At 42.1% G+C, this 59,553-nt stretch overlaps 1 protein-coding gene across 1 annotated transcript; it reads right to left on the bottom strand.

Annotated features, from left to right (window-relative positions):
• Positions 1 to 38,644: 38,644 nt before the first annotated feature.
• GIMAP7 (GTPase, IMAP family member 7) lies at positions 38,645 to 48,890 on the bottom strand. The gene is made up of 2 exons (XM_077762147.1): positions 48,829 to 48,890; positions 38,645 to 40,085 (listed from the first exon to the last, which is right to left on the bottom strand). The coding sequence occupies exon 2, from the start codon at positions 40,066 to 40,068 to the stop codon at positions 39,193 to 39,195; it is 876 nt and encodes a 291-aa protein (XP_077618273.1). The 5' UTR covers positions 40,069 to 40,085; positions 48,829 to 48,890; the 3' UTR covers positions 38,645 to 39,192.
• Between the last annotated feature and the right edge of the window lie 10,663 nt (positions 48,891 to 59,553).

The following is a 59,553-nucleotide window of genomic DNA, read 5'->3' on the forward strand; positions in this document are numbered from 1 at the left end:
CCAGTTTGTTCTCAGCATTCAAGAGTCTCTCATGGTTTGCCTCCCTCCCTCTCCCCCACTATTTTCCCCCCTTCTTCTCCCCCCACGGCCCTCCATTAAGTTCCTCCTAATCCTCCTATACGTGCAAACATATGGTAGCTGTCCTTCTCACCAAACTCCACACCCAAAAAATAAAATTTTTAACATTTATTGATTTTTGAGAGACAGAGAGTGAACAGAGGAAGGCAGAGAGAGAGGGAGACACAGAATCCGAAGCAGGCTCCAGGCTCCAAGCTGTCAGCCCAGAGCCTGACGCAAAGCTCAAACTCATGAACCATGAGATCATGACCTGAGCTGAAGTCTGCTGCTCAACCAACTGAGCCACTCAGACACCCCAAGATTTCATTTTTTTGATGAGTGAGTAATATTCCATTGTATAATATATCACACCTTCTTTATCCATTCATCAGTCGATAGACATTTGGGGAGCCATAGGGACCTGACTCTTTTTTAAAATTTTTATTTATTTTGAGAGAGAGAGAGAGAGGGAGAGAGAGCACACAGAGGGGAGGGGAAGATAGAGAGGGAAAGAGAGAACCATAAGCAGTCTCCACTCTGCCAGTGCGGAGCCAGACCTAGGGCTCAAACTCATGAACTGTGAGATCATGACCTGAGCTGAAATCAAGAGATGCACACTTACCTTAGTGAGCCATCCAGGTGTCCCTAGGCACCTTACTCTTAAGGAAGCACTCACTTTCAGGGTTGTTCACTTGCAGGATAGGCCCTTGAGTGACTGTAGGAGTGGGCGTCACCTTTACTTTGGTGCCCTGGACACCACAGATACCTCACACTAGTCCTGGCCCTGCTGATCTTGTGAGAGAACAAGAGGCTTTTCTACATCAGCAACGCTGAATGGAAACTGAGGGAGTGTCAGTTATCTAAGAGACTCTGTCCCTCAAAAATGATGGGCAATAGTGGAAACTGAGTCTCTTCCCTACATGAAAAAATGGGCTGGAAAGAAGGAGATGAAAAAGCACCTCCCAGCCAATAGACCAGTGCTCAGGCTGGCCTCCCAATGGGGACAGTCACTTGAGAAAGTTTATGTGAGTTAAGTCAGGTCACATAGCTGAGTAGTAACCTTACTGAGTCTACAGCCAGTCTTCTGTAGCCTGTTCAGTACCATGACTGGTTCTCTTGCTGGTCTTACTCTCCCGCCCCTCTTGAGAGAAGAGAGGATATCTAGAATTGGTAATACTAACACAGATAACTAGACCAAGCCTTGGATTAAGGCTAATTTAAGAGTTGTGTAAAGGTATTCATCCTCAGCATACCAGCTAGCCCTTAGGCATTCAATAGCTGGGAAGTCTTCCTTTTTCATAGAGGATTATGAGAGTCAGCATCCAGACTCTTCTGACAGACTGGACGCCAGAGTAGCATCAGCCACATGAATGTGCCATCAATGGAGAGCTGTTGAGAACAGCTATTATCACATTCTTTGTACTGGGGCAGAAGACTCTCTGGAGCTGTTTTATAGGGGGAAAGTCCCTAGAGAGTAAAAAGTAATTGAAGATTAGACCAGTAACCAATTCTAGAAGTAGAGTCAGACCTCAGCCTGACTATAACACTCTTCCCTTAACTGGCTACGGCAAAATATTTGGTATTGGGGGCCCTACTGGATTCACACACCGCCTTAGTCACAGCAGGAAGGTTTTGTAGGAAAAACACTGCAAACCCACAACTCATGGAAAACATTTCTGTCACTTTAAATTCTCACTACTGGGCCCTCCCTCCCTCCCGTGGCTCTGAGCTCTCAAAGGCTCTAGACTTCCTCCCTGCTCTCCGAGGAGCAGGCTTCTGCACTCACAACCGAAGGGAAAGCACAAGATCAGGGGCTTCTTGAGCCAAAGTCAGAGCCTGTCACCACTTCTGCAGGAAAGGTGAGCGCACAGGGGAGAGGGGTTGCCTGGGAGAGGGAGCTGTAACCAACCAGAAGGAAAATGGATCGGAGAGTCTTTACCGCCAGAACATCTGCTCTCCACCAGACACCATGTGGGTGAGTAAGAGGCAGATGTTCTGAGTTTCAAATAGAGCAAGGAGGTTCAGAGAAAGTTTGATGAGCACATTCTCCAGGCCAGAGGACACACATCCTTGTTTAGGGCCAAAACCTGTCTCCTCTACACTCTCATCATAAGGGAGACCTACCCTCTCACTAGAGGAGTGAGTGCTGGAAGCATTTCCAGGAACAAAATACATTTTAAAAGGGATTAAAAAGACTGTCCAAACTGCATATTCAGCAAAGGCAAAAGATATTTCTGTGGACCTATAAACAGTCTAACCTCAGAGCAAGTTACAATGTGACAATGTAGATATTTGAGAGCATATTCCCCCCACCCATTCTCCTTCTCACTGCCCCCACGACAGGGCCCTCGGGAGACATCTGAGATTAGGAACTTGGTCTTCAGCCCCTCTCTTTGCATGACCCCACCTCAAAGGTCATCTGTTTCCTAATTCAAGCTTCCCACCCCCCATCCTGGCTGCAGGGACACCTCCATTTCCTCATCAGTACAATGCAAGAGTTTGAATAAGTCACCGGATTCCAAACTGATTGGTGAACTGATTGTATCAGACATATCAGACCAAGAAGAAGAATCTCTGAGGATGGTCCCCAAAACGTATATTTTTAAAGAATACTCAAGTATTCTGAAACACACCAAGTTTGGGAGACGCTGAACTAGAAGAACTTTGAAGACTCAGAGTATTAAGAATATAGATTCTCATGTTTTATAAACTTCAATTGTTATAGCCATTTGTTGCACCAGATTTCAACTGGGGCTTACCTCCCTCTAAAAAATTATATAAAAATCATTTTAACCCCTTTCCAAAAACTTTGGAAATCCCAATGACCTATTCAAAAGTTCAGTGGATTTCCAAGAGCACACTTTCTCATTTCCATCATCGACGGGGACATCTTGTTTTAGCTAAATTCTTGTGCTTTGTACTGAATCTTCTGGCTGTTTCTTCAGTTCTGTTGTGTGGTCAGTTATGGGAGTTTGCTGATTTTTACACACAAGATCACTACTCACCTGAGGCCTCTGGGATGAACTTTACCAAGGGCGTTAGGGAGCCAGCAGGGAGTTACCGTAGAAGGCAAACTTGTCATCTAACTGGTCAGAGACAAGTTATCAATCAACCACTCCCTTTGCTTGTCCTTATGTGGTACCCCTGGGACACAGCACGGTCACCTGCAGTAACCAGGTGTCGCCATGAAGAGGTAGCATTTGAAATGGCCGGTGGAGCACAGACAGGACTCAGACAGAAATGTGGGAGAGAATCAGTGGTCGTGGGGGTGAGCGCACAGGCGGGCAGGGAAAGGCCCTGAACCTGTCCTCTGCAGAGCAGCTGACTGCGATGGGGAGTGAGTGGGACACCGGGCTGGAGGAGAAGACGGAGCAGAGCTGTGCCCTTGTGTCCAGGTCGTCGTGAGATCGGACCCACTTCGTGGCTGAGTGGCCAACTGTAGGAAATCCTGCTGGACCTGAGTATCATCGCTTATTTGAGAAGCCTCAGATTTGGGGCAGNTCGAAGGCGCTGCCGGTCAAAATGCGGGGAGCCTGGCGGAATAGGGGCTGAGTCAAGGCACTGAGCAGGACTTAAAACCACTTTCAACGGAAACCTGGAGTTTCGAACGCAGAGTCTTAATGACACAGGAAGTCTTGAACACTGTATCTACTTTGCAAAGGGTCAAGTTCACTTTTAAGTATTTAGGTGTCACTTTTGACTGTGCAGTTTTCAAATAAATGTGTCTAACTTTATTTTTTAGTTTTTTAATGTTTTATTTATTTCAGAGAGAAAGAGAGAGAGAGAGTGAGCAGAGGAGGGTCAGAGAGGGAGGGAGACACAGAATCTGAAACAGGCTCCAGGCTCTGAGCTGGCTGTCAACACAGAGCCCGACGGGGAGGCTCGAACCCACGAACCATGAGATGACTTGAGCCGCAGTCGGGCGCCCAACCGACTGAGCCACCCAAACGCCCCTAAATGGGTGTAACTTTTAAACGTCCTTAATTCGTGCAAAGGCTCAAGTTCGCTTTTAAATGTTTGGTGTCACTTTTCACTATTTGTACAGTTTTCACATAAATGTATCTAACTTTCAAACGTCCTTAATTCGTGTTAGTAGTTGGGATGCAGTTTTCCTTTCTCGAAAAAATAGTGAAATGGCTCGTAGTGTTTAGTAGAAAGTGGATTCATAGCAAAGGGAAACATTTTTATTTTGAACATTTATCAAAATGTAGACAGTGTCATAGTCCGCTTGAGTTGCTATTAAAAAAAGAACAACACCACAGACCAGCCGCTTATAAACAGCAGAATTTTCCCCATGATTCTAGAGGTTGGAGTCCAAGATGGAGATGCCATTTCAGTCAGGGTCTGGTCAGAGACCTCTCTGGGTTGCAGACTGCTGGCTTCTGGCTGTGTCCTCACAGGGTGGAAGGGATGAGCCCGCTTTCTGGGGCCTCTTTTATAAGGACACAATCCTCAGTTATAAGGGATCTACCCTCTTGACTGATCCAGCTCCCCATGGCCCCACTTCCTAAAACCATCCTCTTAGGCATGAAGTTTAAGACATGTTGGGGAGACACAAACACTCAGAGCAAAGCAGACGCTGATCCTCCCTGATACTGTTCTAGTTCTTATACCTGGCGAGATCTGTCCCTTCGTGACCCTTGGATGCTTTATTATCAGCAGTGAAAGTGATATCAGGGTCATACACATTAATGTTTACTTCTGATACATCGGTTTATTTACTTTACAATAACTTACTGCCAAAAGATAAATGTAACTCTGCTGAAAATAACACAGTTTCCAAGTTTCTAGCACTTATTATGGCTCATGTCTTTTCAAAGTGAGGTAGAAATTTGGGCAATGTCTTCATTGTGCTTCTCAATGGATTTTTATGGAAAACAAACAAACAAGAACAACAACAAAGCCAGAGATCGTCTCACACAGTGGAGAAGACAGGGAGCCACGGGTGCGCTGGTGGACAGCCTCAGACCCCCTGAAATTCGCCTGCTATGGTGGCACCATGGACTTTAATGGGGGTAGGACAGCCCATGAAAGTGCTTGAACGCCACATCAGAAAATCAGATGCCATCCTTAGGCTGTGTAACCAACCGATAGGGTTTCCTTATTGCTATGTCAGAATGTGACTGAACACTTTCAGGGACTAGGTTCTTCTCTTCAAATGAGCCGTGCTCAAGTCCGGTGGTGTGGATGCAACAGGAGGCATCCACTCACCTGGCCCGGGTTCAGGGGCTGGAAGGAGGGTGGTATTGGGGCAGCCAGTTACATGTGGAGAAGGTGACTGTTGGGGGACCGCTAGGGCCGTCCCAGCTCTATGTGGATTAGAAGGGCCCGCGCACCTGTGCTTAGATGTCAGGAGTTCTTGGGGTGGCCGAGTGGGGGTGGCAGGTTGGACTTCGGGGTTACGGTGAGCTGTGGTCAGGAGGCCTGAAGGCCCCAGTGGCCCCTGCAGTGAGCTACACTCTGTGAAGCACAGCTGGGCAAAATTCCGTTATTAATCTCCATCTTTAGTGTCCTCAGCAGCCCAGGAGGGCTGACATGGGGGCTCTGAGAGATGGGGGATCCCTTCGGTGACCTGGCAACTCAGGAACCCGCAGGGCAGTAGGGAGGGGGCCGGTGCCCCTAGCTCGGCCTCCAGGGCCACGTGTGTAAATTCACGCACTGCAGGGCTGACTTTAACCCGTTATTCTTTCATTTCACGTTTTCTCGTGCACGCGTGTCTACATACGCCCTCCGATGTTGTCATTACCTATTGTTTGTTTCTGTCTTGTTTGCATATAAAAATGGGACTTTAAAATCAATATGAGTACTATGGTTTTTAAATTCTCATACAGAAATGTATGCTTGAATCAAAGGAAGGTTTCGAGATCCACGGGTAAAAAGCCCTACTTCATCACAAGGGCGTGTTAGAAGGAGTGTTGGAGAGAGCAGGGTGTGGCACGTGGTCCGGGACTTCTGTCTCTAAGCCGTCCCCTATGCACTTGCTCCAAGAGGTGGGGCCCAAGGGTGTTCCGTTTTTTACTGAGATGTTTACATTAACATTCATCTTTATAGTTTTGGTGTATGATAAAATAATATGATGAAATCACTTTGTAGGTTAAATTCTATAAACATAAAAAACATAAAAAGTTTTCAAGAGGAAACTTTTCATAATAATAAATACTCATAAATTTAAAAAATTGGATATTCATAAACAGATACATTTATCACTCTGAAATACTCCACATGTGCTATTCACAATAATAAATACTGCACAGTAATGTGTGTATATACCTGGCACCTAGCAGAAATATAAGGTAAGATATGATTAGACGCCAGTTACAGACTGCAATGTGGAAAGATATCAATATCTATAGATATAAATGGATATAGATATAGACAGACAGAAAGGTATAGATATCAATATCTTTCCACTTGGTTCTGTTTCTCTTGAGAACTCTAATACATTCAGAACTATCGAGAAAGTCCATATCCCCAGACCCAGGTGCACAGGCCATGCCTAAGACTCAGGCTGGACCAGAACAAGAGACACTTCTGCCTGCTCCTACACACCACAGAAGCACTGAGTGATTAGTACCAGCAGTCCATCATGGGCCTGGACATACTCTGGGAGGCAGAGTTGTGTAGGGATGACTGGCAGCTGAAGGTCAATGGAATGAGAACACTGAGTAAAACCACATGGCATCTGAATGTGCACCCTAAACCAAGCATCTTAGAGAAAAACAGATCCTAAGCTGTTCCATTGATAATTATAGAAACAATCCCAACCCAGTCGAACCCCTGGTGGGCTAACTCAAATCCCACACTAGCAGCCTGATGGAGGAAAAGGGATTCTGTATCTAGGCAGCATCAATATTATTAATTTCATTTTCTACTTTCCTTCTATGTTTACAATTTAATAAAATTATGAAACTTGTTTTAAAAGCAGGAAAACAATAATAAAACACAATCAAAAGAGCAGACTCAGAAACAGTCCAGAAGCTGAACAGGGATTTTAAAATAACAACAAGGACTGAAAAAAAAAAACCCAAAAACTGAACAACATGAAATAAAAGATGGGGAAATTTCAACAGACAGATTAAAACCATGAGAATCAAACATAAGTGGTAGAAATCAAAAGCACTATCAGAGATGAAGTGTTCCTTAGCAGGTATATCAATCAACACAATTGACTCAACACAAGTCAGTGAATTTGAAGTGAAGAGAAGAGAAATCCTCCAAGTGAAAACAAAAGTTAAAAATGAGTGAGAAAAAGAAAAAGAGAACAGACTATCTGGGAGCTGCAAAGCAAATCAAACAGGTTAACGCACATGGATCTGAAGTACCAGAAGAAGAAAAAAAGAGAGAATGAACAGAAGAAATGTTTGAAGAGGTAATGGTTCAGATGTTTCTAAAAACAATGGAAGACACCAAGACACAGATCCAAGAGTCCCAGAGAAGCTTCAGCAGGATAAATACAGAAAGAAACAAACATCTAGGCACTTCATATTCAAACTGCTAAAAACCAAAGATAAAGAAGAAAATTAAAAATAATTATATTAGAGAAATAAAGATTGTAATTCTAGATGATTCCTTGTCAGAGTTGCAATCCAGAAGGCAATTGAATGACATCTTTATATTACTGAAAGAACAAGTGTCAACCCAGAGTTCAATAAGCAATAAAAACAGCTTTCAAATATAAAGGTGAGGTAAAGGCTGTCTCACAAAAGCTAAGAAGATTCACTGTCACCCTTCCTGGCCTACAACAAATATTGAAGAAATTCATTGGCCACAAGGAATGAAGGTAATACCAAACAGAAATTTGTATAGCACATGTTGCCTGTCATCTGTGTATTAGACACCTGGCCCTTCTTCCTGATTATGGAAACTATAGTTCTGCTGATAAAAGTGATGTATCGTGTGAAATACTAAACCACACAGTGTTTCTTGCTGCTGTGGCAGCCACATGACCAAGAGATAGAAGCCAAAGTCTTGGGGGATTTCCGAGTTTGCTTTCTTTTGTAATACAAGTAACATCCTGACTTCCTTATTCTTTCTTTCCTTTAAGTTTAATTATTTATTTTGAGAGAGAGAGAGAGAGGAGGGAAGGGGGGGAGGGAGGGAGGGAGGGAGGGAGAAGACCTCAAGATGGCTTTACGCTGTCAGTGCAGAGCCTAACACTGGGCTCGATCTAGGAACCACGAGATCATGACCTGAGCCAAAACCAAGAATTGGGCGCTTAACTGACTGAACCACTCAGGAGCCACTATCTTCCTTATTGTTTCTATCTTCTTTCCATCTGTAAGGCAGAGGTGAAGCAGTCATCTTGCTACTTTGAGATAAAAGTCAGTTGCAAAGAATGGTGGAGCAGGTAAGGAGACAAAAATCAAGCTATCAAGTTCTTTGGAGAATTATATCACCATTTTTTTTGGCATCAAATTTGAACCTTTTGCTTGTTAAGCCACTTTAGTGGCTTACATGCAACCCAACACACTGCAGCTGGTATTCCAGGACTGAATGAGAGTCACTGCCAGACCAGCCAGAGCAGGAGCCAAGTTGCATGAGGCCAGCCAATGAGCACTCCAAAGTGCACTGCCTAAACTGAGAAATTAACTCTGGGTAACGCTAGCTTGTGGACTCCTTGCTGGGGATCAGAAGGACTTGAATGACTGAGAAACAGGGGACTCCATCCAACAGTAGAGGATGGGATCTCATCCTTCTCAACAAACTCCATTGTCACATAGGCGTCTATCTCCCACTGAAGGAGAGGAATATGATGGCCAGGGGATGGCTCTCAAAGTCACCTAAATAGACACACTGAACTCTGTCTGAAGGGTCTCTCTTGGACAGATCAGATTGGACTGCTTTAAATGACACGAAACATTTCCCTATGGTTTTTCCCTGGAAGTAATGGATAGGAGCTAGGAAAGACTAGAAAAATTAAAGTTTTTGCATTTTCTCTCTATATTCAAAGTAGTCTGTGTTGAATTTTGCTATGTAGGCTGTTCCTAGTGTACTCCACACTGCTCCACAAGAAGCAATTGACTTAAAGTCTTAGGGGACTCATTTCCATAAGCCTGCTGGAAGTATTTTTCCTACAAAAGCAACTATTAACTCAAGGGGAATTAAAACTAGAATTAAAATCTCCCCATCTCTTTGTTCTTTCTCACAAATCTGTATCAGAGATACAATGCTGAAGAAAATGTGCACACCACAGAGCACAACTATTTTTATTGATCAAAAACTACAGAAAATATGAGCCATTTTAATATGGCTTAAAATGGCCTAACGTAGACTTTAATACACCATTCTCAGTACAAAACAAATCAAGTAGGGACACCTGGGAGGCTTAGTCGGTTGAGTGTCCCACTCTTGACTTTGGCTTCGGTGATGATCTCACAGTTCTTGGGATCCAGCAGCACGTCACACTTCACTTTGGGACAGTGCAGAGCCTGCTTGGGATTCTCTCTCTCCCTCTCTCTGCCACTCCCCTGCTCACACATACTCTCTCTCTCTCTCACTCAAAATAAATAAACTTTAAAAAAGTGGAGGATATTTGCTTAAAATATTTATACACACACAAATACAAATTGTATACTGCTATAATCCAGTATCTCACTTGCATAACTTGGAATCACTGAAGACACATGCAGAAACAAAACAAGCCATTCTATCCATTACTATTTGCCATCACGATGGAGCTTTCAGCCAATGCGATGAGAAAAGAGCAATTAATTAGGGGCATAAAACTAAGTAAAAAAGAAGTGATAAACTGTGGTGCATCCAGAAGAGAGAATATAGTCGGCAATTAAAGAGGACAAGCTATGGACACACACCACATGAATGATTCTCAAAGTCTTTATGCTGAGTGAGTGAAACCAGTCTCCAAAGGGACTTTGTTTTACTATCTCTAGATTCTCAGTGTACTCTTTGATGTTGTTGTTGTCATTGTTGTTGTTTATTTGTTTGTTTTGAGACAGAGGGAAAGCAAGAGAGAGCATAATCAGGGGAGGGGCAGAAGGAGAGGGAGAGAGAATCCCAAGCAGGCTCCAAGCTGTCCGTGCAGAGCCCGATGCAGGGCTCCAACACACCAGTGGTGAGATCATGGCCTGAGCCGAAATCAAAAGTCAGTCACCCAACCGACTGAGCCACTCAGGCGCCCCTAGATGTTCAGTGTAGTATTATGGTATAAAATCTACCCTGAAGAAAACAATCAATGGATGTTAATGAATGGATAAAACTTGAGATAAAGGAATGTGTTGAACGTGTCATGCTCCTATTGTACGAACCACCAAGTGTAGTATTTATCAAGGAATTTCTAGGAGACAAATGGGCAACACTGCTCTTAGGGTATTTCCATTTTTTAATGTTTATTTTATTTTAGTGAGATAGAGAGAAAGAGAGAGAGAGAGAAGCAGAGCATGAGTGGGGAAGGGGCAGAGAAAGAGACACAGAATCTGAAGCAGACTCCAGGCTCCAAGCAGTCAGCACAGAGCCCAACATGGGCCTCAAGCTCACGAACTGTGAGATCATGACCTGAGCTGAAGCCGGACACTTAATCCACTGAACCACCCAGGCGCCCCTCCCAGGGTATTTTATGTGGGTCTCTCATCTCCCTAGTGCTTCTCAGGAGCAGAACTTTTGTCTTTGCCTCATCTACAGCATTAACCTGAATGCAAGGGTTATAATAACTGAATATATTTACACAGGAAAGAATCACTGCAGTTAAAGACTTTTTTTTTCCAGACTAAATCTGTATTTACTTTTTCTTGGGAGGTGTATGTGGCTCCTTGATTAAATATTTGCTTACAGCAGGTTCTAATGCAATCGGATGTTAAAATCATAATGGAACTTTGGATAAAACTCCAATAATGAAAACAGAAGATGATAAGTGTACCCACATTCTATGCAGTGAAGCCAAATGTATCTCAATCTGAGTGACTATTTCTTTTTTTTTCCTATTATTTTTTAAAATTTCCATCTCAGTTGGTTAGCATATAGTGCAAAAATGATTTCAGGAGTAGAATCCAGTGATTTATCCCTTAACTTGTAACACCCAGTGCTCATCCCACCACGTGTCTTCCTTAGTGTCCTTACCCATTTAGCCCATCCTCCCACCCACAACCCCTCCAGCAACCCTCAGTTTGCTTTCTATTTTTAAAAGTCGTGTATGTTTTATCCCTCCCTGTATTTATATTCTTTTTGCTTCCCTTCCCTTATGTTCATCTGTTTTGTATCTTACATTCCACACATGAGGGAAGTTATATGATATTTGTCTTTCTCTGACTGACTAATTTCACTTAGCATAATACCCTCTAATTCCAACCACGTTGTTGCAATGGCAGGATTTCATACTTTTGGATTGCGAGTAATACTCCATTGTATTGATTTATATACCACCTCCTCTTTATCTGTTAATTGGTTGATGGATGGACATTTGGGCTCTTTCCATAATTTGGCTGTTGTTGATACAGCTGCTATAAACATTGGGGTGTATGTGCCCCTTTGAAACTTATCCCTTGGATAAATACTTAGTAGTGAAATTGCTGGGTTTCAGGGTAGTTCTATTTTTAATTTTTTGAGGAAGTACCATTGTGTTTTCCAGAGTGGCTGCACCAGTTTGCCTTCCCACCAGCAGTGCAAAAGAGATCGTCTTTCTCCACATCCTTGCCAGCATCTACTGTTGCCTGAGTTGTTAATTTTAACCATTGTGATGGGTGTGAGGTGGTATCTCATGTGGTTTGGATTTGCATTGCCCTAATGATGAGTAATGTTGAGCATTTTTTCATGTGTCTATTATCCATCTGGATGTCTTCTTTCCTTTTAATTTCTTTAATGTTATTTCAAAAAGAGACAGAGAGGAGGGGAGGGGGAGAGAAGAGGGAGACACAGAATCTGAAGCAAGGTGCAGGCTCTGAGCTGTCAGGACAGAGCCTGACTCGGGGCTCCAACTCACGAACCATAAGATCATGCCCAGAGCTGAAGTCAGACACTTAATCAACTGAACCACCCAGGTGCTCCTTTCTGGATGCCTTATTTAGAAAAGTGTTTTTTTCCCATTTCTTCACTGGATTATTTGTTTTTGGGTGTTGAGTTTGATAAATTCTTTATAGATCTTGGATCCTAACCCTTTATCTCATAAGTCATATGCAAATATCTTCTCCTATTCTGTCAGTTGACTTTTAGTTTTACTGATTATTTCCTTCACTGTGCAGAAGTTTTTATCTTGATGAGGTTCCAATAGTTCATTTTTGCATGTGTTTCTCTTGCCTCCGGAGACGTATTGAGTAAGACGTTGCTTTGTTCGAGGTCAAAGAGATTTTTCCCTCCTTCTTCCTCTGGAATTCTGGTGGTTTCCTTTCTTTTCTTTAGGGCTTTCATCCATTTTGAGTTTATTTTGGGGTGTGGTGTAAGAAAGTGGTACAGATTCATTCTCCTGCTTGTCGCTGTCCAGTTTCCCTAACACCATTTGCTGAAGAGACTATCTTTATTCCGTTGGATATTCTTTCCTACCTTGTAAAAGATTAGTTGGGCATATGATTGTGGGTCCATTTCTGGGTTCTCTATTCTGTTCCATTGATCCTAGTATCTGTTTTTGTGCCAGGATAATTACAGCTTTGTAATACATCTTGAAGTCTGGACTAGTGATGCCTCCAGCTTTGCTTTTCTTTCTCAAGGTTCATTTGTCTATTCAGGGTCTTTCCTGGCTCCATACAAACATTATAATTGCTTGTTCTAGCTCTGTGAAGAATGCGCATGTTAATTGAGTAGGGATTGCTTTGAATATGTAGACAGTTTGGGTAATACCAACATTTTAACAATATTTCTTCTTCTAATGAATGAGCATGGGATATTCTTCCATTTTTGGTGTCTTTTCCAATTTCTTTCATAAAGTTTCTATACTTTTCAGTGTATAGATTTTTCACCTCTTTGATTAGGATATTCCTAGATAATTTATGGTTCTTGGTGCCATTGTAAATGGGATCGATTCCTTGATTTGTCTTCATGATGCTTCATTATTGGTGTATAAAAATGCAATCGATTGCTGTGCATTGATTTTATCTCCTGTGACTGTTGAATTCATGGATCTGTTCTTGCAGTTTTTTGTGGAATCTTTTTAGATTTTTCATATAGAGTATCATGTCATCTGTGAAGAGGAAAAGTTAGACTTCCTCCTTGCCGATTTGGATGCCTTTATTCTTTTGTGTTGTCTGATTGCTGAGGCTAGGACTTCCAATATTATGTTGAATAACAGTGATGAAAGAGGACATCCCTGTCTTATTCTTGATCTGAGGGGAATAGCTCTCAGTTTTTCGCCATTGAGGATGATATTAGCAGTGGGTCTTTCATATATGGCTTTTATGATCTTGAGGTAAGATCCTTCTCTTCCTACTTTCTTGAGGGTTTTTATCAAGAGAGCATGCTGTATATTGTCAAATGCTTTCTCTGCATCTATTGAGAGGATCATGTGGCACTTGGCTTTTCTTTTCTTTGTGTGATGTGTCACATTGATTGATTTATAGATATTAAACTAGTCCTGCATCCCAAGTATAAATCCCCATGGATCGTGGTGAATAATTCTTTTACTGTATTGTTGGGTCCAGGTGGCTAGTATCTTGCTGAGAATTTTCACATCCATAATCATCAGGGAAATTGGTCTTTAGTTCTCCTTTTTAGTGGGATCTTTGCGGTTTTTGGAATCAAGGTAATGCTGGCCATGTACAATGAGTTTGGAAGCTTTCTTTACATTTCTGTTTTCTGGAATAGCTTCAAAAGAAGAAGTGTTAACTCTTCTTTAAAGGTTTGGTAGAATTCTCCTAGAAAGCTTCCAGACCTGGACTGTTGTTTGTTGGGAGATTTTGATTACTAATTCAGTTTTTTTACTGGTTATGTGTCTGTTCAAATTTTCTATTTCTTCTTATTTCAGTTTTGGTAGCTTATATGTTTCTAGGAATTAGTCCATTTCTTCCAGATTGCCCAACTTATTGGCATATGATTGCTTCTAATATTCTCTTATTATTGTTTGTATTTCTGCTGTATTGAATGTGATGTCTCCTTTTTCATTCTTGATTTTATTTATTTGGACCTTTTCTTTTTCCTTTTTGATAAAACAGCTAGCGGCTTATCAATTTTGTTAATTCCTTCAAGGACCCAACTTCTGGTTTCATTGATCTGTTCTACTGTTGTCGTTTTTTATTTCGATAGCACTGATTTCTGCTCTAATCTTCATTATTTCCCATTTCCTGCTGGTTTGGGGTTTTATTTGGTGCTCTTTTCCCAGCTCTTTAAGGTGTAATGTTAGGTTGTGTACTTGAGACCTTTCTTCCTTTGTTAGGAAGGCCTGGAATGCTATATACATCTCTCTTATGATCTCCTTTGCTTAGTTCCTGAGGCTTTGGGCTGTGGTATTTTCATGTTCATTGGCTTCTAGGTACTTTATAATTTCTTCTTTAACTTCTTGGTTAACCCTTTCATTCTTTAGTAGGATGTTCTTTAGTTTCTAAATATGTGTTGTCATTCTATATTTTTTCATGTGGTTGATTTTGAGTTTCATAGTGCTGTGGTCTGAAAATATGCACGGTATGCTCTTGATATTTTTGTACTTGCTGAGGACTGATTGTGTCCCACTGTGTGATCTATTCTGGAGAATGTTCCATGTGCACTTGAGAAGAATGTGTATTCTGCTGCTTTAGGATGAAAAGTTCTGAATGTATCTGTTAAGTCCATTGGTTCAGTGTGTCATTCAAAGCCACTGTTTTATTGGTTTTCTGCTTTGATGATCTGTTTATTACTGTAAGTGGGGTATTGAAGGCCCCTACTATTATGGTATTATTGTCAATGAGTTTCTTTATGGTTGTGACTAATTAGTCTATATATTTGGAGGTTTTACGTTGGGGACATAAAAGTTTACAATTGTTAGGTCTTCTTGGTGGATAGACCCCTTAATTATGATAGAATGTCCTTCTTCATCTCTTGTTGCAGTCTGTATTTTAAAATCTAGATTGTCTGACAAAATTATGAATGAAAATGGACTTATTACAACCAACCCCTCAGAAATACAAGCAATTATCAGGGAATACTATGAAAAATTATATGCCAACAAATTGGAANGCTAATGGATGAGGGGGGGAGGGGGGTGGGCAGAGGAGGACACTTGTGGGGATGAGCACTGGGTGTTATGTGGAAACTAATTTGACAATAAACTATTTGTAGAAAAAATAAATAAATAAATGTTTCTTACAGGTTAAAAAAAATCTAGGTTGTCTGATATTAATATGGTTGCTCTGTCTTTCTTTTTGTGATCAGTAGCATGATAGACGATTCTGCATCCCCTTACTTTCAGTCTGAAGGTGTCCTTAGGTCTAAAATGGGTCTCTTGCAAACAGCATAAAGATGGATCATGTTTTCTTATCCATTCTGCTACTCTAAGTCTTTTGTTTGGATCATTTAGTCCATTGACATTTAGAGTGAATACTGAAAGATATGAAATCACTGCCATTGTGTTGCTTGTGGAGTTTGAATTCCTGGTGGTGTTCTCTGGTCTTTGTCGCTTTTGGTCTTTTCTGTTTTGGTTCATCTTTTATCCCCTCAGAGGCCCCCTTCAAAATCTCTTTATGGGCTGGTTATTGGTCACAAACTTCTTTAGTTTTTGTTTGTCTGGCAAACACCTTATCTCTCCTATTTTGAATGACAGTCCTGCTGAATAAAGAATTTTTGGTTGCATATTTTTTCAATTCAGCACACTGAATATATCCTGCCACTCCTTTCTGACCTGCCAAGTTTCTGTGGATAGATCTTCTGTGAACTGACTGGGATTCTCTTGTAGGTTGACTTTTTTCCCTTGCTGCTTTCATAATTCTTTCCTAGTCTGTTTATTTTATTTTATTTTAAATGTTTTATTTATTTCTAGGAGAGAGAGAGACAGCGTGAGCAGGGGAGGATCAGAGAGAGAGGGAGTGACAGACTCTGAAACAGGCTCCAGGCTCTGAGCTGGCAGTCAGCACAGAGCCCGACGCGGGGCTCAAACCCACGAACCGTGAGATCATGACCCAAGCGAAAGTCGGACGCTTAACCGACTAAGCTACCCAGGCGCCCCTAGTCTGTTTATTTTATGAATCTGACTATGAAATGACTTGTTCATAGTCGGTTTTTGCTGAAACCAATGGGAGTTCTCTGTGCTTTCTGGATTTTGATGTGTCTGTGTCTTTCCCCAGGTTAGGAAAGTTTTCTGCTATGATTTGCTCACATAAACACTCTACCCCTTTTTCCGTCTCTTCATCTTCTAGGACCCCTATGATTTGGATGCTTTTCCACTTTAATGAGTCTCTGAGTTCTCTAAATCTTCTATCGTGCCCTTTTGTCTTGGTTTCCCTTTTTTTTTTCTGTTTCACTATTCTCTGTAAATTTGTTTTCTGCATCGCTGACTTGTAGCTCTCCTTTTTCCATACTTGCCATCATGGTATCCATTTGAGGTTGCATCTCAGTTCTAGCATTTTTAATTTATTACCAACAGATTTTAATTCTTTATCTCCACAGAAAAGGGGAGTTTGCTTTTTCAACCTCAGCTAGTACTCATATTATTGGGATTCAAAATTCTGGTTCCAACATTTTGCTTATATCCATGTTAAATCCCTATGTTAAGTTCTTTTGGGCTGAATTCCTTTGTGTGGTCATTTTGGAGGAAGAAGTGTACTGCTAAAAGAACAAAAAATTAACTACAACACAAAAATATCAAATAAAAGGTGCTGGGACTTAGATGTGTTTTTATCTGGTTGTTGAAAGAAGAGAAGAAGGAACAGAAAAGAAAAGAAAAGAAAAAATTAAGAAAATTGAAATTTTAAAAAATTAATATAATAAAATAGAATAAAATGAAATGTTGAAAGTAAAATAGAGTAACAAAATTAACAAAAATGTAAAAAATATAGTAGGAAAAAATTTTAAATTTTTATAATAACGAAAAATAAAAATAGACTTTTTCTCTTTCAGTATTCAAGAATAAGAAGGAAAAGAAAAAAAAATAGGATAGATCTGCAAACAGAATGAAATATGAATTATCTTACATCCAGTTTCCCAAAGAAGTCAAACTATGGAACACTTTATGGTCCATACACTAAGCAGGCAGAGAGACTGGTGGTGGTCCTCTAGAGCTAGGTTGGCACAGTCGGATTGGAGTTGGCGTATCTGCTCCATTCTCCACGAGATGACTCTGCTTGGCTTACTGAGGTGAATCATTGTGGCGTGTTGTCTGTGTGAATGCATGTACAGGAGAGCTATAAATGACATCACCCAGCTAGCCAGTTTCTAGCCTCAGAACTCTGTGCTCTCACCCATGGACACTCATGCACCCCAACTTTGTCTACAGCTTCCAACCACAGCCTGCTTTTACACTATCAGCAACCAACCCATCAGCCTGCCAGGCGGTACCTCCCTTCTGAATTTTATCTCAGATGGGGCTGTGTTTCCAAACCCTTCATTTCTGAGGCCCCTGGAGCTTGGACCCATACTGGCCTTCAATGGGAGGGTCTTGATGAGCAATGGTCAGTTGCTGGCCACCCCTGAGGACATTTGTGGGACCACGTTGCTACAGATGCCTAGAGTCTATAGTCGGGTGCCAACATGCCCCACAAAATTTTCGTGTGATCATGCAGTAGCGTCTCAGCAATTATGGTAAATGATTACACCCATCTGGCACCAGACCTCACCTTCCCTTTCTGGTTCCAACATTAGAAAATGGCTCTTCTCTGGGGTCTCCTGGGAACTTTGCCTGGGGGGAGGGCTCATGTCTTCTACCAAATGTATTCTTAGCAGAGGAACCTCCTCTCCCTATGTGGCCCAAGGAGCTCTTAGACCTTGCTCTCTCCCTCTGGGGATGGGCCTTTCCTACCAGAGCACTACCAGGTAGTGTGGTGCAGTTTCCAACTCTGGGCTCCCTTGTTTCTAGATTCCTTCCTAATGGTATTGAAACCTCCTTTCTGCTTTCTCCCTTTCTTGTTAATTCCCTTATGGGTGTTTCCACTCTTTCTCTTTCTCTCCAGCTGATTTCAGGGGGAGTGCTTTCCTGTATTATACCCCCTTTATCTCTCCTCTTCGCAAGCAAAAACAACTCCCTCCCCTCTGTGGCTTCTCTCTCCCACAGATCACCTCTATGTGCAATCTACCTGCCAAGTTCTGGGAATAAAGTTATGCAGATTGTTGTGTTAATCCTCCGATAAGTTTTCTAGGTGTGCAAAATGACTTGGTGCTGATCTAGCTGAATTTCGGGAATGAGAGAAGCAGAAAACTGCCATTCTACCCTGCTATCTTGGCCCCTTCTCCTGAGTGACTATTTCTAAAGGGATTGTGAGCTTCTTTGTGTTGTGCTTCTCTTATTCTCAATTTAATAAAAGTAGAGTCTAGGGGCACCTGGGTGGCTCAGTCGGTTGGGGGTCTGACTTTGGCTCAGGTCATGATCTCACAGCTTGTGGGTTTGAGCCCCATGTCTGGCTCTGCACTGACAGCCAGCTTAGAGCCTGGAGCCTGTTTCAGATTTTGTCTCCCTCTCTCTCTGACTCTCCCCTGCTCACGCTGTCTCTCTCTCTGTCTCTCAGAAATAAATAAAACGTTAAAAATTTTATTTAAAAAAGTAGTGTCTAAACTCATGTGTGTTTCAGGAAAATACGGAGAGGTATATGTCCCTTTGGGAAAAATGACTTTGGGCATGGAGAAGTCAATTCCAAGATGGCAGAGCGAGGAGAGTTGCCATAAGTCACATATGACCACCAAGACATATTGGCAGAACATGGAAATGTGCTTTGGGAAACCCTAGAAGAATGGATTATGTGAGAAATACCAAGTAGAAAAGTATAAAAGGGATAGAAACATCTTCTACTGTTATACATATACCAAGGGTAATTTTTGCACCACAAAAACCAGAAAGGTCTTTGAAGCCTTTGTTACACATAATTTCTATCAGTGTATAATGAATGAATCCAAGCCTAAAGTTCTCTTTTGGCCAGCAAAGGTGCAGACTCAGGATTAAAAGTGAGACATGGCTATTGTCCGGGAAAAGACAAGAGCCCTAAATAAGGTTCCTTGCTCCATATTTATTAAGATCAAAAGGCTTACAAAGGTAACTGGCATGTACAAAGAGACAATGAATTGGTGAACATTAGCTCATGGGTATGAAGGAAAGGGGGTTTTGAAGATATACGGTGTTTGGGGTTTGAGTCAATATAAAACAAAATCCTGTCACTAAGCAGATGGGCAGAGGTTTTTAATGGTAGACAGTAGGCACTGTGTCTCTTTATCTTCACTAGCCTGGGGGATAAGACATGTAGGGCAGGGGCGCCTGGGTGGCTCAGTGGTTTAAAAGTCCGACTTTGGCTCAGGTCATGATCTCATGGTTCGTGGGTTCAAGCCCCACATCAGGCTCTGTGCTGACAGCTAGCTCAGAGCCTGGAGACTGTTTCAGATTCTGTATCTCTCTCTCTCTCTGACCCTCTCCAGCTCACACTCTCTCTCTCTCAGAAATAAATAAAACATTTAAAAAAGTTTTAAAAAAAGACAGGTAGGGCAATAACTTCAGAAAAGAAACTTTATAAAAGAAAAGTCACCTTTTCTTTTATAAATCAGCTCTCTTCTGGACAACATCACCCACAGTGCAGCAATCTATAGCCCTATTTACTTGTTTATCTAATTTGGTCCTTCCTTCCTGTGAATGAAGCTTTCTGCCAAACTACAAAATTGGGGGATGTTTTTGCCCTGGATGTTTAATCTTGCTTACCTCATATACATTTGTATTGAGGGCCTTTGCTTCCCTCTCTATTCTGAGTGCCTTTGCACCCCCCATCCTGTGGGACCTGGGACCCCCCTACTCTATCCTGGGAGCCTTCGCTCCTCCCTGCTCTATCCTGGGGTCCTAATCTTGTTTACCAAAACTTGGGTGTGAGCATCCTATGGCTATGCACTTCTTTATGCCTTGTTAACCCATTTGTGCAAGCCCCAGGAATTCCTAAGCTTATTCTGCACAGTTGAGAATCTGGCTGGAATCTTCCAAGGAAAAGGAGGAGAGATGTCTTGAGGGTAGACCAAGACTAGTTCCAAAATCATCTTGAACTTTTACCAAAAAGTGAAACTCACCCCTGTGTTTTTAGAAGAGTAAGCAAGGTGGGGCACCTGGGTGGCACAGTTGATTGAATGTCTGACTCCTAGTTTCAGCTCAGATCATGATACCACAGTTTGTGGGTTCGAGCCCTGCATCAGGCTCTGTGCTAATGTGTGGAGCCTGCTTGGAATTCTCTCTATCTCTACCTCTCCCCTTTCATGTTCTCTCTATGTAAATAAAAAAAAATAAATAAAATTTTAATACAGTAATAAAAAAAGAAGTAACAAAGGTGTTTTCTAAGAAGAAGTGGACTCCAATTTTATAGAACTATGAGAGAACAGAAAAATTTTATTACAACAATAAGCAAACAATTCACTGGGTGGGGGCAGTATGTGCAGCAAGTAATGAAGGTTTGAAATGTTGGAGGTGAAGTGACAACAGTTTTATAAGAAAAGAGAGAACTGGTTATTCAGCAAATATGTTGTTTTGAGGTCGGTCAAAAAGTTGCTATAGATACATCTGAACACAGCAACTGTTGTTCTCTTATGTGTTGAATCTCTCTTTTACTCACTCTTTCTGGCATTTCATTTAGTTGAGTCCTGAGAGATGGATTTTCCAGACAACTCTTTGTTCTTCAATGGGCAGGTGATAAGGAACAATTTGAGTCCTTCTGTAAAAAATATAACTAAATACATTTTCACTCCTCTGGAAAAAATTCTATAAGCATCGATAGATTACTCAACTCGAAGAACCAATCTTTCTAACAAACCATATGGGTAAGGTGATCACTGTGTCCTAAAGGCAAAAATAAGTGAGTAGAAGCCACAGAGAGAGGATATACACCAATCTAGAAAGAATCTAGATGTTCCTTGGGGTAAACAGAGAATGTTTGGGGTCATCTGCTTAGAAGAGCATCATCACCTTCTACTCTGGAGTTCCACAAATTGAGAATTTGTCCCTCCCATGTTAAATCAATTAAACATCTACCAATCAACAGTGAACTTGATTATATCCCTAAGAGTCTGAGAGACAGACTCAACATGAGAGTGCTCCAACATTGGTGAATGAGTTTGGGGGTGGGGAGGTTGGCAGGCCAGCAGAAAATGGGCAGGAAATACGCAGGTTTTTTCATTCTGGTTAATCTTCCATAAACAGGCGAGAGAAAAAAGGAAGAACCATCTTCAATGCTGACNCAGGCAGAAAATATCAACAGTTCTCGAAAGTTATTATAAGATCTCTTGACATATAAAAAATGAAAGAAAGGAGCACCTGGGTGGCTCAATCAGTTGACTGTTGGACTCTTGATATTGACTCAGGTCATGATCCCAGGGTGGTAGGATCAAGTACCACATGGGGCTAGACACTGAACATGGAATATGCTTAAGATTCTCTCTCTCTCCTTTTTCCTGACTCCCTCTCACTCTCATCGCCAAGTGGCACCTGTTTGGTTCAGTTAGTTGAGTGCCTGACTTTGACTCAGGTCATGATCTCTCTATTTATGGGATCCAGACCCACTTGGGGCTCTGTGCTGACAGCTCAGAGCCTAGAGCCTGCTTCAGTTTCTATGTCTCCCTCTCTCTCTCTGCCCCTCACCTGCTCAATGTCTGTCTGTCTCTCTTTCTCAAAACTAAATAAACAGTAAAAAAAATTCTTGGGGGGGGGGTGCACCTGAGTGTCTCATTTGGTTAAGTGTCCAACTTTCTGAGGTCTGTGATTTCAAGCCAAACATTGGCTGTGTGCTGACTGCTCAGAGCCTGGTGCCTGCTTCAGATTCTGTGTCTCCCTCTCTCTCTGCCCCTTCCTTGTTCACTCTCTCTCTCTCAAAACTGAATAAATATTTTTTTAAATTTTTCAATAATAGAAATAATGGATTCAGTTGAGAGCATCAGTAGAGTTATATTTTCTAGCTTCACTAGATTATGCGTATTCTACTTCCAAAGAAAGTTTCCGGGTAATACCAGCTCATCATAGCAATTCTCACATTTCTCAGAATAACTGTGCCTTAAGTTAAACACCAAATCATCTATACAGCTCTTCTGCATTTGTATTCAGTAGTTCATTGCATATCTCCTTACTGTGTCTATATAATCCCCATCTTCAGGATTTGTTAAAAACAGAACAATTCACCCCCTCCCCACCCCCCTGGAGGAAGTTAAGTCACAATCACATTTGATTGTGATGCACATTTGCCCCTGTTTAGGGGGCGCCTGGATGGTTCAGTCGGCTAAGCGTCTAACTTCGGCTCAGGTCAGATCTCATGGTTCGCAGGCTCTGTGCTGATGTTTTGGATTCCGTGTCTCCCTCCTTCTCTGCCCCTCCCCCACTCATGCTCTGTCTCTCTCTGTCTCAAAAATAAATAAACTACTAAAAAAATTTTTGAAAGCCTGTTTTTCTGAGGAGGCAGACCCTGCCAGCACAGCCGTTGAGTGAGGCTGCTTCCTGCATGAGGATACCTATATTATACCATCTTTACTGCTTGAACATAATGCATATATTATCACACTCACAATATTAGAGATACAATTATAAACTCCAATTTATTTCTCAGAGACAGCAACCGCATTTATCCAGTCTCGTAGACCCAAAATCAATGTAGTGCCTTTGATTCTTCCCTTCCCTTCCCTTCCCTTCCCTTCCCTTCCTTTCCTTTTACCTTTATCCAGCCCGTCAGCACATTCTATTGGCTTCACCTGCAAATATGTCTGCTTCTCTCTCTCCACTTTGAAGACCACCCCACTAAGTCCCCCTAACATCAGCATCCAGGACTACAGAATCTCCCAGCTGGTTCTCTGCTTCCATTTGTCCCACTTTGGGACAGCCTGAGGGCATCTCTCTAGTGAGGGGGAGTAGAAAAATCACGGTAGGAGAAACAGAAAGGCATTTTACCCAGAGAGGGTGGACTGGTAGACAGGAAAGAAAGAGCAGAGGAAATGAAGAAGAAATCAGATATGGTGATGGAAAACATTTGTCTCCAGCCAGATGGGGGCTGGCTGCCAGCACAGGAGAACCCCTCTGCTCACTGTCCTCTGCCAGCCCGGCCTGGGGGGACAGGATCAGGAACTCACCGATCTCACCACAGCTGCTCCTGGGGTCACCGGCGCTGTAGATTGGACCACAGTTGGAGGCTGCCATTGCAGTGTGAATTCCTGCCATAGAGAAGGATAACGTGTGGTTTTAGGGGGATGGAGGGTAACTGGGAGCCTCAACCTCGTGTACCCAACAGCTTCTTCTTTTCTGCAGACTTGCCATTGGTTTCTCTTCTGGAACTCTGTTGGCACTGCTTCAGGATGCCCTTCCCCTGGGTCACTGAGGATTTACTGACAGAGCCCTTCCACTGCCCTTAAGAAGCTAGCCTTGCCTAAACGACATATTCCTTGTTAATAAATTCCTTTCTTTGTCTTCTCTTTTAGTGCACTCTCCCCGCCTTTAAATACCCCTTTTCTGTAGCTCAGTGGAACACCCCTCTATTTGCAGGATATGATGTTGGCTGATTCCTGAAACTTCCAGAAAACCAGTGATCGTGGCTGAATTTTCTTTCCTAACAGAATTACTGGTGCAGACTTTGATTAGGACAGGCTGAAAATGCTCATTGTTCAAGACAGGCTTCTCTGATGGGAAGCCATCACAACAAATGTACAACACTGTGATCAAGACAGACATTTCTCTTGTAAGAATTCTTTCTTCACCCCTTAAGGATAAAGGGTAGGAAAGAGTTTCTTGTAAACAGAGAAGGAAAATCACAGAATTTTTAAAATCAGCTTTGGGCACAAAGTTGGTGTTGGTGATGGGTGTTAGGGAGGGGAGGATAACAGAAATAGGGAAACAAAAGGTATTTGGGTGTTTCTTAAGGTCCTTCTTCCAGCTGTGGGCTCTCTCTTCAATCTGGAATGCTGTGCTGTGTACCCCAACCCAGATGTCAGATCAGAAGGCTGCACTTCTGGGGTGCTGACCTTGGGTGACTGAGTTCTCCTACTGCCTAAAGAACAGGCATTCATTGGTCTTCAGCTCCTCCTCAACTGCCAAGGGTCACCTGGGGTAGAGGGTTACCTCCCTCATCTTACCCCCTAAGGTTTCCTCCTCCACAACTCTGAGTGGGGCTCAGAAATGGGCTGTCCCTGGGGAGGCAGGTTCCCAAGGGGCAGCTCTGAGAAGGCAGTCAGCCTGGTAACAGAATTTCTGAATCTGACTGTGTGCTGGCTCTGAGGCAAGGGACAGTGAGCTGTGATTCTTCCATCTCCCTTCTGCTTCCCACAGAGCTCATTCTGTCTGCTCGCCCAACTCTATTCCTGAGAGCTTCAAGTCTATTTATGCATTCTATAAATAATGAGAGGAATAACTTATTTGTACAAGTATCCTGTAGGCAGTAATCCCTGAAAGACGATTGATTTGTAGGGCTCAGCCCTCAAAACAGGTTACAACCTAAAGTCAGAAAAAACAGGAAACAGAAACCAACAAGAAACAGAGTCTGAAAGCACTTTTGCCCGGAGGTTTAAGATGTACGTCCAGGGGAGAGGTCCCCTCTCCACCAAAATCACACATTACCCTCTGTCCACTCCCCCAAGTACCCCTTTTCTCTTACCTGGAAAATTTGGTTCCTGCTCCCTTCTCTAACTTAGAAGACAATACTAAGCCAGAATGTTGAGGAAAAGGAGAGAGGAAGTGAGAGGAGGAGCTGTCCAAACTTGCTCATGCAAGAGACCTGCCCACTTCATCATCTAGCCTCTCAGATAGAACTTCCTGCAATTATGGATTTCATTTTTGCAGTCCAATAGGGTAGCTATTAACCACGTGGGCTGTTGACTACATGAAGTGTGATGAGTGTGATTGCAGAATTGAATGTTTACTTTTATTTCACCTAAATTCATTTTTAAAGGTTTTATTTTTAAATAATCTCTCTAAGGCAAACCATGAAAGACTCTTGAATGCTGACAAAAACTGAGGACTGATGGATGTGGGTAGGAGGGGGGATGGGCATGGAGGAGGACACTTGTGGGGATGAGCACTGAGTGTTATGTGGAAACTAATTTGACAATAAACTATTTGTAAAAAAAAAAAGAATAATATTAAATAAATAAATAAATAAATAAATAAATAATCTCTCTACCTAGTGTGGGGTTCGAACGTACAACCTGGAGATCAAGAGTTGCACACTACACTGGCTGAGCCAGCCAAGCACCTCTATTTGAATTAATGTAAAGTTAGACAACCACATCTGCCTTATAAATACCATATTCAGCCATGCAGACTCTACAAGGAAGGACACAATACCGGCTATGCTGGGACATTCTGGAAAAACTGCTGAGTCAAAACCAGAGAGCTGCCAGCTATTCTGAAAAGCCTGTGGTTCCTGACCCCACGTCTCAGCACAACACGTCTTCCAGCCCAACATCTGCTCCTGCTGCTTAGGTCTCTGTCAGTGTAGGCAGACACTACCTCCTCTCCTTCCTCCCTGGGATAGGGGAGACAGAGTTGCTATTTCCAAGGTATTCTGGTTGAAGTAAGAGAAGGAACTTATCTTCATTTAACTAATTGGGATAGGTCCAAAGTCACCCTGTGAGATGGTGCACAGAACATTTGCAATTGGCTAATGATTGACATCTGACTCTGTCTTCCATGAAAATGTAAACTGTGAGAGTATTGTCAAGGGGGGAAGGGTCCCAGTTCCCTAGACACATGGATCCCATTATTTTTTTTACCTATATGTTAGTTTTTCAGATATCTTTACTTTCTTTGTTTTTTAAAAGAAAGTTAATCTTAAAGTGGGAAACATGAGTGGCTCAGTCAGTTAAGCATCTAACTTCGACTCATGTCATGATCTCACTGCTCATGGTTTTGAGCCCCATGTTGAGATCTGTGCTGATAGCTCATTGCTTAGAGCCTCTTTGGATTTTGTGTCTCCCTCCCTCTGCCCCTTCCCGACTCGCATTCTGTCTCTCTCTCTGAAAAATGAAAATCTTGTTTTTTAAAGTTTATTTATGTAGGTCTGGGAGAGAGAGACAGAGAGAGAGAGAGAGCTGCAGTGGAGGTGTAGGGAGAGGGAGGCTCCCAAGCAGACTCCATGCTTTCAGTGCAGAACCAGATGTAGGACTTGATCTCATGAACAGTGAGGTATGTCTTGAGTTAAATCAAGATTCCGGTACTTAACCAAATGAGCCACTCAGAAGCCCCATTATGGATCCCATTATCGAAGAGGTGCCAATCTACAATTATATCCCATAACTGAGACTTTATTAGAGTGCATAGGAGTTGAGTGATTATACAAACTAATAACTCCAAAATGATAAAATAGAATCATAAATATCTCTGAGGACAGTATGTGGTCACCCTGTGTATACAAGCACAAGGTAACTACTCTAAAATAGGAGACAAGGCATAGCAGAGCACTAGCAGTGAGAATAAGAAACTTTTCAGAACAGCATAAGGTAAATAACAAGGACAAGACAGGCAAACAAAGGGAGTCAAGAGAACAGTCAGGATGTGAACACACTATTTTGATTCTGAAGTAATTTAAAGAGAGAAAGAGTAGGATTATATTTTGTTTCTAAGCTTAAGGCCAGCTAGAAGGTTGTTTCTCTATTTGCGTGTGACGGTGAGAGAGAGATTGACATAAAATATAATAAAAATTTTATGTACTATTAAATCCCTAGACCATTTCTTAGATATTCTTTATTTGGGTTACAAGGATCACTACACATAGGGAAATTCTCTGTTATGGGTTACACTTATAATGACACACAGGTTTGAGCTAGATCTCTCACAATAAAGCCAAGTATAGAGAGAAATTTCTAGCTTTAAAGCCTTCTATTAGAAAAGAGGGTGCCTGGGTAACACAGTTGGTTAAGCGTGTGACTCATGGTCGTTCATGACCAAGGTCATGATCTCACAGACTGTGGGTTCATGACGCTCTCTCAAAAATAAATAAACAATAAAAAATTCTTTAAAGATATAAAAAAAATCTAAAAGTAATCATTTGATCTACCACATTTAAACATTGCAAAAGAAACAGCAAATTGGACTTAAATTAAGAAGAATAAAGGGTCAGGGAGCCTTGGTGGCTTAGTCGGTTAAGCGTCCGACTTTCACTTAGGTCATGATCTCGCGGTTAGTGGGTTCGAGCCCCACGTCGGACTCTGTGCTGACTGCCAGCTCAGAGCCTGGAGCCTGTTTCAGAGTCTGTGACTCCCTCTCTCTCTGACCCTCCCCTGCTCACGCTGTCTCTCTCTCTCTCTCTCCTAAAAATAAAGAAAACATTTAAAAATAAATAAATAAATAAATAAATAAATAAATAAATAAATAATGTTGGGTAAATTGGACCGCCACATGCAAAAGATTAAAAGTGGACCCCTGTCTTACACCATGCACAAAATTAACTCAAAATGGGTGAACTACTTGAATGTAAGACTTGAAAACCTAAAAGTCCTCGAAAAAAACAGGCACCGAATTCATTCACATTGGTCTTGGTGATGATTTTTTTGAAACTGACACCAAAGGCAAGAGCAACAAAAGTAAAAATAGGCAGGAGGGACTGCATCCAAGTACAAAGCTCCAACAGAGCAAAGGAATCTTTCCACAAAGTCAAACGCAGTACGAGAAAATCCTGGTAAATCATATATCTGATAAGAGGCTAACATCCAAAGTATAGGAAGAACTCCTGTATCTCAACAGAGAAAAGCAAACTGTTTGATTTAAAAATGTGCAGAAGATCTGAATAGACATTTCTTAAAAAAAAAGAAAAAGCATACAGAGAGCTAACAGATACACAAGAAGATACTCAAAATCATTAATCCTCAAGGAATGCAAATCAAAACAACAACGAGATATCACCTTACATCTGATAAAATGGCGAGTATCTAAAACCCATGAACTAACGAAAGTTGGCAAAGATTGTGGGGAAAAAGGAGGGCTTGTGCACTTCTGGTTGGAATGCGAACTGGAGCAAACACTGTGGAAATCAGTATGGAGATTCCTCAAAAAATTACAAATAGAGGTACCATATGATTCAGTGAAACCACTTCTGGGTATTTATCTCAAGAAAGCAAAACACTAACTGGAAAAGATGTCTGCATCCCCATGTTCACTGTAGCATTATTTATAATAAGTGTCCACTGGATAAGTGGATAGAAAAATCACAGCGTGTGTGTGGGGTCAAAAGATAAAAAATAAAGTATAATGAATATATCATGAATACCCATATATAGACTGGTAGAAAATAGCAAGACTGCTAGAATATTTTTTTTTAACATTTTAGATCTTTTATTTTCCCTTTATTATTCAACTTTCATTTGGCCATAATGTGTGATCCCCTTCTAACTTGTTCTACAGACTAGTCATATATTGTTGGGCTTCTATAAATTTATTTTAAAGAGTCTTTATCTCCAAGACTGTGTCCTTTTTTAACATAGCTTTGAGGTTATAATTGTTTCACAGTCCACATAAATAGGAATGAAGCACAAAAGAAAAATTTATGGCTGCAGTTCCCCCTCACCTCTGATTGAATTCCTGTATCTCTTTGACTACTTGAGCTACAAGGAAAACTTGAGAGGAGTGTTTTAACAGATATTTTCTCAGACTTACCTGGGTACATTGAAAATTCTGCCCAATGTCTGTTCCTGAGTATGAAGTTGAATAGCCAAGAATGCTAGAATATTTTTAATTGATTAATAAATTTATTTAAAGGGGATGAATTTTATTTAATGTAAATCATAATTCAATAAAGCTGAAAATTGCAGTATTTTGGCACAATTGGATGCAATTAAGATAATCAATTGTGGTAGATTTCCATGATGTTTTTTCATTTATTCATGTGTTTTGAGATAGAGAGAGCGTGCATAGGAGAGGGGCAGAGAGAGAGGGAGAGAGAGAATCCAAGCAGGCTCCACGCTGTCAGTGCAGAGCCCTACATGGGGCTTGAACTCACAAACCATGAGATCATGACCTGGGTCAAAGTTATCATTTGGACATTTAAACTACTGAACCACCCAGAAGCTCCAACATGATATACAATCATGCAAAACTGGCCACAGGCTGTCACACTACGTGTGTCCATGACTTGTAACAATATGAATTTATGTCTTTTCTCACCCACAGATTGAATCTATTCCCTTGGAGCTCAAAACCTCAACGGTTTTGCAGTTTGCTTTTGACAATGTCTGCTCCTTTACGCATTTCTTGTTTCTGTTTTGTAATTTGACACCTTTTCCCAACCCATGTCCTCCTTCTCACCCATTTAAAAATATCTCTAACGCTTTACTAGAAATGAAATAATAAAGAGATGAGAGGATGATTCCTATGCACCTCACAGTTCAGTCCCCAGGAAGTCTGTGGTCTACATTAGCCAGTTAGCCCAGTTCCCAGAACCTTCTCAACAGAACAAGCACAGTTGTTGTAAATTTACCTGTGCATAACCACACTTCTTTCTTGTCTTGGCCACAAACATTTCCTACCACATCGTCTTCTGTTTTTGTTTCACCCATTACACAGAGCTGTGAATACCTCACAGGATACATGGTTAAGGTAAAAGGTAATGACCCTTACCCAGCCCTACGCTGGAAACCTAATTAAGCACGGGCTTGAGTTGAGTAAATAGACCAGTGCTGGCTGTCCGCTTGACTCTGACTTTCAGGGTCCTAACAATGGAGCTTTTAAAAGCCCAAAGTGCTTATAGAAACCTAGTAGGTCGATTTCTTATTGCTTATTTGAAGTAATAACAACTTGTAATTTGAATTCGAATGTCTCTTTTTCCAAGTTGTGAATGGGCACAAATGATGCCATGTAAATAACATCAAAGGAGTTTGCACATTCTCTCTTACTACATTTTATTTCTATACAACAGGAAATCAGGGATCTCAAAGTCAAGATGGCAAACTGGCCATACGCTGACCATTGTGGAAAACGGATTAGTATAAACTGTAGACCACAGACAGGAACCCATGTCAGGAGAGCTTGGGCGTACGTGCATCGCTGACAAGCAGTCTCGACAGGTCTCTGGAAGGCAGAGAGGATGTCAGACCTGAAACCACAAAACTCCAAGGACAGACAGGCAGCTCTTCACATTGGTCTTGGTGATGAGGTTTTGAATCTGATGCCAAGAGCAAAAGAAGGCAGGAGGGACTGCATCCAACTACAAAGCTCCTCAGAACAAAGGAATCCTTCAATAGAATGAAAAGGCAACCCGCGGAATGGGAGAACATCTTGGTAAATTATAGATCTGATAAGAGTCCCCGGGGCAGGGGGTCCACAGGGCACACAACCCCGAATAGGCTACAAAGGGCGTGGCCACTGTCATCACTGGGGACACCCTGGGGAATGGGTCTTCAGGAATTTCAGCTGCCATGGACGGGGCTGTGGGCTGCGAGATAGGAATGGGTTGAAGGTGTGAATATGAGAAAGCTGATTCCATGGTCTCTTCACTCTCCCTAATTCAGAACCCCACATTTCAGGGGCACCTGGGAGGCTCAGTTGGTTCAGCGTCCAACTTTGGCCCAGGTCATGATCCACAGTTCATGAACTTGAGCCCTATGTCTGGCTCTGTGCTGACAGCTCAGAGCCTGGAGCCTGCTTCAGATTCTGTGTTTCCTCTTCCTCTGCCCCTCCCCTGCTTGCGCTCTGTCTCTCTGTTTCTCAAAAAAAAAAAAAAAGAAAAAAAAGAAACCATTAAAAAATCAATTTTTAAGAAACTTAAAAAAACCCCACACTTCGAAGTATCCCTTTCCAAGTGTGCAATAAAGGGCTCTTCTCGAAGGTTTAGAACATCCTCAGAAGACCCTCTGCCTGCCGCCCTGTAGGTTTCCCTCCGCCTAACAGCCTGCCCTGCTGTGTCACCTCATGGAGCATACATTACAACTTCTGGTTACATGGAACTCCTTCTCTGGTGATTTATGCTTAAGTATGGAGAGAGACAAGCAGGAAGAATTGGTACTTGAGGAAAGATTACAAGATAAAAAGGAGCAGGAAGAGACAGAGACAAACATAAAAATGAGTCAGGAACCAAAAAGGCAAAAACTCCCTAAACACATAAAAATAAACTTCTGTTTCAGGTATCTAGATTGTCCATCCTCCCAGTGAAATCAAATAAAAGTACTGAAAAGTATTACATGTATTTTCTTAAAGCCATGGGTGAACTGGAAAGAAGGTATGCTTTCTCACGTCTGGAGCTAAGTGGAGGTGGAAACCTACACCTGACATGGGAGGAGAGCAGCCAGCCAGCCCTGGAAGGATATTTTACCAACCTCAAATCTTAACCTTCGCTTCTCAAAGCCACCCTTTGAGAGGTAAGGCAAGGCAAGGCAAGGCCTTATTATAACGGGAAGTCTGGTGGGGGCCCTTCACCATAAACCCCACTGGATCCCTCCCCCAGTGAAGGGAGACTCAGAAATCCATGTCTTCTGTTTAGTAGGCTGGATGATACTTTGAAAAAGAAAGGAGCAGAAAGCAGTATAAGGAGGCAAAGATGCTTTAAGAGAGAAATCAGAAGAGGATGGGGGTAGAGGATCTTCAAAATGATACCAGTTGAATTTTTTTTTCTACGCTGATGAAATTAACCAATCCAAACATTTGGAAAATTGAACAAATCCCAAAGAAGAAAATTAAGAAAGCATTCACACCACAAACTGGTGCAGCCACTTTGGAAGACAAAATGTAGGTTCCTCAAAAAATTAAAAATAGAACTACCCTATGACCCAACAATTGCACTACTAGGTATTTAACAAAGGGATACAGCTGTGCTGGTTCAGAGGGGCACATGCACTCCAATGTTTATAGCAGAACTCTCGACAATACCCAAATTACGGAAAGAGGCCAAATGTCCATTGATGGATGAATGGATAAAGAAGAGGTGGTATCTATATACAATGGAGTATCACTCGGTGATCAAAAAGAATAAAATCTTGCCATTTGTAACTACTTGGATGGAACTAGAGGGTATTATGCTAAGCGGAATTTTTCAGTCAGAGAAAGACAAACATCATCTGACCTCACTCGTATGAGGACTTTAAGATACAAAACAGAAGAACATAAGGGAATGGAAGCAAAGATAATATAAAAACAAGGAGGGAGACAAAACATAAGAGACTCTTATATATGGAGAACAAAAAGAAGATTGTTGGAGATGTTGCGGGAGGGTGGACTGGCTAAATGGGTAAGGGGCATTAAGGAATCTACTCTGGAAATCATTGTTGCATTATATACTATCTGACTTGGAGGTAAATTAAAAAATAAATAAATTATTAAAAAAGAAAGAAAGCATTCACACCTTAGCACATAGTAAAATTGTAGCCCATCAAAGCAAAAAGAATATCTTAAAGGAAGTCAGAAAGAGTAGACAGGTGTTCTTTGAGGAAGGGATAGTTTGAGTTATGCTGCCTTTTTTTTTTTTTAAATTTTTTAAATGTTTTATTTATTTCTATGAGAGAGAGAGAGACAGCATGAGCAGGGGAGGGTCAGAGAGAGAGGGAGTCACAGACTCTGAAACAGGCTCCAGGCTCTGAGCTGGCAGTCAGCACAGAGCCCGACGCGGGGCTCGAACCCACGAACCGCGAGATCATGACGTAAGTGAAAGTCGGACGCTTAACCGACTAAGCCACCCAGGCGCCCCTATGCTGCCTTTTTAAAAGTGTATTTATTTTGAGACATAGAGAACGAGCAAGGAAGAGTAGGGAGAGAGAGAACCCCAAGCAGGCTCTGTGCTGTCAGCAAAGAGCCCAATATGGGGCTCAATCCCAAGAACTGTGAGATAATGACCTGAGACTAGACCAAAAGCCCAACACTTAACTGACTGACCCATCCTGGTGTCCCTGATTTTTTTTTTTTTGTTAAAGTTAGCTCTACATCCAACATGGGGCTCAAACACACGACCCTGAGAGCAAGAGTCAGGCACTATATCAACTGAGCCAGCCAAGCACCTGTTGATTTTATAACAGTAAAAGAGGAAGCCAGGAAACAGTGCAGGCAGGTTTTCAGTGTGCTGGGAGGAAATGACAGCCAACCTGAAATCCTAGACTCAGAGAATCGCTGTCAGAAATGAGGGCAAAATACATGTACACATTTCAGATGACGAGACTGAGAGTCCTTGCCAACAGCACAATCTCATTAGAGGAATCTAGAAAGAGTATATTTGAGGCAAGAGGAAAGTAATCCAGACAGTAAATCACAGGCGAAAAAAGGTAAGTTTAAACACATACAAACTGTGTAAAATAATACTAATGCTTCCTAAGGCTTAAAAGGGGGGGGGGGATAAGAAAATTAAATATTCAACAATAACAATGTATAGCCTGGGGTTGTGGGAGGGAATGGAATGAAAATGTTCTAATTTGTTGTATATGAAGAAGAGTAAAGCATAGATTTCTTGAGATTTTGAGAAGTTAAGAATGTATGTTGTAATCACTGGGAGATTACAGAAAAAGCAGAGATAATTTCCAAAGTAGCAGAGAAAAACATAGAATGTGGAGGGAAAACCCAAATAATTCAGGTTAAACCACAAAGAGGAAGGGAAAGAAAAAGAAATATGGAACAGTTTGGACAAGTAGAAAGCAAAAAATAAAACTTTCAATATGCATCCCGATAGGTCGCAAATTTTAATTATGATGAATGCACCAAAGTTTTCAGTTAAAAAAAATAAAGAGTTTTGGAGGGGACTGAAGAAGAACTCCAAATCAAAAAGGTTAAGTGAGGGAACACTTGAAAGCAAAAGTATGGTAAACCTACAAGCAAATTTGAAACAAATAAGAACGGAATATCAGACTACGAAGACTTTTCATTCAACAATTATCGAGAGCCTATCTTGTGCCAGGCACTGTTCTGGGCAACTGAATACATCATCAGTGAGAGCAGGTAAGGATCCTTGCTTTTCTGAGTCATCTAGTGGTCCTTGAAGGAGCAGAAAATGAACAAAAAAAGCAAATAAATTTGTAAATTATAAAAGATATGAGGTGAACCCTTGTATAGGAAAGAAAATCGGGGCGCCTGGGTGGCTTAGTCGGTTAAGCGTCCGACTTTAGCTTAGGTCATGATCTCGCGGTTCGTGGGTTCGAGCCCCGCGTCGGGCTCTGTGCTGACTGCCAGCTTGGAGCCTGGAGCCTGTTTCAGTCTGTGACTACCTCTCTATCTGACCCTCCCCTGCTCGCGCTGTCTCTCTCTCTCTCCTAGAAATAAATAAAACATAAAAAAAAAATAAAAAAAGTCTTCCTTTAAAAAAAAAGAAAAAGAAAAAAAGAAAAAAAGAAGGAAAATCACGGAGGAGGGTCAAGAGGGGGTACGTAGAGAGATGGTTGAATGCACACGACAGGATGGTCTCCACACACCTGACCTGTTCATCAGGTGTAAGTACTCCTATTCATCAAGACAAACACGGTTTTACATTGATCTGCCCCACAAGGAAGGCATCACATTTACAAAGGGAATAATTGAATCACAAGAGGAAATAGACAAATCTCCATATATGGTGACAGATTTTAACACACATCTCTCATTGCTAGAACAGGAAGACACAAAAAAATCAAAAAGTACACAGAAAATTTAAGCAACATGATTGATAAGTTTGACCTAATGAGCATATACAGACTATTTCCTAGACTTTCTGAGCCAGTTGTTTACAACTATGTAGGAAACACTTATTAACATTGCTCTTACGTTTATCCAAGGAGAAATGCTCTAAAATTTTTGTGGGAGTGAGATAATATAGACAACATTTCCTGACCACAATGTAATTAAAGGAAAAGTACAATGTCATATGTTTAGCAATTGGAGAACACAGTTTTAAATAACTGATGGGTCAAAGAGATATAACAGATATTGGTCAATATTTGGAACCAAGCATAATTAAATTACTGCATTTCAAAGCTTCTGAAAAGTTAAAATGTGGCTTTCAGTGTGCCTATTAGGAAAGAGAAAGATTGAAAATTAATCAGCAAAATACATATCTGCTTCAGATCCTGTGTCTCCCTCTCTCTCTCAAAAATAAATAAGCACTTAAATTTTTTTTACTTTCCCTGAAGGGAAAAGCGTCTACTGTCCCTGCGTGTGCCTGCGCCCGGGACAGAGCCTGCAGTGTAGGTAGGGCTGCTCAGCGTTCTCCCCACCCCGCCCTTCTGCTGCTGTCCTTGCCTTGGCTCTGATCGTTCATGGGCTGGAGGAGAAGACGCAGGAACACTGACAACAAGGCAGGTGTGGTCTGGCCCTGGCGGGGGGAAGGTGGTGGCATTCTTAGTGGCTCTTTTCCCCAAGGAGCACCGTTAACGACTCTTCAGAGAGTCTTCCCTGGGAATCTGCCATCACAAACCCAACAGATGGCCACTCTCTCCCGTTCTGCCTCTTGCTTAAATGTCTGTTCCTGGTGCCTAGACTTCCAGAGCTCTGGTCCCCACACATGCTGTTGGGATCCCTGCTGGGCCCCTGGACAAGTCCCCTTCAAACTGCCTTTGGCTGCCTCCCTCCCATGCGGCTAATATTTGATATGAACAGCATAGACTTTTGCCCCCCGTTAGTGAAAGTTTCCACTGCTTCCAACACAGCCACCACCATGTGTACTCTGCTCCCTTCACAGAACACAGCAACAGCCTTCATGTATCCCATGGGACCAGCAGGCAGCAAAGCCAAATTCCAAAGGACACACATCAAGTCTCTTAAGGTACTCTGCCCACACCGCTCTGGCAGCATCGAAGTCCAAAGGCCGCCTCACTAGCTTTCAGAAGAGAGGGAACTTCCATCTCACTGAACATGGCAGGCTGAGAGGAGTCCCTTATGTGGTGACACAGTTACACCTGGGTCACCTTCTGCACTGGGGAGACGATTGCTCTACAGATGAACCCCAAGATGAACCAAACTTAATTTGTCATGTCCCGATAATTGAAATGTTCTCTTAAAGTCTTTCCCTCTGGGGCACCTGGCTGGCTCAGTTGGAAGAGCATGCGACCCTTGATCTCAGGGTCGTGAGTTGGAGCCCCATGTCAGATGTAGAGATTACTTAAATAAATCAAACCTAAAGACAAAGGTCTTTTCCTCCTGACCCCTTCAAGTATCTATCAGATTAGTTCAAGGACTAAATCTCACAAAACTGGTTCTTGCTTCTTCCTTTGGGCATCTTATATGGATCTTCTAGCATATGGCTTTGGACTGTGGGCTATTGGCAATTATTAAAGATTCAGCTGAAATGGAGGGAGATATTTATGCCAATATCCTCCACATTCACCCCAAGCCTTTCACATAACCTTCTGACCCAGATATCAAGTTAACGCAGGTCATTTACATTGGAACCTACCTTTGACATCTGATATTCAACTTGTCACAAACCTAACTGAACACTGTTTCTCCTGACTACCCTTCCCCTGAAAATCTTACCCCTTGTCCCAAACTTTCTTGTTTCTCAACAGAGCATGATCATCATACCCATCAGCCAGGTGGACACATCCTATACATCCTTCACAGTAGACTTCACACCATAATTCTTCCTCAGGTCTTCCTCTATAAATCCTAGTTTAAATTCCCCAATATGGGTCATGACTATCACATATTTCAATAGCAGGGATAATGCACACATTAAATGCTAGAAATGCCAGAGATTTCAGCACTCAATTAGAACCGCCTTCAGAGAAAAATGGTACATAAAATATGTTAAAAGAAGTGAGTGAACAATATTTCAAAAGCCAAGTAAAGAGGTAATGATTTATTTCATTTATTCATTATTCCTCTGGGCATGTCTTACCTTTCAAACTAGAATCTAAGGTTGGGAGAAAAGAAATCAGCTCATGTAAGCAGCACATTCAAATGGCCCTAACACAGGTTAATTGTAAATAAGAATGCTTCTGCATATCTCTGAGGGAAAATATCTTTCAAACGACCCTAAAATGAAAAATGTCAGGACAGGGGATGAATACTTAGCTCTCTAGAGATATTATCACCCAGATGAGTCACTTACAAGGAAGTACTTTTGAACCTAAGAATGGCATGACGGCAAAGAGTATTTTGGTCTCGCAGTGTCATTTGACACATGTTTTCTCATGAGAGGCTTTTTCTTCCATGTTGTTTTTACTGAGACTTGTAACGAATCTCAGAATGAGCGGGTACTTAGAATCTTGTTTTCCAGACTTAATCTCTAATCTGTCTCCATAAAATTCACTGATATGGCAAATACTCTCAATCATGGTCGCAGATGAAACAAAGGACAACCATAAAAATTCCGTGAATTTGGATTTGGGTTATCTGCAATCCTTGTGAGTGACAGAAAGTCACCCATCTAACATTGAAGTTTGTGTATTAGTTTAGCAAGACAGAATGTTTTATCTACTGACTGCCAATGTCACAGCTTGGAAGGGTAAGGAGGGATTTTCTAGTGGCAGAAAACAAACACAGAGGATATTTAAAACCATCAACAGCAATAAAAATGCTCTGAAAGAGAAGTGGGTATCATAAGATTTATCAGTCAGATTCTAGCAGGAAAAAGATAGTCTGCTCTCATTAGGTACTTAGGGGAAAGTTTAGAGACGGGGACTCTTACCAGCTGTGGACACAGGAAATTTTGAAACTAAACGGGACATTGCTAGTCTCAGTGAGAAAATTACATTCCAACCCTGAGGGGGTGAACAAAAACCTGAACACAGAAGAAAAGTTGGGTCGGGGCGCCTGGGTGGCTCAGTCGGTTGGGCATCCAACTACGGCTCAGGTCACGATCTCACAGCTTGTGGGTTGAGTCCCGGGTCAGACTATGCTGACAACTAGCTCAGGGCTTGGAGCCTGTTTCAGATTCTGTATCTCCCTTTCTCTTTAACCCTCCCCTACTCATGTTCTCTCTCTCTCTCTCTCTCTCTCTCTTTCTCTCTCAGAAATAAAATTTAAAAATTGAAATTAAAAAAAGAAGAAGAAGAAGAGTTGGGTAGAAAGGCCACCAAGGGAGGAGCTGTGACCTTTGGTGTAGAGGTGCCGCTAGTCAGAGATGGCCCTGCAGGGAGAGAGGTGGCAGAACGGATGGCCCAGCTTTGCTTTGTACTCCCACAGCATCTCCGGCTTGGACTTCCCATTTCTTGCCCAGGCAGAAGTCAGAGAGCAAGAGATCCCACCGATGTAGTGCATATAGAACAGCCTCGTGGGGCAAAGAGCTAACATGAAGTGTGGGGCTGCAGAGGCTAATGAAAAGTATGTGGCCCAGATGGGAATTTTCAGGTACAGTTGGAGACATTTTAAGCAAGGATGGTACCTAAAAAAGAAAAGAGAGAAGCACAATAAGAGCACCCTGCGACTTCCAGATCTCCATGAACCACAGAATAATCTTTCCAGAGAAACCCAGCGCCTCCCTAAGAAAGTACTTGTGGCCGTGCACTGGAACATTGCACGTGACCAGTGGTGCTGACCCTTCATGTGTGCAGGATTTCTGATTGAATTTTCCTGAGTCTTTGAACTCTTTATGCCATTGCCTGATTATGCCAACTTTGTGTGAAGAGGAACAGGTGGGAAGGGGAGGCAGTGGGAACTCAGAGCTGGGAAGACATTTCATTCTGGTGAGCTCTCAATTGCATAACAAACCATTCTGAAGCTCAGTGGTTAAAAACAAAACCCATCATTTATTTGTTCTCATGAAGCTGCACTTTGGGCAGGACTCAGTGGGAATGGGTCATCTTTGCTTTTTGCAAGTTCATCTGAGGTGGCGGGGCAGCCGGAGGGCCAGCTTCTGTGTGGCCTCACTTGCATGGTGGGCAAGTTGGTCTGGCTCGCAGATGAAAGGTGAGCCAGGGGAGTGGGCCAGTGACTTCAGGCCCTCTTCATGGGAGTCTCTCAAGGCACAGCCTGGACTTTCTCACAACATGACGGTCAAGTCCCAAAGGCAATAACGCCAACAGGGCCCGGAAGCATTGCCCATATCTAACCCTTAGAGTCACAAGGTGTTGCTTCGGCCGTCTGTTATTTATGGAAACGGTCCCACAATCTGCCTTGTTCCAAGACAGAGGACACAGACCCCGCAACTCAGTGGCAGGAGTAAGAGTCAGGTTGTAGGAGAAGTAGAAGCTACTGTCACAGCCATCTATGGAAACTACAATCTACTGCTATCACAAGTCATCGTAAATTCAGAAGAAAAAATGAAATGGGCGTTACTACCAAAACATATGCCATATTCTTGAAAGCACCTTCATAATCCTATTTAAAACATCATCAAATATGCTCTTCTCAGCTTCTTCCCTGATATTCTTTATTTGTTCATCATACTTCTTCTTTAGCTGTTTTATTTTTTCCTCACGTTCTTCCTTTGACTTATGAGCGTATTCCTTTTCTACTAGTTTAATTTCGTTATTTAATTGATCGGTGTAGATCTTCTTCAGGACTTCTGCCTGTCGTTTCAGCCTCTCCTCTGTTTCCTCATAAATGGAATCAGCAAAGTAAGCCCCTCCGTTGCTCTGCACCATCTGCTCTATCAGCTCCACCAGCTCCTGCACTTGAACTTCTTTTTCAGCCTCAGAGGCTCTGTTATTGAAGGCACAATAGCGTTCCCCACACTCCTTGATGATGTTTTTTAGGTTCACATCTGCATCTTCTAAGAAGCCACTCAGGCTCTGCTCCTCCAGGTTATCTTTGCGAGTGAACAACATGATCATGTGCTTCAGGGCTTGGTTCCCAAAGACAGCCTTGATCAATGCCACGGTCTTCTGTTCTTCGTCCGTGTAGCGGCCCAGCTGCAGAACCATGACGATGGCGTGGGGCCCAGGGCAGGAGTAGAGGACACACTTGCTGATTTCTCTGCATGTGTTGTCCAGGGTCTCCTTGGTGTCAAAGAGCCCTGGGGTGTCAACAACAAGAAGATTCCTCTCCTTCCATCTTTTGGATGCTTTTTGACAGACCTTCGTGACCGCGTGGGCAGCAACTTTAGACTCAAAGGCTTTTCTCCCCAGGATGGTGTTTGCTGTTGCGCTCTTCCCATTTCCAGTTTTCCCCACGAGAACAATCCGCAGAGTGTTGTCCTGAGGGTCCGCCATGTCTCCACCAGGAGGCTCTAGGGCATAAACGAGGGGAAGGAGAAGAAAAAGAGTCATTGAAGGTAAATGGAAACCATCACTTCTCTCTTGTCACCTTTGCCTTCCTCCCTGAAAACCTGCAGTAGTCTACTCTCCATGTTGGTCCCATAAAGATGGAAAGATGAAATGTTCCATTGCCATGGAAGAAACAACAAAGTAGTTAAAGAGTTCCCCATGGAAGAGTACCAGGTTCAGATGGTTTAATGGGGAACTCACTTGAATCTTTCTTAAACTATTCCTGATGACTTAAAAACGAAGGAAAACTTTCTAATTCTTCCTATAGCACAAGTATGATATTGATCCTGAAGGCTATCAAAGATTTTGCCAATAAATAAAACTACAGGTGTGTCTTATTTGTGAATACTAATACAAAAACCCCAAATAAATGATTAGACACTAAAAAGTAATCCCCCACGATTAAATGTGATTTATTTCACAAATATAGGGTGGCTTCATAGGAAAAAATAGATTGTTACAACACATCTCCATTAGTAGATTAAGAAGAAAAANATGATTTATTTCACAAATATATCACTTCCTATGGCTTCATAGGAAAAAATAGATTGTTACAACACATCTCCATTAGTAGATTAAGAAGAAAAATACCTAGATGCACAAAATATATTTCCCCAGATTAAACACTGATTTAATAGATACTTCTTTAACATGATTTTATATAAATACAAGTTAAAAAAATTTTGTCACCACTATTTTTCCCCTGCAGCTAAATAGTTGACTATAAATTTCTTTTGGATAAGTGAAAAAAGAAAATTAGCCTGTACAATCAAGAAAGAGAAGAACATTGAGGGAGGACCAGCTCTACCAGATAGTAAAATATTTTAGCCTCTATAATTCATACAGTATGATGTGTGCATGAATAGAGAGGAAGTACATGAAACAAAAACAGACAATTCAGAAATAGACCAAATTGATCTACTATATTCATGAGTGTCCAATTCAATTGTATTATGTTACAATTATCTTCCATAAGGCAACATCTCACAGCAATGGGGGGAAAGATGGACTGATGACTAGCATTGGGATAACTATAAAACAACACAGAGTAAGACAAAACTGCATTCACTTCTTCACGCCCTTCAAATTCTGAATACCTTAGAAATCTAAACATTAAATATCAATCCATATAAATACTAGAAGAAAGTCAGAGAAATGCTTTGTAACCTAGAGGCAGGGAAACTATTTCTAAGACTTGAAAGAGATTAAGGAGCCATACACAAAAATAAACTCAAAATGGATGAAGGACCTGAATGTGAGATAGGAAACCATCAAAATCCTAGAGGAGAAAGCAGGAAACGATCTTGACTTCAACCACAGCAATTTCTTACTCAACATATATCCGAAGGCAAAGGAATCAAGAGCAAAAAGAACTGTAGAGACCTCATAAAGATAAAAACCTTTTGCACGGCAAAGGAAACAATCACTAAAAGTCACAGGCCACCGACGGAATGGGAAAAGATAGTTGCAAATGACATATCGGATAAAGGGCTAGTATCCAAAATCTATAAGGAACTCACCAAACTCCACACCTGAAAAATAAATAATCCAGTGAAAAAATGAGCAGAAAACATGAACAGACACTTCTCCAAAGAGGACATCCTGATGGCCAACAGACACATGAAATGATGCTCAGCATTACTCATCATCAGGGAAATACAAATCAAAACCACACTGAGATACTACTTCACGCTGGTCAGAGTGGCTAAAATGAACAAATCAGGAGACTCTATATGCTGGAGAGGGTGTGGAGAAATGGGCACTCTCCTACACTGTTGGTGGAATGTAAACTGGTGCGACCACTCTGGAAAACAATGTGGAGATTCCTCAAAAAATTAAAAATAGAACTCCCCTATGACCCAGAAATAGCACTGCTAGGATTTTACCCAAGGGATACAGGAGTGCTGGTGCATAGGAGCACATGTACCCCAATGTTCATAGCAGCACTCTCAACAATAGCTAAAACATGGAAAGAGCCCAAGTGTCCATCAATTGACGATTGGATCAAGGAGATGTGGTTTATCTGTACAATGGATACTACATGGCAATGAGAAAGAATGAAATCTGGCCATTTGTAGCAACGTGGATGGAACTGGAGGTGCTATGCTAAGTGAAATAAGTCAAGCAGAGAAGGACAGATATCATATGTTTTCACTCATATGTGGAACAGGAGAAACTTAACGAGGACCATGGAGGAAGGGAAGGGGAAAAAATAGTTAAGGAGAGGGAGGGAGGCAAACCACAAGAGACTCTTAAATACTGAGAACAAACTGAGGGCTGATGGGGGTGGGGGAGAAGGGAATGGGGTTGATGGGCATGGAGGGGGGCACTTGTTGGGATGAGTACTGGGTGTTATATGAAAACCAACTTGACAATAAACTATAAAAGAAAAAAATAAAAATAAAAATAAAAATTGTGGGGAAAAAAGAAAGAGAGTAAGGAAAAGGATTCATACATCTGACTTCATAAGACCTAAAAGACAATGTGAGACAAAGAATACCACAGACATTTAAAATACAAATGTCAGACTGGAGGGATACTTTTTCCAACCTATATCAAAGAGGGTATTGTCCTCTTCTACAAAGAATACCTAAAATCAGAGAGACAAATGACCAACAGCTTGATAGAAAATGGAGCAAAGCATATGCATAAACAGTTCAAAGGAAAAAAAGCAATGTCAATGCCCCTTGACTATATAAAAAGATATTAACACTCAAAGTACAGAAAAATAAATCAAACACAGAAAAAAAGAAAAGAAAAGAAATAAATTAAAATTACACTGAGATACTATTTCTTCACCTACGGGCTTGACAAAAACTCAAAAAATTGCTGCTATAATTGCTTGGTAAAGGTTGAGAGGAAACAGGTCCTCTTCTCTGTGGCTAATGGGAATAGAAAAACAATCTAAAACCTATAGAGGAGAAATTAGGAAGATCTTACAAAAGTACATGTACATTTATCCTTGGATTATAAGTCCAAATTTTAGGATTTATGCCTGTAGTCGCCAAGGGCAGGTCACCCCAAAATGTGCCACTTTGGCATACTGACTATTTTATTTTATTTTTTAAATATTTTTATTTCTTTCTAGGAGAGAGAGAGAGACAGAGAGACACAGCGTGAGCAGGGGATGGTCAGAGAGAGAGGGAGACACAGACTCTGAAATAGGCTCCAGGCTCTGAGCTGGCAGTCAACACAGAGCCCGTCGCGGGGCTCGAACCCACGAACCGCGAGATCATGACCTAAGTGAAAGTCGGAAGCTTAAACGACTAAGCCACCCAGGTGCCCTGCATACTGACTATTTTAAATAAAAGTTACTTAAGATACAGCCTGTGGGGGAAGGTCACTCAGACCCTCCTCTGTCCCCCTGCAAGCAGAAAACAAATCTCCCATGTGAAACGAGCCCTTTCTGTCCTAGGAGGTAAAGAGACACCCTTATGACCAGGGATGGGAGATTTAGAGCCATGAAGGCTGTCTAAACAACCGATTACTTTCTCCTAATTTACTCTCCCAGCCCAAAGTCTCTTTAGAATTCCTCCCTAACAGAAGCTCTCAAAGTTAAGTTTCCTTGTCTTGTCGATTCTTCACAGATCTGTTATCTCTATGTCTAAAAAATATATAAACTGCCTTCCCTGGTCATTTCTCTTGGTCTCAGTTTCATTACTGAACACCCGTGCACATGCTTCTTTTCTCCTATTAATCTGTCTCAAGTAAATGTAACTTTTAGTGCAGCTGGAAGACCTTGAAGGGTAGAGGAAGTTTTCCTTCCTTATATCCCAGAGCAACACTGTCAAAAATACAGGATAAGATTAGGCTTACCATTATTCTCTGCAACACTATTTGTGATAGCAAAAAATCTACCAAATGCCCACTACTAGGGGACTGTTTGAATAAACTAAGGTATATTCACACAGTGAAGTACTACCCAACTGTAGAAAGAGATAAGAAATATCTCTATATGCCAGGATGGAGAGATCTCCAGGATATTCATTAAGCAAAAAAAAGGCAAAGTAGAGAAAATAATGTATACTTTACTACTATTTCTCTAATGGGGAGGAACGTGAACTATTGGTACAAAATACAACATATATTTCATGCACATGAAAAAACAATGGCAGATAGTCTGAACTGTCAACAAACAAAGAATTTACTAACATGAGGATGGGAGGAACAGGGGCTGGGGAGTGGGGTAGGTTAGAACCTGGAAGCTACTTTGAATATACTTAGATTTCATGAATTTGTCTTGAAAACATGTACTTCCTTCTTTTTGAAAGTTCAAATTACACCTCTTTGCTTTTATGAAAGACCAACATATGTACCTGCTATTGCTGGCTGAAATAAATTCTAAGAGGGCTTTTCATTTTTACAATAACAGCTGAAAGTGAATACAGCATTTCACACTTGTTTTACAGGGAGTTGAGCTAATAGAGAGGCAGAGCGTGCCCTTGGCCATTCCGGCTGCCAAGCACCTTCCCTGGGAACCCCACACAGGGACTCAGCATCCAGCCACCAGAGCTGTGAGCCAGATGAGCATGCCAGCTTTCTGTCAATTGATTTTGTGCATCTGTTAGCAAGTTGTGTCTAAAGCTATCAAAAACACAAAAGAGAGGTTATTTTGGGTGGATCCGGGAATGCTCAAACCTTTTTCCATATAAATTAATGGTGACTGCTCCTCCACTTTATGTCATTTTGATTCATAAGGGATTTCATAGGAACATTCTGCTTTCAGATAGTGGAGGAAATCTGTAAATAGCTGACATAATTATAAAACAAAAACTATATTTTAGGATAACTAGTAAAAATCAAGAGCAAATGGAATAGCTGGTATTTGGAGTAACAGACAACCCACACAAAGAATTGGTCCAAGAAACTTGAAAATGCAGTCATTTCATTGTCCATCCCTAAGGAAATATAGCATATGGCCAAATAGGGGAAAAAACAGCAAAAAAAAATCTTAAATTGTTTTCAGGAATCCTGTCCTATTCTTGGCTTTTTGTGCACGTGTGTAATTTGAAGCCCAGTGACAAGCCCAGTGGCAATGAGCACACTTAGCGCGCATGCTGTGCTCTTCAAATGCCATTTCCCACCAAAAACATTAGGATTTTTAGGAGAAGGTACTGATTCCAGATCTGGGCCAGGAAAGGTGCAAGTGGATCCTAGACTATCTTGTCATAATAAAAGCAAGGATGCTATCAAGTACTACTCAGAGCATGGGATGCCTGGCTAGCTCAGTCGGTAAAGCATGCAACACTTGATCTCAGGTTCATGAGTTCTAGCCCCGCATTGGGTGTAGAGAGGACTTACCAAAAAAAAAAAAAAAAAAAAAAGTTTGGTTCTGATCAAAAGGACTAAAGAGCCAACTTGAAGAGGCTGACGGGACAGAGATGGGGTAATTTGAGTATCAATGAGAATAACAATTCCAATGAATTAAAATATTTAAAATATAGGGGCGCCTGGATGGCTCAGCTGGTTTAGCGTCCAACTTCAGCTCAGGTCATGATCTCACAGTTCATGGGTTCGAGCCCCCCATCAGGCTCTCTGTGCTGACAACTCAGAGACTGGAGGCTGCTTTGGATTCTGTGTCTCTCTCTGTCTGTCTACCCTTCCCCAACTCGTGCTCTGTCTCTATCTCTCGCAAAAATAAATAAACATTAAAAAATTTAAAAACTATATATATCAAATATGTTGAAATCCAAGAATTCATAATAATACTATCATCTTAAAAGAAGTGAAGTGTTCCCTTTGGGGTATGCTAGGAAATGATGTCATCATTCTGCACATGGGCCAATAAAGGGAAAGAGCATTCCTTTTGTATTATATAACTACACCTCATGGAAATGAAAGTATTGTTTTTTTTTAATAGTTTATTGTCAAATTAGTTTCCACATAACACTCAGTGCTCATCCCCACAAGTGTCCTCCTCCATGCCCATCCCCCCCCCCCCCCACATCCATCAGTCCTCAGTTTTTGTCAGCATTCAAGAGTCTCTCATGGTTTGCCTCTCTCCCTTTCCCCCACCATTTCCGCCCTTCTTCTCCCCCTTGTTCCTCCGTCAAGTTCCTCCTAATCCTCCTATACGTGCAAACATATGATATTTGTCCTTCTCTGCCTGACTTATTTCGCTCAGCATAACACCCTCAAGGTCCATCCGTGTTGCTACACATGGCCAGATTTCATTGTTTCTCATTGCCATGTAGTATTCCATGGTATAGATAAACCACATCTTCTTGATCCATTCATCTGTTGATGGACACTTAGGCTCTTTCCATGTTTTAGCTATTGTGGAGAGTGCTGCTATGAACATTGGGGTACATGTGCTCCTATGCATCAGCATTTCTGTATCCCTTGGGTAAATTCCTAGCAGTGCTATTGCTGGGTCATAGGGGAGTTCTATTGTTAGTTTCCTGAGGAACCTCCACACTGTTTTCCAGATGGGCTGTACCAGTTTACATTCCCACCAACAGTGTAGGAGGGTGCCCGTTTCTCCACATCCTCGCCAGCATCTAGAGTTCTCTGATTTGCTCGGAAATGAAAGTATTGTTGAAGGAAGTCTCTTTTTATAGGATTATGCCATACAATAAATGAGGAAAGAATGATAGAATTAGAATATTATAATTTGTGACCCTTAAGGAAACAAACTTACTTTAGGCGATCATTACTGTCTGCTACATCACAGAAAGAGACAGAAGAAAACATAAGGTGCCTTCTGATGGAAGTTTACAACTGCATCTATGAAATATTCCCACCCAAATCACCAGGCAAACCTTAATCTGATCAAGCCTCTTCTTAAATATAAATTTATACAAAACACTGAAACTAGAAGAACATGTCAGATGACATCTTGAGGATTAGAGACCAAAATGCACACTGTCCAATTATCTGGGACAAAAGACCACCCGTTTCTTAAACAGAAACATTTCACAAAAAACCAGGAAGGTAGAAACTTATTCATCAAATTAAACTTAAGAGATATCAAAGAATTGCAATTTATGTACCGTACTTGGATTTGATTTCAATTTAAAAATCTATGAGACGGGGCGCCTGGGTGACTTAGTCGTTAAGCGTCCGACTTTCGCTTAGGTCATGATCTCGCGGTTCGTGGGTTCGAGCCCCGCGTCGGGCTCTGTGCTGACTGCCAGCTCAGAGCCTGGAGCCTGTTTCAGTCTGTGACTCCCTCTCTCTCTGACCCTCCCCTGCTCACACTGTCTCTTTCTCTCTCCTAGAAATAAATAAAACATTAAAAAAAAAAAGTTTAAAAGATCTATGAGACAAACGGTGAATCGGGATACATCTGGTAATTTTTTAAAATTCAAATTGATATCTGAAATCAGCTTATAGTATATTTTTAATAGTCTTTATCTTTTAGAAATACATATTCAAATATTTACTGATAAAGTGATACAATGTCTGACATTTGCTTCAAAATACTCTGAGGTGAGTAGGAGGGGTTATTAGATGCAATAAGATTGCATAAGTTGGTCATGGTTGAAGCCTGGTATAAGAACATGGAAGTGCTCTACATTATTCTTCTTATCTTTGAAGGAGTTGGAAATTTCCCATAATAAAAATGAATGTATACCATATACCAAGCACACTGATAAATATGTTTTGGTCATTATCTTACTTACTCTCCCAAAAATAGCCTGCAAGGAAGCTAATTTTTATTATTCTAACGTTTAAAGTTTATGTATGTATGTATGTATGTATTTTTTGTTTGTTTATTTATGTAATCTCTACACCCAACGTGGGGCTCGAACTCACAACCCTGAGATCAAGAGTCCCATGCTCTTCACACTGAGCCAGAGAGGTGCCCCCACTCTCATTTTTTAAATGAGGAAATTGATGTGGCTCAGGAATCCTGAGAAGCTTGCCCAAGGTCACGGTGCTAATGGACATTGGGCAGAGGACGGATCCAATCCAAAGTATGTCTGACTCCCCTACACTCATGCATAACCCTTGCATGCTCTGGCCTCTTCCTGGTTCCTTCTCAGGTCCTTGATTCTACATTTCTGTTTACACCTGATCAGAAATAGATCAGGAGAGACAAAGGGAGGTAGTTCACACTCTGTCCAGAAATGTGACAAGCCTGGAATAAGGGAAGGCAACCAAAGGGCTTCAGGCATATTTTTTTTTTTTCCATAGAATAGCTCCTTCTCTCCCCATGGCACCCCTTCCTTACATCCTCTGTTACACTGTCAATCATGCCATTTCTCTTCTTAAATGTTGCAAAGGATACAACCAGCTGAATTCTAGACTTCCTGTGCCATTAGTGTCCTGGGTATCCCTGGGAGATTGATGAAACCACATGCACACGGTCTGGGATTCAGAATCTCTTTCAAGAAAAAGAGGAGTTGGGACAGACTGTTCTCTAAATTGCCTTCCAGCTCTAAAGACTTGCTTTGAGGAGACTAATTTCCCACTAAGGGAAATGGATAGAGTGTCAGGCAGCACTCAATGTCTGTCACGACAGCAACTGATAGAAGATACGCTGTTCAGCAAGTTTGTCCTGTTGAATAGGAGACATGTGGACATTGGAACAATCAGTCACCTTACCCCCACCCTATTTTCCACCGGGACCCCTGTGGCAACATCTGCCTTGCTGGGCTGCTGGCAGAGTACTCGGTGCCCTCTCAGACCAGAGCCCACCCCCACACACACCCCTGTGTCCTGCTACCCCTCGTGGTCTCATTGCTCTGAAACCAGGCTCACCTTCTGTTGAATGAGCTGAGGAGTTCTGGTTCTTCTCCAAAGAAGTTGTTTGAGCTGGTGCTTTTGCTTTAACTGTGAGGAAAAAGTGTTTGCACCCTTTAAACCTCTGAGCCAGGAAGCTCAGATTGGGTGGAGCCAGTGAAGGAACTGTTTGACTTTAAAGAGACAGATATATTTCCCTATACTTTGAGGAGTGCTGTAGTTTTGCCGAGGTGAAACCTTTTTCTCCATGTGCCTGCTATCACACCAAAATTTCCTAAGCGATATTTATTGTTTGGGGTTATAGTGTTGGATCCCAAATGCCCTTACTAAGTGACCCAAATCATGCACACAGAGCCAGGCATGATGTCTGATCATCTTCCCTGGATGGAGTAGGAGACCCTGTGTGATTCTGGGAAGAAGAAACTCAGATATGTGATGAGGTGTGTCCAAACTTAGAGCGTGGGGATACTTCCCAGTGATTTTATCATGTATAGGTTTTCATGATGGTCTTTCATGAAAGTCTCAAGTTACCCATTAAAAATTTAACAGCACTCACGTACAAAGCCAAAAGAATCTAAACCACTGGGAACCAAGAGAAAAAGAGGAAGATGTGGCCTGGAAAAAGTCTTCCAAAGNTTGATAGAAGAGGTGTTGCCCCATATATATATTATTCACTTAACCACGCTCCTCATCTTTGATGGCTCCCTTCCACTTGCACCTATGTTGTGAGCCACCTGCCTCTCCACTGCTGGTCCCCGCCTGTAACCCCTGTAGTAGCCCTCTTGACCTAGGATGTTGCTCCTCAATATACTCAGAAGCAGAGGGATGAATGTGGACAAAGCCATAGCTTCCTTTTCACATTTTCCTATTATTCTTTCCATCTCACACACACACAACAATGTGGATATAATGAATTTTTCAAAAGGTTGTGGGGTCATTAAAAAACATTCTTTGAATTCTACAGGAGTCTTCTTTGTGGGGCTGCTCAGATCTAAATAACCTCAAAGCTGAACTTATTACGACATTGCAGAAATAATAACAGGAGATTAAAAAGAATGGTTCCCCACATGTTCTAGTACATATACATATCAACTCTATAATCAGAGTGGAGTTTCCTATTGCTGCTGTAACAAATTACCAAAACTTTAGTAGCCTAAAACAATATAAACTTCATCTCCTACAGACATGGAGGACAAGAACATGAAGTTAGTTTTATGGAGATAAAATCAAGGTCTCCGCAGAGCTACTTCTTTCTGGAGGCTCCAGGAGAGAATCCATCCCTTGCCTCTTTAATTTTCTAGAAGCTGCCAGCTTTCCTTGGCTTGTGGCCACCTCACATCAACATATATTGCCTCCATGATATTGCCTTCTTGCCTTTGTGATTACATCTGGGGCCCACCCAGATAATCCAGAATAATCTTCACATCTCAGAATTATTCACTTAATCACAACTGCAAAGATCCTTATGCAATTAGGTAACATTAACAGGCACTGGGGATTAGAGTATAGCCATCTTTCAGGTGCCAAAATTCAACCTGCCACATTTGGGTAAAACAATCTCTCTGCAACTCACTTTCCTAATCTTTAAAATGGAGTACCTACTTCAGAGGGTCATTGTGAAACCAGATAAAGTCGTACACATGAAGTGGTACTCAGGCCATAAATAGGTATAAGTTAGTAGTAGTAATAGAACCCTTGATGCTAGTCTCATAGATTACCCTTCTAAGACTCACTTGCACATCATAGGTGCTGTCTTAGTCAGTTTGAACCACCATAATACCACAGCTTGGGAGCCGGAACAATAGGAATTCATTTCTCACAGTTCTGGAGTCCAGGCAGCCCAAGCCCAATATGCCAGCCAACTCAATTCCCTTGGGAGGGCTCACTTCCTGGCTTGCAGATGGCACCTTTTCACCATGTCTATACATGATGGAGTAAGGAAGCAGCTCTCTGGTATCTCTTCTTACAAGGGCATGAATCCTGTCATGAAGACTCCACATTCATGACCTCATGAATACCCACTTACTGCCAAAATACCTTATCCTCAAATACCATCATGTTGGGGGTTGGGGATTCTGGAGCCTTCTATCTTGCTGCCAAATAAAACTAGTCACTTGTACTTTGTAACAATCTCCTTTAAGTGAATTGTTGGCTATCACTCAAGCTTTCCTGGTTTCTCCCTACTTACTCCACCCCCAAAGGGCACTGCATGAAAAAGAAGATTCAGCACCTCCACAACCTGTCTACTAGGATAAGGGATCTCGATCACTTATCACCTGCACTCATATGTCTTTACTGAAATTGTCTTCTGGCTCCATGGACATGCAAGAAGAGCTGTGTCTTTCAGGCTAAGAGCAGCCTTGTCACAAAAGAGATACAGGTGTTAGGTGTGACAGGGCGCTTGGGGTCAGATCCCTCAAAGGAAGTATTGACCAAGCCATCATGAAATAAAGGCCATGCCCCCAAAGATCCTTGTACTGTCTTCCACTCTGATGTATCTGGTTATTAACCACAACCCTTCAGTCCTGTTCTCAAACAGATCTCTGCTTCCTTCTAAGGCTTCTCTGAAGACTGCCAAAAACCACCACTCAGAATTTGTGTCTTCAGCAGCGAATCACAGCCTTGGAGCTTCAAGGGAAAAACTGTAGGAGGTGCTGTGAACTACTATTATTTCAAAGATACTCTTCAGAGAAGGTTTCCAAGATGGCAGCACTGAGTCAGTGCTCAGACAGTACCAGTGAGCAGAGCCAAGATTATAGAGACTCTCGTCTAGGAGAATATGTACCTCATGGAATCGGACAACTGACTCAAGATCCAGCAGAGTGTGAAATAATGACATAGAACTGAGTGAACTGATTCAAGAAATACCATTGTGGTTATTTGTTTGCAATATTGATGGCATTCTCTTTAATGTTCTACTTGTATGGCTATTTGAGGAAACCTTATCTCTTTCTCCTTAAACTATCTCTAATTCATGAGTTAGTACACTGTATATTTGTAAACCCATAGGAACCATATTTAAATGTTAACTGATCTGCACTAACCCTCAGAATTCAGAAACAAATGCTTCTACTGAGTCTCATTCACTTTCATGATGATAGAATCATTTGCATAGGTTTAATAAAAATCTATCCTCTTGTTTACAAAGATACCATTGGAAAAGACAATTCTGCAGCAAGGCCATATGTACAGTATGATACTTGACAGTGATTTTTATTTAATCAACGACCACCAGATCACTACTAAGGAGCAATGGTTGGTGATGGTGTTCTCTGTGGAGCTAACGTCTACAAAAGCTTCCTAAGGAAACTAACATGATGTGTGGCTTCCAGAATTCCAGTCTCTCAGGTAGTAAGGAAGTCCATTCCCTGGCAGTCCAGAAACTTTGGCAAATTTTGGAGACCTCAAGAAGAGGGAAATCCACTGAGAATCATGGATACATCATGCAAATTTTATTGGACAAAGTGTTTGGGTCTTGGTTTCCTACCCTTAGGATAGAAGAATGGCAAGGGCTTTGAAAAGTCCAAGTCAAGATTCATTTTGAAAATTTCCAAAAAAGGCGGTGCCTGGGTGGCTCAGTCAGTTAGGCAGCCAACTTCAGCTCAGGTCATGATCTCATGGTTCATGAGTTTGAGACCCAAATAAGGCTTTGGGGTGACAGCCTGGAGCCTGCTTCGGATTCTGTGTCTCCCTCCCTCTCTGCTCTCCCCTGCTCATGCTTTGTCTTTCTCTCAAAAATAAATAAATGTTAAAAAAAATTTTTTTAAAGAAAATTTCCAAAAGAAGTTTATTCCTTGGAATTTAATACGGTTAGGCTCTAGATTTGCTGAGCAAACTCAAGAAGGCTTTTCTAGTTAATTAAGATTCTTGCTGTATCTATGTAAATACTCAGGCATGCATAATAAAACTAATCTTCTAGGATCAACAATAATTGTTGTGGACTGTTTATGATCACTAAGTATAGAATGCTATTAAAATGATCCAAAATGTAGAAATAAGCCAGAGAGATTCCTGGAGTGTTCTTTCTTTTCTCTATGGTGCTGTGCTTGGTTATCATCTGAGATAATTTACAACTTGTAAGGACAGAGAGGGTTTTTTTGCACATTTCTGTTTTATGGAATATATAACTCAAAAATTACATTTTACTACTCTCTTGAACACATCAACCCTAGATTCTCAACCTATGTATTTTTGTTTGTTTGGGTTTTTTCTTTTATTGTTTGTTTGCTTGCTTGCTTGCTTGCTTGCTTTTAAATAGGCTTCACACCCAGCACGGAGCCCAAATACAATACCCTGAGATCAAGACCTGAGATGAGATCAAGAGTTGACACTTAACTGATTGAGCCATTCAAATGAACTTTGAACAAATTATAGTATCATATAAGTTCCCTCGTTAACCCATGAGTAGAACAAAATCTTTGATGTGTTTATACTTGCTCAAGAGCCATGATTTTGCTTTTTCAAAACCTGTACTCAAACAAGAATGAGGGAGAAATAGCATGAGCCAAGCCTTGAAGGTGGAAATATACTGGATACAGGCAGAGAAGACCCAACCATTTGGAGGGCAGGAATCATTACCAGCCTTTGTTGAGGGCTTACCTTGTCCCAGGCATTGATCTCTATATCGTTATCACCTTTGTTCCTTACGAAAGTGTAAAACAGATATTAACAGGAACAATGATATCCAGAAGAATCTCATGCTTGTCAGAAAAGTTGAGACAGGGGTGTTTGGGTGGCTCAGTTGGTTAAGCATCAGACTTCAGCTCAGGTCATGATTTCACAGTTTGTGGGTTCGAGCCCTACACTGGGCTCTGTGTTGACAGCTCAGAGCCTGCAGCCTACCTCTGATTCTGAGTCTCCCTCTCTCTCTGACCCCCCCTGCTCATGCTCTGTCTCTCTCTATAACAAAAATTTAAAAAAAAATTAAAAGCAAAGAACAACTTTAAAAGAAGAGTTGAGACAGATTATAATGATTGTTGAATACCAGGACAAGCAATGTGGGCTCTAAGCCCTAGGCAGTAGAAGATTTCCAAGAAGCAGAGACCTAAGAAAACTACCCCAATGAGCTTAACCTAGTAACTGCAACTAGGACTGGAAAGGAAGAGATCGGGGGTACTGTACCCTCAAACTGCACACACTGTCCCTCTCGTACCATCCATCATAGGTTGAATTGTATCCTCCTAAAAAATCCGAACTCCTGGTACCTGAGAATGTGGCCTTATTTGGAGCGGGGTCTTTGCGATGTCAGGAAGTTAAGATGAGGTCATTAAGGTGAGCCCTACTCCAATGACTGGAATCCTTTCAGAGTGAGGGAAATTTACACACAGATACACACAGAGAACACCATGTGACAAAAGAGGCAGAGATTGGATGAAGCACCTAGAAGGTAAAGAACACCAAGGAAGGCCAGCCATCACCAGAAGCTGAGAATCAGCAGAGAAGGATCCTTCCCCAGAGGCTTCAGGGAGAGTCTGGCCCTGGGAACGTCTTGGTTTGGCACCTGTAGCCTCCATAACCACAAGACAGTATGTTTATTCTCTTTAAGCAGCAGTTGGTGGTCATTTGTTACAGCAGCGCCCAGGAGAACTAATATAGATGTTGCTGTGAAGAGGTGGGGTCCTGCTCTGCAAATTACCTAAAATGTAGGAGTGGTTTTGAAATTCGGTAATGCATGGAGGCTAGAAGAATCCTGAGGTACATGATAAAAAAAAAAAAAAAAAAAAAAGCCNACCGTGTAAGCGATGAACTTGAATATTCAGCTGAGGTTTCTGAGAACAGTGTGGAAGGTGCGGCCTGGTTTCTCCTTGCTGCTTCTAATAAAATGCATGAGGAAAGAGTCTGGGGACATATCTGCCAGCCAGGGAGCACCAACATGGCCAGCTGCCAGCAGAGCCCAGAAGAGGCAAGTAAGGTCCTCCCCTCGAGCCTTCAGAGAGCACACGTCTCTGCTGGCATCTTGACTTTGGACCCCGGGAGCAATGACACAATCCGTGTCTCAGCTGTTTCAAGCTGGAGTTTGTGGCGACCTGCCAGAGCAGCGCCAGGCATCCCCCCTCCACCTCGCCCCTGCCTGCTGCCTTCTCCCATCCTCCGAGCAACCCAAAGGTCTCCCCTTCGGTGGCACACTCTGGGCAGGGCTGAGCTGCGAGATGATATTCTTCCTCATTCCCCACCACATTTCTGGCCCAGATGCACCATGGGTCTCAGCGATGAGACAGAGGTTGTGGCTTTCTCAGAATTTAGGTTTCAGTCCTCTGAAGACTTTTGTTTTTGGCAACAATTATACAACATCGAAACAAAAACTAAAAATTGTTTCTTTTAAAAAGACACAGGAATGTAAGGGCTGATAGTGCGTTAAGGCCTCCTGAACTCTTAAGGCAAACAGGCAGACTGTCAGGGTGGGATGAGCTGGGGGGTCGGAGGCAAAAGCAGGCCCCGGTCCCAGCAGCAAGAACCGAAACCACACTCTTACAGAATACCAGCACCGCACAAAAGGACTATTTCCTCTTAATCAGCGCAGAATGTCTCCCATTAATATATGAAAAGTAGTCAGTAGAAAAGGGTGTGGCTCTGATTCTGCCACTATCAAGGTCTATGGCTTGGAGAAAAGCCAAAAACAAACAACTCCCAAAAAACCACAACCCCCGTGTGCCCCAGTATCTTTACAGATAAGAAGTCCTAGGTTGTCTAAATCCGATGCCTACTACAGAACAGTGTCACAGGAGTCTATCTGGGCCTCGCCCAACGAGGACAAATCCCCAGACTCTCCCCCAGGCACGATCCGTGACCCCACGACCACTTACATGCAAGTTCTCAGGTGTTGATCAGCTGTAGTTGTAAATCTCCAGGTGGAACAGGGGACCATGGTCTGCAAAGAGAGACCCCGAGGAAGGCCCAGGTGTGAATACGAGTATGGGTCTTCTTTTCCCAAGGCCCTGACATCCCTGGGGCCATCAGAGTAATGGACAGTTACAGATAGTTATGGAGATCACCTTTATTTACCAGCCAGCACCAACAGCCAAGAGCCTAAGAAGTGAGTAAAGAGGGATGTTTGTCCCCTAGTTCTCTGCTACTCTCCACACACGCAGCATCTTTCCTCACTCATCCGCCTAGACTTTTCAGTCCCACAAAGCCAAACCCCACAGCATTTGCTTGGATGGTCCCTGGATTCTTAGCCATTCCTCGGCACTAACGGTGGAAGAGTTGGCTCGGGAGAACGGGGGTCAGGGACAGACTCACAGGCTGTCGGCCACTCCTGGCGGTGACCTGCCCTCTCTAGGATTTACAGCGAAGTTTGCACGGTTTCTGCCATTGCCTTCATTTCTGTCTTTTGGTTTCAACTTGACATCTTTTGCTGCTTCACTTCCATCTTCGAGGAAAGAGAGTGTCTCGAGTGCTTTATTACAAATGATAAACACGAAGAGCAAAACTTTAGCGAGGGATAAAGGAAAGACTGTAATGTTTATGCCAACATCTCACAGAAGAGTTTCTCTTTTGTTGTTTTCCACAATCCCTTCTATTTTCAAGAAATGGAGAACAGAGTGTTTCTTGTAAATTCACTCATGCACAGTAAACCATGCATCTAACTCAGCCACAGCAATTTCCTGCCTCACCTCCCTTGAGTCTGTCTTCCTCATCAGGCCACAAAGGCGAGGTCACAAGTTCTTGTCTTCTTATTTGTGCCTGCTGTTGTGCTCACAACGGACTGACGGAAGAAGGTTGGGCCAAGGAGGAACCCCACCATGGAAGTCTGTTGGCCTCTGCACAGGCCATCTTTTCCCATCTCTCTGCAGGCTAGTGCTGGCCTGAGGATGAGCTGGGTGTTTTCCTGGGAATCTCCAACCAGGGCACTGTTCAGAGCACGCACCGCAGCTGGCTGTTTTGACCCAGACATCTGCCAGGCAATGGCAGATTCCTATGGCCTGATTTTCCAGTATGTGGGTCTCACCTTCCTGTTTCACTGTAGGTCTTACAATTCTTGTTAAAAACTGGGCATTTTAGGTAACATGGTGTAGCAAGTCTGGATAGTGATTACTTTTCCAGGCTTTGATTAGCTGTTGTTTACTTGTCAATAAGAACACAGAAATTGCTTTTTTTAAAAAACAAAATAGAAATTCTGCAGGTGAAAAGTATAATAACTGAAAAGAAAATTTTACTAGTGGGACTCATCCATCGACCTGAAGTGCTAGAACAAAGAATTTGAGGATATAATAATTATAAACACACACACAAACTTCACAATTGAGCCCTGAAACATAGGAAGCAAAAAATAACAGATGTCAAGGGGAAGTAGACAATTCAACAGTAAGTCCCATGTTGAACAACTCATACAAAAGTTAACCAGAAGGTGGAACCGAAACAGCAGACTTAACCGACGTATAAACCAACTAGACCTAACACTAGAGCACTCTACCCAAAGAAGTAGAATATGCATTCTTTATAGGCACACAAAGAACATTCTCCTAAATATGAGCAATAGGCCATAAAATGAGCCTCAATAAATCTATGAGGCTTGAAATCTAGAGTATGATGGGGTAAGCTCCTTTCCATCAGTCTGGACAATAATTTTTTGGATTGACCACAAGATCAAAGGCAGCAACAGATAAGAAGAACAAGCAAAACTACATCAAACTAAAAGCTTCTGCCTAGCAAAGGAAACCACTGACATACAAAAAAGTCAACCCACTGAATGGGAGAAAATATCTGCAAATCACATATTTGATAAAGGGTTAATATCCAAAATATATAAAGACCTTATATAATTAATAGCAAAAAAAAAAAATCATGAACAATTCAATTAAAAAAGGACAGAGAAACTAAAAGGCATTTTTCCAAAGAGGACATACAGATGGCACATAGGTACATGAAGATGTGCTCAGTGTCACCATCATCACAGGAAATACAAATGAAAACCACAATGAGGTGTCACCTCACACCTGTGAGAATGGCTAGCATCAAGAAGACAAGAGGTAACAAGTGTGAGGGAGGATGTGGAGAAAAGAGAAACGATGTGCACTGTTCATGGGAACATAATTTGGTGCAGCCACTGTGGAAAACAGTAAGGAGGGTCCTCGAAAAATTACAGATAGAATTACCATGTGACCCAGCAATCCCACTTCTGGTATTTATCCAAGCAAATGAAAGCAGGATCTCAAAGAAATATCTGCGCTCGCAAGCTCCCTGAAGCATTATTCACAACAGCCAAGTTATGGAAACACCTAAGTGTCTGCCTATGGATGAATGGATAAAAGATATATATATGATTGTTTGGCAAAAAGAAAGAAGAACATCTTGTCGTTTGCAACAACGTGGGTGGAACTTGACGGTATTATCATAAGCGACATAGGTCAGAGAGAGGAAAACAAATACCGTATGATATCACTTTTATGTGGAATTTTAAAAAGCCAAACTGATAGAAATGGAGAGTACGGTGGTGACCGGGGGCTGGAGGCTGGGCAGATGGGGAGACATTGGTCCAAGAGTCCAAAGTTCCAGTTATAAGACAAATAAGTTCTTGGGTCTAAAGAGCAGCACAGCACTTATAGTTCAAACCGCTGTATCACACACTCATAGTTACTAAGAGAGTAGATGATCTTAAATGTTCTCACTCAAAAAAAAGAGTAATGGTAGATATGTGATGTGATGAGGGGTTAGCTAATAATACTATGCTGACAATCATTTTGCAATATCAAAGGGTATCAAATCAGCACATTGCACCCTTTAACTTACACAGTGTTACATTTCAATTATATCTCAATAAAGCTGGACAGGGTGCGGAGGGCGGGGGGGGATAAGGTGGAGGGCCGTGGGTTGGGTATCTTCACCTGAGAGAATGAACTGGCAAGACGGGGTAAAAATCAGACCCCAGAACATTAGCTTCAGGTTAAGCGAACCCCCTAACTACACACAGGGAGAGTTGGCTCCAGAAAGTGTAAGTGAGTTAGGCAAGATCACAGAGTTGATTACTGACCTAACCAGGTCCAGGGCCCATAGCACCGTACCCCGTTGTAACCTTCTCTCCACGCAATGTCTGGCTATTTTTCTCACCTGTCTCATGACCCCCCCAGAGAGAAGAAACAGAAACCGGGGTCAGAGATACCAACGGAGGCTGGACTGAGGCTCCTACGAAAATTCCACCCTCTTCCTGCTGTCTGATCTTTAATAGCTGAAGAGACCTCCTTTTCTTTAAGAACGAGGAGACTGGCAGAGAGGACTACATTGCTGGGCGTGTCCACACTGATGTCCAGTCAAGGATTCCTCCCCGATTCCTGGGGAAGGAGACTTCCAAGAGGCCATTGTATAGGCAGACATCTAAAAAGCAAAAGGCAACTGGAGGTGAGAGTAGTGGGCAGAGGCTGAAATTGAGAACAGGCCTCAGAAGTGTACATCGTCCTTCACTGAGGCTACAGCCCCTCCTGGGAACAAGATGTGGTGCCGCAGGGACCTTCGGAAAAGATCCCCACAGTCCAAAGCAGGGAGTGGGTTATGCAGTGGAAACAATGCAAAGGCACCACTCACTGGCCCTCCTGGCCCATGTCCTGTCCCTTTAAATCAGCACCACTGGGTCCTCCCTCCCGGGCTCTGAGACTTCCTCCCTGTGCTGTGCTGGCAGGGACAGCCTTCTGCACTCACAACCCAAGGGAAAGCACCAGGTCGGGGGCTTCTGCAGACAACAGCAGAGCCTGACACCACTTCTGCGGGAAAGGTGAGCACACAGGGGAAGGAAGGGAGCCACTGGGGGGG

The sequence above is a fragment of the Crocuta crocuta genome, unplaced genomic scaffold, assembly GCF_008692635.1.
Source record: "Crocuta crocuta isolate KB4526 unplaced genomic scaffold, BGI_CrCroc_1.0 scaffold74, whole genome shotgun sequence".
Classification (NCBI taxonomy): domain Eukaryota; kingdom Metazoa; phylum Chordata; class Mammalia; order Carnivora; family Hyaenidae; genus Crocuta; species Crocuta crocuta.

Bases quoted from the DNA above. Each gene is read 5' to 3' on its own strand.
- GIMAP7 (XM_077762147.1), bottom strand. From the start codon at position 40,068: ATGGCGGACCCTCAGGACAACACTCTGCGGATTGTTCTCGTGGGGAAA.